We start from the raw sequence: 72,089 nt of genomic DNA, 5'->3' as shown, positions 1-72,089 counted from the left end.
ATGGCGCCAGTAGAGAGAAATGTGTGGGACAGCATAAAGGGCTGCCTGTGTAAAAGCCTTTACACTGACGGTTCGTGTAAGAAAACCGCCAGTGTTAACGGCCTATTTACACTGGCGGTTTGCATTAGCCAGCCGCCAGTGTAAAACCCATTTACACCGGCGGCTTGCTTACATAAACGGTCAGTGTAAATAAACATTTACACTGGCGGTTTTGTTATGTGAACCGTCTGTGATTGTCTTCTACAAACCGCAAGTAATACATCTGCTATAAATATCCCTTCTTCCTCTCCCGACTAGCACTGTTCAGCCGAGCCACCTTCCATTGGTGGCGAACTTGGAGGTCCAAAAATTGCAAAATACAAGGGGGAAGGTTTTGCTCTTCATTTCTTCGGAGGAGGTCGCTTAAGAAGGTTAGTTAACACCTCTCATAGCTCTTTTTGCATTAGTGCTTCTCACTTTGAGCTAAAACTAGATCTAGCTAGAGAGAGAGAGAGTTTCATGCTTGTGTTTTGAGAGAGGTTTTGCTCAACATTTCTTCGGATGAGGTGGCTTAAGAAGGTTAATTAATGCCTCTCATAGCTCTTTTTGCATTAGTGCTTCTCACTCTGAGCTAAAACTAGATCTAGCTAGAGAGAGAGAGAGTTTCTTGCTCGTGTTTTGAGAGAGAGAGAGGTTTCGCTCTTCATTTCTTCGGAGGAGGTTGCTTAAGAAGGTTAATTAATGCCTCTCATAGCTCTTTTTGCATTAGTGCTTCTCACTTTGAGCTAAAACTAGATCTAGCTAGAGAGAGAGAGTTTTATGCTTGTGTTTTGAGAGAGAGTGTGGTAGTAGATTTTTGTTTAGGATTTCAATACATGGTATCTTAAAAAATGGTAGTATTATAGAGAGAATTGGTATTATCACTTGCTTTAATGGTTGTTATAAATAATGTGGGAGTTAAAATATGTTATGAAATAAATATTAAATATTGTTAAAACTACATCTAACTAGATTTTTTGAACTAGTGTTTTGATAGAAATATTGTTTAAAAAGATTTTAAACAATCGAGTTTATTCACCAAACTAGATGTTTTGAAATTACAATAATTTTTAGTTTATTCAAATAACTACAATAATTTTAATTTTAATCAAATAATTTTAAATGTACCCATTTAATTACACATTACCATTATAATTTCTGTACAGCTGAAGATAGAAACATCGTTATGGATGTACAACTTATCAAGATTAGACCCGTCATACCATTTGGAGGTTCATAAGTTTATTGATGCCGCTAGGAGGTATGCATGAAGACAGAAGACGAAGTACATATGTTGTTCGTGCATCAAATGCAAAAATGTTGTTGTATTTGAGGCCGCAGAAGAAATCAGTCCTCATTTGGTTCGCCGAGGTTTTATGGAGGATTACTTGATTTGGGTGAAACATGGAGAAGGTAGTTCCGCGCCTTCTGCAAAAGCCATCTCAGTTTATGCAGATGGACTGAATATGGATGACGGGACACGACACCGTAGGCCCCACTGATCCTGTTATGGCGGATCTTAGTGATGATGATGACGTTGGCGTCCAAAATGCGTGTGAACACGTCGACGAAGTTCAAGTCGTTGATGAAAGTGAACAAGCAGAGTTTTTCGAGGCATTGTTGCACCGTTATTCCGATCCTTCTATGTTCCATATCAAAGGAATGGAGGCCTTGAAGAAGGCAGCTACAGAGCATTTGTATGAAGAGTCTAAGGGTTGTACCGATGAATTCACCACACTGAGAGCTGTCCTTCAGTTTTTGAGGCTAAAAATCTCGGTATGGCTGGTCTTATGTTAGCTTCAATGAGTTTTTGCGTGTTCTTGCAAAACTCCTTCCAAAAGGGAACAAAGTGCCTACTAACACATACTATGCAAAGAAGCTAATCAGTCCACTGACTATGGGTGTCAAAAAGATCAACGCGTGTAGAAATAATTGTATCCTATATCGAGGCGACGATTACAAAGACTTAGAGAGTTGTCTGAATTGTGGTACGAGTAGGTACAAGATGAATAAAGACTATCGGGAGGAAGAGAATGGAGCTTGCGTAAAGACACGGAAGAAGCGAAAGAAGACCCAAAAGAAGACCAAAGAGAGTTCAAAAACCAATAGCAATGAAGAAGTAGACTATTATGCGTAGAGAAGGATTCCTGCTTTGGTGATGTGGTACCTCCCCCTGGTTGACCGGTTGAGGTATTTGTTCGCAAACCCTAAGGATGCAGAACTTATGTGCTGGCATACTTCTGATGAGCGCAAACATGACGGAAAACTTTGACATCCATGCGATGCCAAGCAGTGGCAAAATTTCAATGACACATACAAGGAATTTGCTGACAAACCAAGCAACATAAGGTTTGCGTTGAGTACCGATGGAATGAATCCATTTGTCGAGAGGAGCAGCAAGCACAGCACATGTCCGGTGATCCTAACCATCTACAACCTTCCTCCATGGCTATGCCAGAAGTGAAAATATCTTTTGCTAACCATTCTTATTTCTGGACCTACATGACCCGGTGTCGATATGGATGTGTTCTTGGAGCCCTTAATGGAGGAAATGAAAAAACTATGGGAAAAGGGTGTGGCCATGTGGGATGAGTTTCGCAAGGAGACATTCACACTACAAGCAATGATTTTTGTTACCATAAATGATTACCCAGCTCTCTTTTCAATATCAGGGCAGTTCAAAGGAAAGGTTGGTTGTGTAGTATGCCTTGACGAAACCTCACACGTGTACCTTGCTGCATCTAACAGGCTAGTGTACATGAGGCACAGATGCTTGAAGAGGATGGACAAGTACTTTGACAACAGGGATGAAGCAAAATCTACTGCTCCATCAAGTAGAAGTGCAGGTAAAAGAGTGTTCCAAATAGTCAGCAAAGTCACATTTGTTTTTGGGAAGAAGACCAAAGATGGAAAGAAAAGAAAGGATGTAAAGGCATTAGAAGGGGACACATTCAAGATGTTAAATTTTTCAAGTATTTGCCATACTGGAAAGACTTAGACATACGACGCGCGATCGATGGTATGCATGTCCAGAAGAATGTTTTTGCTAGCTTAATTGGGATCTTGCTTGACGTAAAGGGCAAGACAAAGGAAGGACCCAATTTGCGTTTGGACCTAGTCAATTTAGGCATCAGAAAAGAATTTCACCCTATACCTCAACCAAATGGGAAGTACCTGCTCCCGGCAGCAAGCTACAACCTCAACCAAGAAGAGAAACATGAGATTTGTGTGTGGCTAAAGACTTTGAAAGTTCCATCTAGATTCTGCTCCAACATCAAGAGTATTGTGTCAATGAAAGACCTTACACTCACCAACTAGATTGTCATGTCATGCTGACCACTTTCCTCCCTATTGCTATCAGGGCTATAAAGCCAACGTTTGTAAAGATGGCAATCACAAGATTGTGCTGCTTGTTCAACCAGATCTCATAGAAGGTAATTGACCATGATGAATTGGAGTCGCTGTAGGAATTCACCGTGGAGACATTGTCACAGTTGGAGATGTGCTTCCCTCCATCGTTCTTCGACACCATGGTACACCTGGTTGTTCACTTGGTGGGTCAAATAGAGGCATTGGGTCCCATGTATTTGCATGAAATGTGGACATATGAGCGTTTCATGTCAATTCTGAATGGGTATGTATCAAATCGTGCTCACCCAGAGGGGTCCATGATAGAGGCCTACACTACCGAAGAGGCCATTGAGTCCGGAGGTCCATTCTGCAATAAATGCCTAGAAGACCAGATTGCAATTGGTTTGCCTCCGTCCCAGCACAAGGATAGGTTGTATGGAAAAGGGCGAATGGGACGAAAGCCATTCATCCCGTTGGATTACAACACAGTCCTAGAGGCACACCACAGCATCCTACGTCAACTCTCGATAATGGAGCCATTGATCGAGCAACACATGAATGAGCTTCGTGATCAAAACAATGGGCACATAGAAGATTAGGTCATGAAGGAGCACAAGCTTACGTTCACCACATGGCTGCAGGATAAGAACATTCCAGATGAGGAAACAGTGGAGGAACAAACCATCAAGAAGCTGGCATCTGGACCATCACGCCAGATCACTACATGGCAGATATATGACATTAATGGCTTCACGTTTTGTGTCAATTCAAAGGACAAAAAGAGTGTGGCACAAAACAGTGGGTTCGCTGTGATGCTTTAGATGAAAATGGTGAATATACTACATATTATGGCTTCGTTCATGAAATATGGGAACTAGAGTACGGTGTCAATTTTCAGATTCATGTCTTTCGATGTCAATTGGTTGAAGGGCAACGAGGTGTTAGTGTGGACAACTATGGGCTGAGAATTGTTGACCTTAGTAAAGTAGGTTACAAGGATGACCCGTGGGTCCTTGGTAACCATGTTGCACTGGTCTTCTATGCACAGGACCTAAGCATTGAGAACAAAAAGGCAAGAAAGCAAAAGCATGTAGTTGTCTCTGGGAAAGAACAAATTATAGGAGTTGACGGTGTGCTTGATCCCGAGGATTTTAACCAGTTCAGCGAAATGCATCTCTTTATAGACCTACGAGAGAAGATAATTAATGTAGATCGAAGTATCCTAGCAAATTCATTGTCCTATTTGTCATGCATACAATAGGTATATCATATGGTAGGCTTGCTCGGTCTCACTGTTAACCCTTGGAGCAAGCCTACATGGTTTAAATTGTTTAGGAGTACGGCACATGGCTTGTTTTACAATTGTTCATCTAATATGTGTCAAAGTCCAAATTGTAAATAATTTCTCCTGAATATCACCTTTGAAAATGATTCTCACATTCATGTGATGTCATCCTTCAAGTGGTATTTTTTATTCTAAAATCAATGTGCATGTCTCCTACAATTATTCCATACTTGTGTGCACAAATTTAGGGGGAGGTTACTCTATAAGTTGGATGCTTTGAGACTAACACCTTTTCAAGCTTATCATGTGTGTAGTAGTCTCATTGTAAGGAAAATGGAGTCCCTAGAGTTAAGTATCATACTTCAAATATCCACCACCCATTGTAAGTGGTAGAAATCAAATTGGTTTCCACATGTGGTATTTCTAAACCGATATAATCATGTTGATTTCACTTTGGTATTTACATGCTTTCTCCATGCATTATATAGATTAAACTCCCTTGAGTATTAATTTGCCAATTATGCATAAACTACATTCTCCATCATATGTATGCATATATTTATGGGGAGCCTAGTCTATGTAATGTGAGAGTCAAATTTTGTGACCTATTCCACTCCACATACAAAGGATCACAAAGTTTGACCCTCCCTTGTGCTACTAATGTCTTCCTTTTCGATGTTTGATTCCAAAGGGGGAGAGTTTAGAGGATCAAAAGCAAGCATTAATTTGAAGGACCAAAAGCAAGATCATAATAATTTACAAGTGGTAATGGTCCGTGAAAGGGAGGATAGTGAATTATGGATTAGCCTATGTAATGGGGAGAATTTGTAGAACCAAAAAGCAAGGCTTAAATCCATAATACCACATGGGGACATTTGCAAGGGCAAGATAAGTTTTCAAGTGGTATCTTTTAGTCTTACAAGTAGTATCTTTTTAGTATCATATAACCTTGCCTTTTGCATTGCATCCTAGCAAGTAGATAGTTTTTAAATTCCAAATTATTATTATTTGCTTGCTTTGGTCGTGTTGTCATCAATCACCAAAAAGGGGGAGATTGTAAGGAAAATGGACCTTAGGTCCATTTACTTTGAATTTTGGTGTTTAATAACCAACACAACCAAATTGGACTAATGAATTTGCAAGTGATTGTTTTGTAGTTCAATAGGGTGCATGACATGACTTGGACGAAGGCGACGTGATGATCCGATGATCAACACCGTAAGCAAGACCCTAGAAACAAAAGAGATGACTCAAGATATCAAGCAAAGTCCAAGCACGAAGATAGGAACCAAGCCGGACACAAGATCGCGAAGAAACGAGCTCACAAAGCTGACCGGATGCTGGACCGGACGTTGGTGGAAAGTGACTGGACACTGAGTACTGAAATTGACCGGATGCACTGATGGTACTGTTCATCATCACCAGCAACACATTTAGTACTGACCGAACGCTGGCAACAAATCGACTGGACGTAGGACTGCAGTGTCTGATCGAGTACAAAAAGGTTCCAGAGCGATGAAATTGCGACCGGACGTATCCAGTGGCATGTGACCGAACGCTGGCAGCGTCCGATTAGTTGATCGTGGCTCTAATGGTCGGGATGACCGAACGCGTCCGGTCAGGACGACAACAGCGTCCGGTCAGGGATTTCATCCCCAATGGCTATTTTCTCCATGGGGCTTATAAATAGACCCCCAACCGGCCATTTGAGGTGTGTGGATATGAGGAAACATATTAAGGGTGTTGATACACCATTTTAGTGATCTCCATTTGCTTAGTGCTTAGTGATTCATTAGGTGATTAGCGTAGGTGCTTTGTGAAGTGCTTAGGTTGATTAGACCACCGCTTACGCACTTGCTCTAAGTTTAGGCCTAGTGTTTAGTGAGATTTGCATACCTCTTACAACTTGGTGCTTGCGCGCACCATTGTTGTACATCGGAGGGGCTTATAGTCTTGTAAGATCACACCAACCGCGTTTGTGGTATGGCCGCCACCGTGTACCGGAGGGAACAAGGCCTGTGGCGTTTTGACCAGAAGCTTGATAGTGAAGACGGCGGGGAGCATCCGGGAGAGGCTTGCCGGAAGGCACGTTGGAGACCCACTTGTGCGTGGGAAAGGCCCAAGGCTATCAACGGAGTTACCCGACCAGGAGCTTGGCCCTTGCTAGGGGCTCTAACGAGGACTATGGGGAAGCTTACGCGCTTCTCGATACCTCCATAAAAATACCGGAGTCATCGATGAGAGTTTGCATATCTCTACCTTGCTCTTTAGCTTCCGCATTTACATTGTATACATTACTCCTTTTGCGGTAGAGATAGCAACACACTAGCAAAACCGTAGTTGCACATTTAGATAGTTTATCTTTTGCATAGGTTTTGCTAAGGATAGAAAATGAGGCAATAGCTTTGAGTTAGATTTTTAAGTTCCCTAATTCACTCCCCGTCTTAGACGTCACGGTCCCCTTCAGAGGTCACCCATGGGAAATGGACCCCTCACCGCACCTGTAGAAAATTCATCGTAAGACAAGGTGGAGGCCCAAGCCAAATTAAGACTCCAAAGGCAGCCAAAGTTGACTCAGAGGAGCAGAGGGATGAAACCCCTTCAAAAGAGAGAAATGACCCCAAAAGGGGATGCCAAGAATGTGGAAGCAGGATGCCCATCCCCCCGTGCCAGCTGATCAAGAAGATGACACCGATTAGAATTACACCCGAGGTTTGTCTTTGAATCTTAAGAGATGGGAGCCAAGGACTTGAAAGCCCCCCAACTATACCCGATTGATACCTCCATGGAACACATGGGTATAACACAGTATATTCCCATCATGACTCCTAAATGGACTTCATTCAAATAAACAACCCCATGGTCCAAGCCTTGGGGAGACAGGTGGAATGGACTCCTAATATATCCTAGACTATATCGCTCCTTGTATCCATTCCTCAAAAGTAGGATGTTCCTACCAATGGAGAAGTGTTTTGCAACGAATCGAAGTGCTCAAGGAGAGGGTGATTTGGAGGGTGGGGAATGGATGGAATATCAAGATCTGGGCAGACCCATGGCTCCCTAGGGATGTGACCTGGAAGCTAATTACACCAAGGGTAAGAAATTTACTATAGCATGTAGAAGAGCTGATTGACCTGATAACTGAACAATGAGACACTCAACTCCTGTCTCAAACCTTTTGGGAGATTGACATCCGGATAATCCAGTCACTACCCAATCACATGGAAATGGAGGATGGAGTGGGTTGGCACTATGACAACAAAGGTCGTCGGTTCTCACTATGATCTGCTTATTAGGTGCACAGAGGTGCTGAGGCAAGAAAAGCACAGAGAGCTAGGCTGGGGGATCCGAGGAAAGTCGAGCAAGGGATGATTTCTGGAAGCAGCTTTGGAAGATTGAAAGCCCACCAAAAAGTTTAACATTTTCTATCGAGACTAGGCCACAATACTTTGGCTGTAAGGAAAGTGCTTCAAAAATGGGGCATGAAACTTGGTACTAAGTGTTGTATGTGAGGAAGGATGGATGAGGATTGTGCACACCTTCTGTTGAAATGCGAAGAGGTGAAGGGTGTATGGCATGAGCTGAACCTAGAAAATGTGCGCTGGAACCTTGCTGAGGCCGGGTACACGAAGGAAATGATGGAGAAGGTGCTCAAACTGAAGCCGCCTGTGCAAACTACGGTCGTCCTGTTGCTATGGATATGGTGGGGGAAGAGAAACAAATGGAGGGAGGAAGGCAGACGGAGTCATGACTGCTTCTGAAACTGACAGACTGAATGCGAATCCGGCTAGGCGCCTATTGTCAGAAAGTCGACAGATTAATAGATGGAGGAAGCCTGGACCGGGAGAGATCAAAACCAATTTTGATGGAGCTTTCATTACCTGAAGTGGTGATGGGGGATGGGGCTTCACGGTTAGAGATGAGACTGGTGCCGTGCTGAAATCGGTGAAATCGGGGCTGGCTAGGAAGAACACCTGCAGGATGCTATCCATGCTGAACTCCTAGGGTGTGTGGTCGGACTGAGAGCGGCTACTTCCTTGGGGATTGCGGTGATTAACCTTGAAACTATAGATTCCAAGACCTCAATCACACATGGATTACAGTGGCTAACCTAACAAATCAAGAGATCAAGCATACGATGCAAGAACAAGAACACAGGAATGACAGACGGCAGCTATCGACAGGGATGATAGTGCCCCTTTTCACTTCAAACAACACAATGTTCAGTACACGATTACAATGGACTCAGCAACTGCTATCTAGTGCTATACCCCGGCTTTATACCCAAGCCATCACACAGCACACTCACACAAAGAAAAAACTGCTAAAACGTGGATACAAGACGCGCTCAATGCAAGATTCCAAGACCTCAATCACATAGGGATTACAGTGGCTAACCTAACAAATCAAGAGATCAAGCATACGATGCAAGAACAAGAACACAGGAATGACAGACGGCAGCTATCGATAGGGATGATAGTGCCCCTTTTCACTTCGATCAACACAATGTTCAGTACACGATTACAATGGACTTAGCAACTGCTATCTAGTGCTATACCCTGGCTTTATACCCAAGCCATCACACAGCACACTCACACATAGAAAAAACTGCTAAAACGTGGATACAAGACGCGCTCAATGCAACTGCTGCAGCACCACGACGTCGTGGGCGCACTCACCGTGCACGCCAGTTTTTGCTGGATTTGAATCCTCTGCTTTTCCCACTCTCTGCTGTCATGGCTTCACCAGCTGACTCAGCAGACATGTGCACAAGCTAGATTAACCCAAAAATCTCCCCCTTAATCTTGATGTGCACTGACATCTCGAACTCCAATGAGATGCCTCATGACTTCAAATTTTCCAGCAGCCATTGGCTTTGTTAGAATGTCAGCTTTCTGATCATTTGTGCTGATCCTCTTCACCACAGTTTGCCCCCTTTCAACACATTCTCTAATGAAGTGGTACTTCGTGTCTATGTGTTTGCTTCTTCCATGAAAAACTAGATTTTTCATCAGAGCAATGGCTGAAGTGTTGTCAACATACAAAGTCACAACTCTCGGCTTGGTTGAGGTGATCTCTGACAGTAAGCTTCTAAGCCACAAAGCCTGCATTGCTGCCACAGTAGCTGCCATGAACTCTGCTTCACAAGAGGACTATGCTACTGTCTTTTGCTTCTGTAAACACCAGGTTATCAAACACTCATTGAGATAAAATGCCATCCCAGCTGTGCTTCTCCTTCCTACTAAGTCAGATGCCAGATCACTATCTGAAAAACCCTTTAGTACTTCTGGATCACTTCCAATAGTATACACTAGACCATAATTGAGACTGCCCTGTATGTATCTGATTATCTGCTTTACTGCCTTCAGATGCATAACTGTTGGCTTCTCCATAAATCTACTTGCTATTCCCACTGAAAAAGCAAGATCTGGTCTTAAGTGCAATAGGTATCTCAGGCAACCAACAACACTCCTGTACTCAGTTGCATCAACTTTCTGACCACCTTTGTCTTCATGCAACTTGACACCTGGATTCATAGGAATCTTTGTTGGATTACAATCCTCCATGCCAAACTTGGCTAGCACTTTCTTGGCATATCCTGATTGCTTGAGTGTGATGAAGTCTTCATGCTGTTCCACTTCTATTCCCAGGTAGTAGGACAGCAAGCCAAGATCACTCATCTCAAACTCATTCTTCATTTGTTTCTTAAACTTCTCAATTTCCTGTGTTTCACTCCCAGTGATCAGCAAATCATCTACATAAACTCCCAAGATAAGAGTAGCTTTCCTAGCACCTCTCTTGTACACTGCCTGCTCACTTGCACATTTCACAAACCCTAACTTCCTTAGACTTTTGTCCAGTCTGATGTTCCATGCTCTGGGTGCCTGTTTGAGCCCATATAGTGCCTTGGATAGCTTCAGTGCATACTGTTCTTTGCCCTTAACAACATACCCTTCAGGTTGAGTAACAAACACCTGTTCTTCCAACTCACCATTCAGAAAGGCTATTTTTACATCTAGATGGTGTATCTTCCATCCTCTATTTGCTGCCAGTGCAATGATCAACTTGACTGTGTCAATTCTGGCAACTAGGGCAAAGACTTCTTCATAGTCCACACCATGCTTTTGCACATAGCCTTTTGCCACTAGTCTGGCCTTGTGCTTGACAATTTCCCCTTCTACATTTCTTTTCAGTTTGAATACCCACTTGAGACCTATTGCTCTCTGACCAGCAAGCAATCTTACTAGCTTCCAGGTCTGATTCTTCTCAATAGACCTTATCTCACTATTCATTGCCTCCACCCAATCTGGTTTTTCTACTGCTTCACAGTATGATGTTGGTTCATCAGATTCTGCTAACAAAGCATCAATTTCCTCTGAATCTTCCAACTCAACTTCTTCTGTGTTCTGATAGATCTCATTCAAACTCTTGAAATACTGTGGTTCCTCATCAGACAGATCATCATAACCCACCTCAGACTCTGACTGATTTCCACTAGCATGTGAACCTGAATTTTGTAGTAGTGTGTTGTCTGCATTTTCACCAACCCCTGAATCAGTGTCCTGTAGCTCATCTGGCACACTGCCATTTCCTGAGTTATTTGCAGACTGGGCTCCCCCTGGCATAGATTGTGGTACTGTGTTTTCATCATCAACTGTAATTGTCTCCCAATTACCTTGATTCACCAAACCCTCATCCTCTACTTGAAATTCCATCAAAGTTTCAGATGAGTTACTACACCACTTCCACTCTACTGCTTCTTCAAACACAACATCTCTGCTAATGACAATTTTCTTCTGAACTGGGTCATACAATCTGTGAGCTTTGCTTCCCTCTTCCACTCCAAAATAAACCATCTTGTGACTCCTATCATCAAGCTTCTTTGGATGTGGTGATGTCTGTTTCACATGTGACAGACACCCAAACACCTTCAAATGACCAAGGTGAGGTTTTTTCCCATTCCATGCTTGAAAAGGGGTTTGCTCCCCCATAGGCTTAGATGGTAGTCTGTTCAACAAGTAGACAACATGCCTGACAGCTTCTCCCCAGAATCTCCCTGGAATTTTCATGCATTTCAGCATTGACCTTGACATTTCCATAACTGTTCTGTTTCTCCTTTCCACCACACCATTCTGTTGAGGTGAATAAGGTGCCGTCAACTGTCTCTTGATGCCAGCTTCTTCACATATACTTGCAAAGATGCTTGACAGAAATTCTCCACCTCTGTCAGACCTGAGAATTTTGATCTTGTGTCCTGTCTGCTTTTCAGTTTTAGACTTGTATTTGACAAAAGCATTACAAGCCTGATCTTTGCTCCTCACCATAAACACATTCATCCATCTACTGTAGTCATCCACTAGAAGCATGAAATATTTGTTTCCTGCTGGTGTTGCTGGAGTGATGGGCCCACATAAATCCACATACACCAGCTCCAAAGGTTTGCTTGCTCTGAAACTTGTTGCATTTGGAAAAGGTCTTCTTGACTGCTTCCCTGCCAAACAACCATGACACAACTGTTCTGGATGTGAAGTCATAGGTACACCTACAGCCATCCCCTTCTCAACTAACAACCTCATTGCCCTGAAGTTGACATGACCCAGCCTAGCATGCCACAACCATGCTGGCTCTTCCAAGCTCCCCATCAAGCAAATAGGTCCAGCTAACTTCAAATGTATTTTATACATTCTATTGACAGATCTCTGAACTTTCATTAACAATCTCCCTGACATCTTGTCTAAAACTTCTAGACAATCCTCATCTAGTGTCACCTTGTAGCCAATCTCAGTGAGCTGACCCAAACTCACCAAGTTACTTTTCAGTTTAGGAATGTAATAAACATCACGAAGCAGCCACTGATCATTACTGGTTTTGCACTGAAAAAGTACTGAACCCTTCCCCATGATCTCTACTGCTGATCCATCCCCAAATCTAACTCTCCCTACTACACCATGATCTAACTCCTTAAATTTGTTCAAGTCATCAGTCATATGATTACTAGCACCATTATCTAAATACCAGAGATTACCAGTGCTAGTACCACCACCAGTGAGGTGTAGCTCCGGGAACACGCGATGTTCATTCAAATTCATAGCTTCCGGCTTCTCTGAAACTTGAGCCTAAACTGGCACTTGCTCGATCGGCTTCTGCAACTCTGCAACCGTGAGCATCAACGTCGGCTCCATGTCGTTCACCCTCGCGTGATGAGCTTCCTCGCCCTTCTTCTCCTTTGGACACCGATTGGCGTAGTGTCCATACTCCTTGCAATTGAAACACTGAATGTGCTCCTTGTTCTTCTTGACAGCACCGTCGTGGCCTGGCGCTTCCCCACGCCCGCCATGGCCATGGCCTCTCCCCCGGCCTCGACCTCGACCACGTGCTCCCCCTTCTGGTGATCTCCCTCTTCCCGAGACTTCACCTCCAGATCTCTTATGCTTTGCTTCCCACTCGGCTTGGGTGAGCAGCAGTTCACCACTACTGTCAGTTTTGGTGCCTGATCCTCCAGCTCCCCGCTGAACTCTCTCCTCATACGCCTTCAACCTCCGGATCGCCTCCTCAAAAAGCAAAGTCTTCAGATCATAAAACTGCTCGATACCAGCCACCACACTGATGAACTTGTCCGGCACCGTATCGAACAGTTTCTTGACCATGGCTGAATCATCCAAAGTTCCCCCAAAGTTGTTGTATCTCACCGACATGGATGTCAGTTTCCCAGCATACTCATCGATGGATTCATCCTCCCTCATCTTCAGTGCATCGAACTCGGCCTTCAGAGTCTGCAAACGCGCATCATGAACTCGATCTGCGCCTACAAACCTCGCCTTCAGGCAGTCCCAAATCTCCTTTCCACTCTTCTTCTTCGCCACTTGCATGAGTAGATCATCGGGCAGACACTGCAGGAGATGCGCCTTCGCCTTCTTGTCCTTGGCGGTTGCTTTCTCCTTCTCCGCTGCTGTCCGCGCCATTGATGACTCCGCCTCCTCCGGCTCAACAACCTCCCATACTCCTCGATCTTCCATGATGGCCTGCACCCGGATGCTCCAACTCACATAGTTGGTCGCTGTGAGAGGCGGGTACACCACCCTACCCCCATCTCCTGCGCCGCCGGTTCCCCTGCCGCCGCTCCGAGAGCTCTCGTTCATCTTGGATCAAACCGAGTATGTGGAACTGTGTGATCGTCGGCTCTAATACCAAATATAGATTCCAAGACCTCAATCACACAGGGATTACAGTGGCTAACCTAACAAATCAAGAGATCAAGCATACGATGCAAGAACAAGAACACAGGAATGACAGACGGCAGCTATCGATAGGGATGATAGTGCCCCTTTTCACTTCGAACAACACAATGTTCAGTACACGATAACAATGGACTCAGCAACTGCTATCTAGTGCTATACCCCGGCTTTATACCCAAGCCATCACACAGCACACTCACACATAGAAAAAACTGCTAAAACGTGGATACAAGACGCGCTCAATGCAACTGCTGCAGCACCGTGACATCGTGGGCGCACTCACCGCGCACGCCAGTTTCTGCTGGATTTGAATCCTCTGCTTTTCCCACTCTCTGCTGTCATGGCTTCACCAGCTGACTCAGCAGACATGTGCACAAGCTAGATTAACCCAACAGAAACAAATGCTCTGATGGTGAAGACGACAATGGAAGAGGATGACTACCTCTTGTCTGCCATGGGCGGCGTGATCACAGAGCTCAAGCATTTGCTAGCTACTAAGATTGCTGGTTTCTGGTTAAATGCATGTCCTCGTTCCTGTAATAGTCTAGCGCATGAATTAGCTGCTATTGGTTGTAAATTGCCCAGTGGTTCCCAAACTACTTCGGATGATGTACCTCGTGAACTTGAGGCTCTGGTGTCCAGCGAGTCAGCTGTGGTGATTGAGTAATATCAAGTGCATCGTTTCAAAAAAGATTCCCTAACAATTGGGCCGCCCGTTGGGACAAACTACAGCGTGTCATGCACAAAACGAGCAAAAATGCCCATGCCCGATATTATATTCTAAGAAGCATAAAGCAAAAGTAGTGTGTGCTAAGGCTCAGAGGGATGAAGAGATCACATCTAGGTTTCGTCCCTATGTTCTTCCACCTCTATATTCCCTTCGAAGAAGTCAGGGCTCTAGAGCTGCAGCATTAGCTGAAAGCCCTATCGGGCCTCAACATAGTCTGAGCCCTGGAAGAAATTTGTGCCACCTCTTAGGTCAGGGCCCTGTCGAAAACGTTCTAAAAAAGATTAATGAAGGCCTTAGAAAAGACTCCTTCAATCTATATTGTCCTTATCCAGAAATATAATGATAGGTGATTCTTGAGCGAACAGACGCGCTCAAAGTGTTTGCACCCCTTGACACGAAGCACAAGGAATATGGCACACCAAGTTATGTATGGTGCATTTATATCCACATACCTGGCCGCCCCCTCATCAAAGATAATGACCGTTGCCATAATCCAAACTAGGCTAGCTAGTTATCACCCTCTTGGTGGGTAGGGTGAATAGTGGCTAATGCGCTTCACTTCTCAAGCCAAAGATGCCATGTTTTGCCATGCACCATGGGCATCCTCCCCGTGGATTGTGCTAAGCTTCTGCACCTTCCACTCCAAGCTTGCACAAAGGGTTTTCTCCTCCCACAAGCACCTTGTTAGCTCCTTTTTCTCACAATCTACCTTTCGGGTAGCCTGGATGGCCCCTGCATCTGGTTGCTTTTAGGCAAAACCTTGACAATCGACAAGCTAGTGGTGTTCTCTACAAAATCAATGGTTTTTGTCCTAGCGGGGAATGGAGTTAAATGAGGAGGGAAAGATGATTGAGGCTCCTGGGGTAGCGAAAGGTTGAAGGTGGACAACCTAGATGCCCAAGGAGAAACAATGCAATTAAGGAGCACTTGGGTAGGGATCGCTCAAAGAATGCCAGTGGCCTCATCAGAGCAGCCTAGCCAACACCACAACTATGTTTAGGATTGGAAAACACTGGTGTGCGCCTTCATCATTGACGTGTTCGTAGGCTTAGGAAACCCAGCGCATGCATGCCTCTTACATGGCATCCTCAAGAACATTCTAGGTGCCATCCATCTCCCTCATCGATTGTCTTAATGTGTTTTGTTTTCGTCATCTATGAGGTCTTCTCCTTTGTGCCACCATCATAATGGTGTGCCCTCATGTGCCAGTGGCTTCTTGTGCGGCTCCACACTGCCTTCGACAACCTTGAAAGCCACATTGATGAGAATCCTCATGCTACTTCTGCTCATGCTCGATTAACTAGACATTGGCACAAACGGCTACAATCTCCCTTGAGAAACATTCTTTGACTCAAGCTATAGTGTAGGGAGAGTCTGCACCACTTTTGGATTGAAGGGCATAGAGAGGTAGAGGAGATGAAGGGATTCCAATTAGGGTGGCTGGGGAGTGGGAACCATATTGTACGGGCCGGTTAGCCTAATGTCGTGGATGTGTGCTGTAGATCTAAAGGGGAGCATGGTGTAGGCATGGATGGGAAGATGCATGCCTCGGGGAGTGGGGAGGCATACAAGATGCTTATTAGCTGCTCACCATGGTTGATTTCTACTTTGAGGAGTAGATCAATCGAGTGGCCATTTCTGTGGTGGAAAGCAGAGAAAGAAATTATCACAACAACTAGAGATGGAGATCTATGAACTCGTCGTTGAGGAGGCATTGACCACGCTTGACCTTAGCCTCACCGTGCTGAACATTGGACCCGCGTTCGTCGGACCCATGGGCCTGCTCCGTGCACTGGCCCACATTCACCAGCACAGCCCTTCTACTCACCGGCCCCACCACCCATCATCGTCACCTCCTTCTGAACCATTGGTATTCACAACTCGAGCGGACTGAATTGCATTTATCTAGCCAGCGTTTTCTATCATATCGTGAGCTACGTGTCTGTGAGTGGGAGAGAATAAAGTACGAGGGGCATTTGAGGTAGTTCCACAATATGGTGCACATGGGCTAGATGGTGTTCCGAGCATACAAAGTGGGGTATTGTTAGATGATGAACAAACTTTAATGGTTGGGTTACAATACGACGAATACTAATAGTATATCTCTGAACCATAATAATTGTAGTGGCATGATTCCAATCATCATTTCAATAAATACTCCCTCCGTTCTAAATTATAAGTCATTTTGATTTTTACATAAGTCAGAACGACTTATAATTTAGAACGGAGGGAGTACATATTAAAGACCCATAAAGGGTCCAATGCGAAACATGACAATACGGATCTTAATATACTAACTGGAATGTCTTCAAGTGAGTCTCCATTCTCCATGTTAATCCTTAAATGTGTCTGAACTTAGATGTGGATAAAAGGGTTTACAACAACTAATAAGATTAAGATGACAAGTTAAGATTCCAAAAATGTAGATTCACCAATGTCACTAAAAATAAAAGTTGATATAACTTAAGCTAAGGTTTCAACTAAATACATACTGAAAATCACATAGATAGAGTAACTTAAACATAAAAACACATATAGAGTAATTGATAATCTATCACAACTGGATAGAAATTATAGTATATTTAAATAGGTATGTGTTAAGAATAGTGCGCTAAAAATACATTAAGTGCACTAATTAAATGTACGTACCAGAAGTGCCGTGCCGCGCCAAATTTCTTCAAGCTTGTACAATGCAAGCAGAGGAATCTGGTTCTCAATTACGAGCATATCACACCGGATGCCTACCCACAAACAAAGCATGCCATGCACGCTGAAGACTGGATCGTTGGTCGCGTAATCACGAGGTCCTTCTTTATATGAAACCCCCTTCAACATCTCCAACAAGAAGCACCCGTCTAGCACCATTATCTTCACAAAGAGGTGTCTCTCTGCTTTGCGCCATTTGTCTTCCAGATTATCGTATGCGTCCAGCAGCTTGTCTATGACCCCCTCAATCGCGGTGATGAACTCACTGAGCGGCTTGCCAGACCGCTTGACTATATGCAGCACCGCTCGTTCCTTGTGCTCCTCCATGTCGGCGAGGTGACCCTCGCCATGGTGGAATGGACCTAATGACACCAACAACGGCCGGTAGTAGGCGGCCTGCTCGCTGTCGGTGGTCATATTCTTGACCCACTCCGGCACCCGGTAGATCGAGGGCTTGCTCCAACGCCCCATCTCGCCGAACAGGTCAGTTTCCACTAGCCTCTTCTCCATGTCTACTACCCAGCTTGGACTGGAACTAGCACTATTGACAGACTCCCTGTCCATCTGAAACTCGTCAAGATGGATGTTGTGTGGTTTCCTAATAATGCCTAATGCGAGCAGTGGCCCTCAACTCAATGTGTACACAGGTGCGATGCGCCCTACATATATATATAGATAGAATAGGAGACCGGCAGTTTCTTACGGACGTATAGTCATACTTAATCCAGAGGCCAGGAATAAACTTTAACAAGATAAGCACGAATGAAGATAAGAATAAGAAAATGCATTTGTGTGAAGAAACTGTTATGTGTTGAAGATTCGGACTGGTTCACAACGGCGTCCCAAACGGCTTAATAAAGCAAGGCATTTGTGTGACAAAAGTGATTGGCATCGCTACAGAAAACTTGGTAGGAAGAAGATAGAGGAAGCTTCGGGTTTGGGGCCTTCGATGACACAAGCAAAGCACCTCGAGGAGAATTTTTTTTTTAACACTTTTTTGAAACTATTTTCAAATATGACACTGTTTATTTTATTTTTTTCCCAAAACTAACACTTTTGGCCGCGCCTATTTGCATGGCGCGGCAAAATCACATTGCCGCGTCATGCATGGGGGCGCGGTAGGAGCGATGATGTAGCAGCGACCAGGGACGTTGAATGCATGGGGACGCGCCATGGAGGCTAGTGCGGCAATGCTCCCGCCGGCAACAACACTTCACGTGACCGACCGCTCTCTGCAGCGCGCTTCCCCTGTTTTGTTCAGCCACGCACGCGTGCTTCAGGCAACAAAGGGCACCCAAGATTCACCGATGCGCCGGTCGGGTCGGTAACGCAGTAACGCCCAGCGGCGAAGCCAGTGCAAAGTTGTCGGGGTCATGCGACCCCGATAACTTTGTACGAATCAGTGGAACCCCGCGTATTCCGGCTAACTACGACCCCATCAAATTGAGTTCATGAATCTGTGCGACCCCGGCAGCAGTTTAGTCTAGATTCGCCGCTGGTAACGCCTGCCGCCGCCCTGCCCTGCCGACCGGCCCAGTACACAACACTTTTTTCCCCCTCTTCTCTCTCTCCGGGTCATGCCTCATGGAGGCGCGTGCAGTGCGTGTGTTACTCGTGATTTTTACTAGAACCCGTCATCAGAATTACGTATATTATTACTAGTGTTAGGACGACACCAGTACCTTGCAGCGGCGCACTAATCTTTTTTTTGTATGTTCATTCATCCTGCATGCACCAGATGGATCCATTGTTTATTTCTTTAGGAAGTACATACATGACGATGGATGCTTTGTCATGCACAACTCGATTGATCAAATCATTTTCTCTCTTCTTTTTGTTAAAAAACGTAGGAGCAGACTCCTACTAACTCCCACCGTATAGTATTATTACGTGTGCATGCAGTACTATCCGGGCCAGTTTCACAACTAAAAATTTTACTATAAAAATATACTTTATAATTAATCTAACTATATTAATTTTATATTAAAAATGTTGGTATTTTTATATAACTTTAGTAAAAAAAATCAAACTATTTGATTCCTTAAAAAGTGAGAGAATTGCATTATTTTGTGGACCGAGGAACTATGTAACAAGTAGTTCCGGCTCCAAGCTTCAGCCTCTATCAATTCAGGTGTGTTAAATACATGGGTAAAAAAACATTCAGTGTGCGGTCCATGCATGAACTCTTCAGCAGTGTGGAAAATAGGGCGTGGCGTGGAGATTTGAAACGAGCCCTGCCGGCTCCAAACTTTCATGTTTTAAACAGGACGGATAGTACTGCATGCACAGGTAATAATACTATATGGTGGGAGTTAGTAGGAGTCTGCTCCTAAGTTTTTTAACAAAAATAACAGAGAAAAGGATTTGATCAATCGAGTTGTGCGTGCATGCATGTACTTCCTAAACAAATAAACAATGGATCCGTCTGGTGCATGCAGAATGAATGAACAAACAAAAAAAAAGATTAGTGCGCCGATGCATGGTACTGGTGTCGTCCTAACACTAGTAATAATATACGTAATTCTGATGACGGGTTCTTGTAAAAATCGCGAGTAACACACGCACTGCATGCGCCTCCATGAGGCGTGACTCGGAGAGAGAAGAGGGGGGAAAAGTGCTGTGTACTGGGCAAGGCGGCGGCATGCATTACTGCGTTACCGACCCGACCGGCGCATCGGCGAATCTTGGGTGCCCTTTGTTGTCGGACGCACGCGTGCGTGGCTGAACAAAATAGGGGAAGCGCACTGCAGAGAGCGGTCGGTCACGTGAAGTGTTGTGGCCGGCGGGAGCATTGCTGCACCAGCCTCCAAGGCGTGTCAGTGCCGCGCTCAGATCCGCGGCGCGGCAGCCCCGGCCACGTTAGCGTTCAGCGGCCCTGGTCGCTGCCACGTCATCGCTCCTACCATGCCCCCATGCATGGCGCGGCAACGTGATTTCGCCGCGCCATGCGAATAGGCGCGGCCAAAAGTGGTAGTTTTGAAAAAAAAAACAATGTCATATTTGAAAATAGTTTAAAAAAGTGTTAAAAATAAAAAAATACCTCGAGGACGACAAACCACAATCAGTATCTGAACTATATGAATTTTGACGCAGATCACATGAGGAGAGCAGGAGAAGAAGCTAACGTTCGGTCACAATTAATTGCAAAAAGATCAAAACCAAAATTGGAATCGACCCAAAACAAACAGCTTCGAGCAAAAGCAAGGGCAAAGTATAGCTTCGCTCCCTAGGATCAAGTTTTCAACCAAGTGCGCAAAAATGCAAGAAAGCTACTTTTCAAGAAAAACCACGCTACCAAGAAAGAACATGTAATACTCATAACACAACTGGTGTTCAGCCTAATTATATATGGCAAACGAACGACACACATAAAAATGTGTCCTAAAATAAATAAAAGCATAGAAAAAATAGAAGAGGAAAGAAACCGGCTAGCCAACCCGGTCGTAAACTATACCTAATTATTAGCCTGTGAGGACTGAGATGATAATAGATCAACTCATTCCATTCCCAAACCAAATAAAAAAGTGAGGAGTGAAAAAAAGATAGCCACCTTATTCCCCAAACCAAACACAACCTTGATGCTCCATGTGATGCCGACACCTGCATGATTGGTTGGAGACTTGGAGTACTCACCCGCGATTAGTTGGGGAGGGGGTTGCATGGTGCTATTGCGCTACGCATCCTGGAGAGCATGTGCGGATGTTGGGATAAAAGCGTGTGTGGCGATTTGCTAGAATAGGTATATAAAAATCCAAATCGAACAGGAAGGCGGGGTCGCACAATGGGTCATGAAACCACTCATTGCACAACGGTTTACTGGTCCGTCTCCCTTCCATGATGCCGGCGAGCCCTGCCCCTGCCCACCTCAAACCACTGCCTAGGCCATCAGTGACCTCCCCGCCCACCATCCACCCCCGTCAGACGAACCTGTCCTTCCCTAATCCCCAATCAGGAGCTCGCCGACAACTCATCGCCCCCACCACCTGCACCGCCCTTCCAAATGTCCTCCGCCACCCGCTCAGTGGCACCATCGCCGCCTCGCTCACCGCCCTCAACCCGCTACCAACGCCATGCCAGCCGCTACCCCGGGCCCCTCCTAAGCCCGCTGGCCATGGATGGTCGCAATACCTAAAACCCTAACTACCGCCTCGTCCACCACCCTGGCCACGACGACCTCACCGCTGGCCATTCTACCCACTGCCCGCCCCCTACCCCAACCCCGCCCCCTTCTTCCTCAATTTCGGCCATGGGTCGTCGTCTGAGCCGCTTCAGTTAGCGGCGCACGTGCGCCCGATCGTGATTGGGTTACGCTAGGGATGAAAACGGATCGGATACGGACGGATATCACTGATATTACATTTGTTTTCATATTTCTGCCCAGATTCGGATTCGAATACGGATAGTGTCAACCATGCCGGATAGGATACGATTAGATATCGACATCATAAATATGCTATTTAAGTATTCGGATACGGATAAAGTATCAGATGTTGAATATCCGGACTCGGATACGGAGAGATCTAAACCTCTCTAAACGGATTCGGTCTCGAATACGGTCAGAAAATATCCGTACCGTTTTCATCCCTAGTTACGCGTCACACATTATCTTGGTCTCGCACTTGCCATGTAATCTTGACTTTTGCCTTTATGTACGTACTGTGTCATTTCTTGTTGCTATTGCCCTAGTTCTTTTTTTTAGATATTGTATTCCCCTCCTACAGCTCGACAAAGATGTATTCGTATATATATTTGTAAATTCAGTTTAGATATGCATTATTATGCCGATGATTTTTGAAGGGCCGTGCCATACCCACATGTATATCGTCTAAAGTAACGATTTTGTCATTTCCCTTTACTAGTGTGCTCATATTTTCTTCTAATGGAGTTGCTCTTTCAGTAGTAGATGCGTGCGCGTCAAAAACGAGATACATATTATGACTTCGTCAATCTCAAGTTATGTTAGCTTAGCCTGAGCTCTAGCTAGCTCGTTCTATCTATTGGTTCTTTATTTACTTTTTTTAGATAATGCGAAGAGTATCCAACTTCATCCTCATTGAAGAGGAGTTAGACGAACTTATTACAACTTACTTAACAACTCTGGATAAACAAAGTTCTTGTAAGAAAACAACTGAAAACCCAATTTATAATCAAAGAAGGTCATCCATAGGATGCAAAGAGACTTATTGCCACGGTCTCCAAAAGTTCAACAAGCCTCCACCATGAGTGCTTGTTGAACCTCACACCGCTACAATTGGGCCTAGAACCAAAGCCAATGGGTCCCCTAGAATAACACCTGCAAAAGAGAATTGGTTTGACAATTATCGAAAACTTTGTTCCTTGTTATCCAGATTGACCATGTAAGGAAAATAGACCCTTCGTCCATTTAGTTTGGATTTTGGTGTTTGATGATCAACATGACCAAGTTGGACTAATGAGTTTGCAAGTGTTCATTTTATAGTCCAATAAGGTGCAAAAGTGATTCGGACTTAGGCGACATGGTGATCCGGATGATTAACAGCTCAAGCAAGACATTAGAAGCTAAGAAGAAGACCTACAAGACACTCGAAATCCAAGGCAACAAGGATGAGTAGAGATGTAGTGGGTAGAGATGTGGTGTTTGAGGAAGGAGAAGCTTGGAAGTGGGTACTGAATTTGGGGAAAATTCAGAATTTGTGCTCGATGAGACTGTAAGTGAGACAGCACAGTTGTGGAGTCGTGGTGCTCCAGGTGGTGATAACCATGAACACCATCCAGTTGATGACTCAGGGGGTGCATCTGGGAGTGTGCAAGCTACTGGAGATGTAGTGGGTTCAATCCAACAAGGAAGTGAAGCATTGTCTGACATTGTTCATGGTCAGGCAACACATACAGAGAACTCTGTGAGTCAAGGGGGAGAACCAGATCAAGATCTTTCTGATGATGCAATGGATGTTGATCATGATGATGGACCAGTTAGATTTAGAAGTCTGAATGAGGTGTATCAGGATTCAGTAGAAGTGAATTTAGCTTCAGATACTGAAACAAAGATCAATGCTCTGTTGGCAGTGATGGAGGAGCCATCAAGTTACCCAGATGCAGCTGGTGATAGTGACTGGATAGCAGCAATGGACAGTGAAATTCAGTCTATTAACAAGAACAAGACTTGGGAGTTGGCAAAGTTACCAACTGGTCACAAACCCATTGGACTGAAATGGGTGTACAAACTGAAGAGGAATGCAGAGGGTGAGGTAGTGAAGCACAAAGCTAGGTTAGTTGCCAAGGGTTATGTTCAAAAACAATGCATTGATTTTGAGGAGGTTTCTGCTCTAGTGGCAAGGCTTGACACTATGAGACTGATTCTGGCAATGGTAGCCAACAGAGGTTGGGAGGTGCATCATTTAGATGTAAAGTCTGCATTTCTAAATGGAGAGTTGATTGAAGATGTGTATGTGTCACAACTTGAGGGGTATGTGGTGAAAAGCAAGGAGCAGACGGTGCTTAAGCTAAGCAAAGCATTGTATGGGCTTAAGCAGGCTCCTAGGGCCTGGAATGTGAAGCTTGATGGAAATCTGAAGAAACTTGGGTTCAGGAGGTGTGCAACAGAACCAACAGTGTATACGAGAGGAGTTGGAGTGTCAGGAGTAATTCTTGGTGTATATGTTGATGACTTGATAGTGATCGGGGGAGATCCAGCAGAAATAGAAGTGTTCAAGCAGCAGATGACCTCAGAATTTGAGATGAGTGACTTAGGCTTGTTGTCATTCTATTTGGGAATTGAGGTGGATCAGCAGGATGACTACATTACTATCAAGCAATCTAGCTATGCTTAGAAGGTACTGTTGGATATAATATGGGCTTGTCCCATACAATATTTAATAATTCAAATAAAACTCTATGGTACGTAACATTAAGTGTTGTATGGCTTAATACCATATGGGATTTTGACTAAACGCTGACTCAGCTTATATGGTTGGAAATTATTCATCTAAATTGAGAAGCTGAGAAAAGGATAAAGGCATGCCACACGTGCGCGCGCCGCCGCCGGCCGGGCCGGGCCGAGGCCGTGGCGAGGCAGGCGGTGGGCGGTGGTGGGCGGGCGTGGCCAGTCTTTTGCCACTTAAATCCACATTATCATGGGAGTTTCGCTCTTTGATGGTGGAGGCGAATTGACTGCGTCAGTTACCGTCTCCTAGGATTCTCTGCTGCCTTCGTCTCCTTCCCCTGTCATAGCCATATATCCGTACCCCCGTCAGTCTGGACCCGTACACCGCAACCGCTCCTGAGAGAATCCACATCTCCGCAGCCCTCTGTCTTCCCTGTCCCGTATCTCTGCGCGCACGGAGTAGCGGCAGAGCAGGTGCCTCTGGAACCCTCGTCCGCGAGAGAACCTTGCACGGGGTGTGTGGCGATTAGGTTTTTGGGGAGCGATCCGCGACTGCTCGTCCAGATCCCGTCTCCTTCCCGGTGATTGCCCACGGAACCACAAGCTGTCTTCTTCCTGGTCATCCGTTCGTGGGACAGCACTGCGAACATCTTCCTACATCGATTGTGGTGTGTGACTTCAAGCAACACACTATGTCGACTAGTGCGAATGGAGCCTCCGATGCCCTCGGCATGGGACCCTCCGCTGGGTACAGTCTAATCTCTATGATTTCTGTACTTTGTGTTTTTACTGCATTCACCAGTATATCATCTCTGTATGCTGTAGTGTTCATAAGAAATATATACATGCACACATATGTCGTCACAAACCTGCTGATGTTATTTTTCTAGATTAAACTAATAATGAAATTGCCTAAATTCCTAACCATCCAAAAACCTAATGTTAGGCAATTTATTGTCAGTAGTTTTCCTGCTGCTTTGAAGCCAAATAATTTTTATGGCAAGAATTTTATGATATGGCGTGCCAAGATGGTATTATGGTTGACTGCGATGAACTACTTTCACGCTGCACAGGGGAAGCCTGAACAGTTTACTCCTGATGAGGAGAAAAAGTTCTTGGCTGCCGATAACCTGTTTCGAGGCGCCGTGATTAGTGCACTTCATCCCAAGTATGAGAAAAACTACATATCTTGCACATCAGGCAAAGAGTTATGGGATGCTCTTGAGGCCAAGTTTGGGGTTTCTAATGCTGGCAGTGAGCTGTACCTTATGGAGCAGCTGTATGACTACAAAATGGTTGAAAACTGTTCAGTGGTCGAACAGGCTCATGAGATACAGGCGTTAGCGAAGGAACTAGAACATTTTCCATGTTTGTTGCCCAACAAGTTTGTGGCCGGCGGTATAATCGCTAAGCTGCCACCTTCTTGGAGGGATTTTGCTACTTCTCTAAAACACAAGAGACAAGAGTTTAGCGTGGCTGAGCTTATTGGATCTCTTGATGTTGAGGAGAGGGCGAGAGCAAAAGAGAATCGTGGAAAAGGAGTTGAGTCTTCCGCCGCCAATATGGCGTAGAAGAAAAACTCATTTGCATCTCGTAATAAAAAGAAGAAAAACATGCAAGAGAACAACAATGCAAAGCCTAAGCAAACTGCACAGTTTAAGAAGAAAAACAACAAGAAAGGTGGAGGTTGCTTTGTTTGCGGGAGTGATGAGCATTGGGCAAGTGCGTGCCCAGACCGCAAATATAAGCAAGAAAAGAAATCAGCAAACGTGGTCATTAGCGAGACTGGAGGAGGAACATCTGGGTATGGTAATTCTTTACCCTTTGTTCTTTCAGTTTGTCTTTCACCTGAGTGGTAGATGGACAGCGGTGCTAATATTCATGTGTGTGCTAATGTATCTTTGTTTATTTCCTATCAGGTCGGCAGGAGTGGAGCCTTGCTGATGGGAAACGGTTCGCATGCGCGTGTTCTTGGTGCTAGTACGGTCGTTCTGAAGTTTACTTCAGGAAAGACGGTGCTATTAAAGAACGTGCAGCATGTCCCCTCCATAAAAAAGAACCTTGTTAGCGCTTCTCAGATGTGTTGCGATGGCTTTAAAATTGTGCTTGAGTCCAATAAATGTGTTGTGTCGAGACATGGAACATTTGTTGGAAAATGTTATGATTGTGGAGGCTTGTTCCGCTTATCTTTGCGTGATGATGTGTGTAATAAAGTAGTGAACAATGTTAATGTTTCAGATGAGTCGAATATATGGCATTCACGACTTTGTCACATTAATTTTGGCTGTCTTACGCGGCTTGCAAATCTGAATTTAATCCTAAAATTTAACTTAGTCAAAGATTCTAAGTGCCAGGTGTGTGTGCAATCGAAGCAACTGCGTAAGCCTCACAAGGCTGCTGAGGCGAGGAACTTGGCACCATTAGAACTCGTTCATTCTGATTTATGCGAAATGAATGGCGAATTGACTAAAGGCGGTAGACGATACTTCATGACATTTATAGACGATTGCACTAGATTTTGCTACGTGTATTTGCTGAAAACAAAAGATGAAGCGTTGCATTATTTTAAGGTCTATAAAGCTGAGGTAGAAAATCAACTTGAGAAGAAAATCAAGCGTTTGCGGTCCGATCGCGGGGGAGAATATTTCTCAAATGAATTTTCTGAGTTTTGCGCGATGCATGGAATTATTCATGAGAGGACACCACCATACTCACCATAGTCTAATGGAATTGCAGAGAGAAAGAAACGCACTCTAACTGATTTGGTTAATGCCATATTGGAGACTGCAGGACTATCTAAAGAATGGTGGGGTGAGGCTATATTGACAGCGTGTCATGTCCTGAATAGAGTGCCCACAAAGAACAAAGAAATCACACCATTCGAGAAATGAGAGAAGAAGAGATTAAATCTCTCTTACCTGTGAACTTGGGGTTGTTTGGCAAAGGTGAATATGCCAATAAACAAAAAGCGAAAGCTTGGACCAAAGACTGTTGATGGTGTCTTTCTTGGTTATGCTATTCACAGCGTGGGTTATAGATTTTTAATTATAAACTCTACTGTTCCTGAGATGGCTGTTGATACAATCATGGAATCTAGAGACGCTACATTTTTTGAGAATGAGTTTCCCATGAAAAATGCACCTAGCACAACTGGTCATAAATTTATAATTCCCCATGAGGCGCATGAAAATTTTATTCCGATAGAACAAATTGAGGAACCCTATGTGCAAAATCTTGAGGAGGATGACATTATAGTCACCAGAAAAAGCAAGAGACAGAGGACTGTAAAGTCTTTTAGTGATGACTATATTGTGTACCTTGTGGATGACACACCAACGACCATTGAAGATGCATATTCCTCTCCTGATGCTGACTTATGGAAGGAAGCAGTACGGAGTGAGATGGATTCTGTTATGTCTAATGGAACTTGGGAAATAGTTGATCGTCCCTATGGGTGTAAGCCTATAGGTTGCAAATGGGTGTTCAAGAAAAAGCTTAGGCCTGATGGTACTATTGAGAGGTACAAGGCAAGGCTTGTGGCCAAGGGTTATACTCAAAAGAAAGGTGAGGATTTCTTTGATACTTATTCACCGGTTGCCCGATTGACCACAATTCGAGTTTTGCTTTCCCTGGTAGCCTCTTATGGTCTTATCGTTCATCAAATGGATGTTAAGACAGCTTTCCTAAATGTAGAGTTGGAGGAGGAGATCTATATGGATCAACCTGATGGGTTTGTAGCAAATGGTCAAGAAGGCAAGGTGTGTAAATTATTAAAGTCATTATACGGCCTAAAACAAGCTCCTAAGCAATGGCATGAGAAGTTCGACAGAACTTTAACATCTACTGGCTTTGTTGTGAATGAAGCTGACAAATGTGTATACTATCGGTATGGTGGGGGTGAAGGAGTCATTTTGTGCTTATATGTTGATGACATACTGATCTTTGGATCTAGCCTCAAAGTGATCGAGGAGGTGAAGGAATTTCTATCTAAAAATTTTGAGATGAAAGATTTGGGAGAGGCTGATGTTATTCTTAATATCAAGCTTCTAAGAGAAGGTGATGGTGGGGTACTCTGTTACAAACCCACTATGTGGAAAAGGTGCTGAGTCGCTTTGGGTTCAGTGACTGTGCACCTGCTCCTACACCTTATGACCCTAACATGCTATTGAGGAAAAATCGAAGAATAGCAAGGGATCGGTTGAGATATTCCTAGATCATTGGTTCGCTCATGTATCTTGCTAGTGCAATAAGGCCTGACATCTCATTTATTGTGTGGAAACTGAGCCGGTTTGTGTCAAACCCAGGAGATGATCACTGGCGAGCTCTTGAGAGAGTGATGCGCTACCTAAAAGGGACCATGAGCTATGGTATTTGTTATACCGGACATCCGAAAGTGTTGGAAGGCTATTGTGATGCCAACTGGATTTCTGATGCTGATGAGCTTTATGCCACAAGTGGATATGTGTTTTCGCTTGGAGGTGGTGCTGTTTCCTGGAAGTCTTGTAAGCAGACTATCTTAACGAAGTCTCCAATGGAAGCAAAACTCACAGCATTAGACACTACTGGATCTGAGGCTGAGTGGCTTCGTGATCTCCTTATGGATTTACCGGTTGTTAAGAAACCCATACCGGCTATTTCTATGAACTGCGATAACCAGACTGTGATTACAAAGGTTAACAGTTCTAAGGATAACATGAAGTCCACAAGGCATGTTTAGAGACAACTAAAATCTATCAGAAAATTGAGAAACTCCGGAGTAATAGCGTTGGACTATGTCCACACGTCTAACAATCTGGCAGATCAGTTCACTAAGGGTCTATCATGCAATGTGATAGAAAGTGCATCGAGAGAGATGGGTTTGAGACCCACTTGAAATTTACTATAGTGGTAACCTGTTCTATGTGATCGGAGATCCCGTGAAGTAAGACGGTGAAATAAGCTAGTAGTAAATTATGAGGAAAGATCCTTAGTAAGACTCATTTCTGATGCATATCTTTCCTTTCTATAAGGCATGCTGGCTTTTGCCTTAATGCGTTCCAAGTGGCTTGTCAAAGCAAAGATGTTGTCCTACAGAATATCTTTTGAGGAGCACACCTATATGAGTCAGACTGCTGGTCATAGTCTAAGAGATTTGGGTGATCTCTAAATACTCATGAAAGACACTGAAGTATGACTTATATGCTTCAAATAGAGGGGATGCCTTTTGATGCTCAGTATCAGCTAAGGACTTTAGTGACATTCACCTCACACAAAACTTTCAATTCAAGGCTTAGTCCATTGTTCAGTTGTGACTGAGTGAAACTATTATTCTAGATGGATGTTCAACTTAACAGTCTCCATCGAAACACTGGTATATAAAAGAAATGTGGTTCTGAGACTACTTTGTTACAAATCCTAGAGTTTGGTGGGGATTGTAGGATATAATATGGGCTTGGCCCATATAATATTTAATAAATCAAATAAAACTCTATGGTACGTAACATTAAGTGTTGTATGGCTTAATACCATATAGGATTTTGACTGAACGCTGACTCAGCTTATATGGTTGGAAATTATTCATCTAAATTGAGAAGCTGAGAAAAGGATAAAGGCATGCCACATGCGCGCGCGCGCCGTCGCCACCGCCGGCTGGACCAGGCCGTGGCCGTGGGCGCGGGCCGTGGTGAGGCAGGCGGGCGGCGAGCGGGCAGGTGTGGCTAGTCTTTTGCCACTTAAATCCACATTATCATGGGAGTTTTGCTCTTTGATGGTGGAGGCGAATTGACTGCGTCAGTTACCGTCCCTTCCGCTTCCCGTCTCCTGGGATTCTCCGCTGCCTTCGTCTCCTTCCCCTGTCATAGCCATATATCCGTACCCCCGTCAGTCTGGACCCATACACCGCAACCGCTCCCGAGAGAATCCATATCTTCCCCGTTCCATATCTCTGCGCGCACGGAGTAGCGGGAGAGCAGGTGCCTCCAGAACCCTCGTCCGTGAGAGAACCTTGCACGGGGTGCGCGGCGATTAGGTTTTTGGGGAGCGATCCGCGAGTGCTTGTCCAGATCCCGTCTCCTTCCCGGTGATTGCCCACGGAACCGCAAGCTGTCTTCTTCCTGGTGATCCGTTCATGGGACAGCACTGTGAATATCTTGCTGCATCGACTGTGGTCCGCGACTTCGAGCAAAGCACTATGTCGACTAGTGCGAATGGAGCCTCTGATGCCCTCGGCATGGGACCCTCCACTGGGTACAGTCTAATCTCTGTGATTTCTGTACTTTGTGTTTTTACTGTATTCACCAGTATATCATCTCTGCATGCTGTAGTGTTCATAAGAAATATACACATGCACATATATGTCGTCACAAACCTGCTGATGTTATTTTTCTGGATTAAACTGATAAAGAAATTGCCTAAATTCCTAATAGGTACTTTCTCAGTTTGGGATGGCTGACTGCAATCCAACAAAGATACCAATAAATCCAGGTGTCAAGTTGCATGATGACAAAGGTGGTGTAACCATTGATGCAACTGAGTACAGGAGGGTTATTGGGTGTCTCAGGTATCTACTGCATACAAGACCAGATTTGGCTTTCTTTGTTGGTATGGCTAGCAGATTCATGGAGAGACCTACTGTTATGCACTCCAAGGCAGTGAAACAGATTCTGAGGCATCTAAAGGGTACCATTCACTATGGGGTGGTTTATACCAAGGAGGAGAAGGAAGAGAAGCTAGTTGGCTACTCAGACAGTGATCTAGCAGGTGATTTGGATCACAGGAGGAGCACTGGAGGGATGGCATTCTATCTGAATGACAGTTTGATCACTTGGTGTTCACACAAGGAGAAGACAGTGGCATTGTCATCTTGTGAGGCTGAGTTCATGGCTGCAACAGCAGCTCCAATGCAGGCAATGTGGCTCAGAAATCTGTTGAGTGAGCTCACAAAAACCAAGCCAAAGATAGTGACTTTGTTTGTGGACAATAATTCAGCTATTTAGTTGATGAAAAATCCAGTGTTTCATGGGAGAAGCAAACACATTGATATCAAGTATCACTATATCAGAAAGTGAGTTGAGGGAGGAGAGATTGTTGTGAAGAGAGTTAGCACTTTGGAGCAGAAGGCTGATTCTCTGACCAAGGCTCTGCCAGTGGTGAAGCTGGGGGTGAAGAGGCACCTTCTCGGTGTCCGTGAGCTTGAGGAGCATCAAGCTTAAAGGGGAGAATGTTGCTGTAAGCTTGCTGCTGTGATGACGTGTGTGGAGTTGCTGCAGAAGCCGTGGTGGCGGGAGCGGCAAGTTTGAATTCAAACAAGGAAGAGCGGGAGCAGTTGGCGGCGAGCAAACTGGTGACCGCGCCCACGTCGTGTTCCAGAGCGAGGCAATTGCATCGACAAGCCCTTGTATCTTGTTTTTTCATTTTTTGTGTGTGTCACAGTGTGTTTTATCTATTAGTATAAATAGCTGGGTGTTTAGAGAGCTCATTAGCGCATTGTAACCGCACTTTTCACATTTGTACTGCCATCGCATATCAGTGGAAAACAGCACTGCCATCCGACAGTTGCTGTTCGTGTACATCTGTGTTCTTGCGCATTCTTGTTCATAGGGCTAGCCAATTTGATCCATAGCGTTGTGATTGTGATCCTAATTCCTACACAGACCTTGGCCATGGCAGCCAACAGGAGCAAAAGAAGAGCAAGGATCCACACGCGCGGACCGTAAGAAGAGCAGGAGTGTTCGATTTCTGCATCTGCAGTTCTGCGCGCACACCCCTGCTGCCCGCCGGTCCCATAAGAAGAGCATGAGCATCCCGAGGGCGGTGGTCACCGTCTAATGTTCTATTCTAATCTGCCTAGACCAACGGTCGCCGATGGCGTCCAGGCCAAACTCCTGGACCTCCTCACTGATGTCCGTGTCAAACACTCAAACGGAGAAAGCATGCGATGGACAGGAGGTGCAGGCGGCCGACAGTGGCTCAGATGGAGAAATCAAGCAATTCAGCACAATTTGTCGTCAATTTGTATTTGGAAAAAAATCAAGCATGTGTCTAGCAGTGCTGTGGGACTGGATTTTTGGGGGCGAAACAGATATGAAGTTGGAGTCTCCACTGCCATTAATGCCATGAATGTGTTTCCGAGCAGTGCATATGGTCGTCGCCGGCAGACAGGCATGCGAGGTAGTCAGCAGGCAGTAGCCGTGGCCGGGGAGGATCCGCACGTGATGGAGAAGCAGATCAAGGCCTCGCGCTCTAGCGAGTGATAGTGTCCGGCACTGGAGACGGTGGCGGCACTCCGTGACAGGCCCGGCACATCCATTGACGCGGCACTGAGCGCTCTGTTGGAGCGTGCTGAATTGATGGGCTACCACATTCTGTTGGAGGAGCAACGCAAGATGTCATAGTGTGCTACTTGATCCATAGAGCCAATAGTTAGCTGCTAATAATTTGTTCCATTGATTTAAACATGCTCAGCTAAGTAATAGCGTAGCTAATTGTTAGATGGATACTCAATTGACAATGACTATCTCACAAGTTATTGCAAACCAGTTAATAGCAGCTAATAGTTAGCTTAGCTAACTATTAGCAGGGATCCAAACATAGCTTTCACCTCAATAGTATACCATATTGCTCCGTGGCAGCAGGGCAATGGTAATTACAGTATAAATCTATGAAACAAATCAGGCCATCGATACCTTCAACATTAAAACTAGCAGCTCAGGCTCAGCGGTTTGGCCCAGATCGATCTGCATCGGACGCCATCTCAGAATGGACAAATAGCAGAAAACAGACCACCCATTAGTTAAAAACAACTAGCTAGAGTAAGGGCTATGCTAGGTATGTATACACTTATTAGCTGGACATCCAAACATGCACGGGTTAATAGTTATCTGATTAATTTTTAGCTCGCTAAATATTTTTTAACTCTAACTAATAATTAGTTTTAGGCTTTTTATTAGCCAATCAACACAGTTCCTATAGGTATATTTGTGACCACCACCAGTGCTAACATGGAATTAATACCATCGAATCTTTCTTCTCCCTCAAATCATTCCAACACACACAATACCTTTTTCACCAAATAAATATGATTATTGTAACATGAGTAGAAACAGTTTAGAGGTCCGCACATATACAGAATAGAGAGTCACATAATTAAACAGAGCTCAAACTTCCCGTAACATATATAATTTCTGTCCAAGTTGTACACACAAGAACAACCGAGGGAACAATAGTGGTCCACACATATACAAAGCCAAGGACAGGTTAACCACGTCCTTCTTGTTAGCCCTTTCTGGTGTAGAACGGGACAACCGTGTAGACGGTCTGCAGGAGGGTGGCGACGAGTAAGATGAAGGCAGCCACCATGGAGGTGAACACCCAAGGGTTGCTTAGATAAGTGTTCATGAAGCTGGCTCGCCACCTGTTCCGTCGCTTCTTGCAGTGGCTGTTTACCTTCCAATTCACATAGCCTAGCTTGCTGCCTCTCAGTGGTGCCGGTGCTAACTTTGTGAGGGTGTTGAACATCTTAACCACATTCTTGTCGCTGCCTATCATGGTTGCAAAGAGCCCTTGGGATCTTAGAAGTGCCACATCTCATTCTGACTCGATGATTTTATCGACAAAGGATATGTACGACGCCACGTAGAAATTGGAATCAGGGTGCAGCCGCTCAAATGCCATCAGGTTGAGGAGATATATCTCCGTGTCGTCATCATGGATGCTGTCAGTGCGGCTCTTCTTCAACTGGATCCCTGGCTCGCTCAGCTCAACCGCACATGGCGTGCGAGGCTCAAATTCATCAGGATCGGATTCTTCCCATTGCGGCGGGGTCCACAGTAGCTTTTGTGGAAAATGTCTAGGAAGTGGAGGCCTAGCTCGTCAATGCCTTCCTCAAAGCATGGGGCTACTCCCAAAAGAAGTTGCACCATATTGTTGATCTCAGCAGCTTTCTGTGCTCACCATTAAAACAAAAACAGTATTTAGAGCCAAGACATTGGAGCAATGTGTCAAAGCAGATGGATATATTTGAAAACGTGATTTATTTTTGTTCAGTACGTTTCTTTTCCCTTAAAAATATATATTTAGAGTTCTCATAAACTTAAATCCCCCTCATATATGGGTATATGCTAACAGAAATTCCTCTTTAAATATTTCACTCCTCTAACAGTTACCTTATCTTAAATAACATATAGGGTGAATAACATGACATGCCAAATTTAAGGAGGGGGATTATTTACGATATCACCAAATAAAGGATGTTGAATAGGGGAATTGTTGGAGGGTGAATTTTGTTTCGTAAACCTTAATTTTGGTTCTAAGAGGGACTGATAGGTGAACTCTTAGAGATTCTCTAACAACATGAGAACTCCTTATTTACATCAAATTTCCGAAGCGCCACAATACTCGTAAATAATTATATATATGAACTTTTGTTTGAAAAAATGGGGGCAATACACTATGGTACTCCGATTACATAGTAAGAGCATCTCCAAGGGTCTTTCGTATACTCAATCTCTAAATTCTCATTTGGTGAGCCATTTGAATAAAAATTGCATTATATATCTTTTCACTTTCCAACAACTTTTCTATATTGTGTGCACTTTGTAGAGCCATGCCTGCTCTTCATTTTTGGCTAGTGATAGTCACGGAATAGAGAGCGGAAACATTTGGAAACCTAATTTGCTTCGCAGAGATGTCAGAATGGTACCGCATGGTCCTGATGGTAAAAATTGTACATGTAATCTTCGGAAAGGAGACGAAGGATGGGAAGAAGAGAATGAGATAGAAGTACACCTCATGTCCCTAGCGTACCTTTCAAGAAGCAGTCAACCTTCTTTAAGTTTTTTTCTTATTGGTCATACTTGGAGGTCCCCCATTGCCAGTGCTATTTTTGTGTTGATCCTCAAGTTTGGGGACCTAGATGACACTATTATACTAGTTATAGGATCCAAATATCAAAATTTGACAGTTGGGGAACGAAGTGACACCAAAGTACAAGTTTATGGACTCAAATAATAAAAAAAATTGGGAGTTGAGGACCTAGATCACACTGACGTACAAGTTTACAAACCGCTAGTGAATTTTACTCTAATGGTTTTACTTGAACAGGCAGTGGCCGATGAGGCACTAGTGCTGCCCCCACTGTCAAGCCAGTAATGATGACTCTACTATCACAGCTAAAGATGGTGAAATTCCGAGAAAAATGGGCTCCACAGCAGCGCACATGTTTTTTCATCCTATACGGGAATCAACTCCTTGTGTGTAGACTGTTATGATGGCCAGGCTTAGAGGAATAGATGAGGTAGCCACGAGTGAGGTATATCGTCCGGGCGGCATGAATCACTATCATCCGATCCCACTAGGCTACACCAAGGTGAAGGTGAGCACCGTGAAGCTTTAGTTCTACCACTGGAAGATAGACCACCAAACTCCCAAGGGCATGCATTTGGTTGGAGGATGCATGAACATATGTTCATCCTATGACATAAGAGGGATATCATATTGACTGCTCCTTCGCCATCTCGGCTTATGCTACCTGAGTGGCAACCCATTCTTGAAGAGAAGGATCATCAATGAACACTGCCTCATGACCAACATTTGCTTGAGATGCAAAACTCGCCGGATCCTTAACCTCACCGAGCAGAAGATGAGCCTTTCACCACAAATAGCTGCTGGGATAATGAGGAAAGCCCTACACGACAAGCAGTAACAACAATAACATGCACAAAAATTCACACACCAGAAGGGGTCGCCAAGGAAATAGAATATCAAAAGGTGTCAGTGTGATTATAAGATCCTCTGGGAAGGTTGTTGAAGCCTTAGGAGTGCCAAAATAGCTGGCAATGGGCATGCACAACAAGGAAAAAGCCCCACATACTGAGAAAATCATCACCAGCAAACGGTAGCCCACCGCCCGAGGCACCAAGAGGAAGTATCCAACTATATGGAGGCCATCAAAGATGAGCCGGATTACCTAAAGCACTATAAAAGAGCCAAGATTTTCCTACCCAACTAGGCACTCAAATTATGTCCATGGGGAATGAAGATATTCCATGATTGATAATTTCGTGCACTTTTGATCGATATAAATGTGATTATTGCAAAATTCCCAAAAAAAAAAACACATTTGGAGGCCCCGTGGAATCACTTGCCTTCGACTCTAACGACATCCAGACAATTTTTTGGCTCGCTACATGGAAATCACAATCAGATTTGTGCGTGGTGCAAGTGCCTCTCCATTTGACAGAATTTTAATCTTTAGAAGTGTGTGTATATGGTTATATATTGACCTGAGACGTTATTTGCAGAATGCATACGAGGTTGAAAAGACACCTTTGCGGTACTTAGACCCTCAAGAAGTGCATAGATAACCTTTAATTACCCCCCACAAAGTAGAAACTGGATGGCAAATGCAAGAGCAACCATGGAGGGGAAAGAAAAAATCCGTACTACAGCAATACACTCGGAGATGCTAAAGGTTGTGGTGTAGGTTGCACGAACTTGGAAGAACATGGAACACAAAAGTCTCATAATTTGCCCCTACAACTTTGAGTATGTTCGATTCTATCATGTACCCTACCATGGTTTCTAAAAACGTATTTGGGTTGATACACTACCGTGGTTTGTGAAAACGTATTCTATCGTGTGCTTCAATTCATACAACAACCACTAGATATGCATTGTTGTTGATGTCAAGGTAGGTGTAGCATGTCACGGATCCACTAGATATGGATAAAGAGACCTACAAAGACTTTCTATGCATTCTCCAGACACATATGTACCATCCTCATTAGCTAAGATATGCACATGTAATTGTTATGCTGAGTTTTGAATACTAACTTTGTTAATACATTATTGGCATAAATGCATTATGTTGGTCAACTTAAGGGGAAATTTAATCCAAAAAGGCCGACACTACGGGAGAGACAAAATTCTCCGAGTGTCTCTGGCTTCCCCGAGTGCCAAAAATCGGGCACTCGGGAAAGAGAATCTTCCCCGAGTGTTGCACTCGGGGAATAATTGCACTCGGGGAAGAGAGGTTTTTCCGAATGCCGCAGAGATCCTGGCACTCGGTAAAGAGCAGCACTCGGCAAAGGCCCTCTTCCCCGAGTGCAACACTCGGGGAAGATCGGCACTCGGCAAAGAAACATGTTACTTGACGGTTCACCCCGCCCACGCCGTTAAAACTTAAAAAAAACAAAAATTCTTCCCCGAGTGCCAGGGAAGGCACTCAGGGAAGAGGCCCTTTCCCGAGTGTCAGAACAGGACACTCGGGGAAGAGGTTGCCTTCCCCGAGTGCCCTGTCCTGGGACTCGAGAAAGGGCCTCTTCCCCGAGTGCCTTCCCTGGCACTCGGGGAAGAATTTTTGTTTTTTTTTGTTTTTTTACCTTTTTTTTTTGTGAGGCATTCCCACATTATTTAAAACTGTCTGTTCAAATTTGGGACAATTTTGACTTTTTTTGTTATATTTCGTTAGTTTTTTTCGTTTTGTTGAATTTTTTTGCATACTTGGAATTTGAACTGCAGGTGCATGAAATAATGGAATTTGGTGATTCAAAAAATTATATTAATGATATTTGGTGTATGTTGATGCGTTATCCAGGAACTCGCATGAAATGTCGAGCATCTTGTTGACGTAACATGACGAACAACTTGCGGGAAAAGTGTATTTAAATTATATAAAATCCGAACGAAGTTCGAAAATCACGAAACTTGTCTGGGCGTCGTGTTATCGCATGTAGAGGCTATGATAAAAAATCGAGATGGTTTCGACGAAGTTGCGACGTCGGATGCCTAAAACCCAGACATCTCCGCATGTGATCACATGCGGAGATGTCTGGGTTTTAGGCATCCGACGTCGCAACTTCGTCGAAACCTTCTCGATTTGTGATCACATGCAGAGATGTCTGGGTTTTAGGCATCCGACGTCGCAACTTCGTCGAAACCTTCTCGATTTGTGATCACATGCGGAGATGTCTGGGCTCTAGTAGAGAACAGACCTTTGATCCTCGGTCAAAATGGGCTCTAGTCCCGGAATTTTTTGCCCCCGGGACTAGAAATACCTTTAGTCCCGGTTGGTGGATCCAACCGGGACTAAAGGCCCCTGCCCAACGGCTACTGCGCCAGACAGAGGTGGCAGGGACCTTTTGTCCCGGTTGGAGCCACCAACCGGGACTAAAGGTAGACTTCTACTCTCGGTTGGTGGCTCCAACCGGGAGTAAAGGTCTACTCCCGGGCCGTGGCTGCGCCCGGGGTTGGAAAGTTACCTTTAGTCCCGGTTGGATCTATCAACCGGGACTAAATGTTCTCCCTTTATAAATCGGCCGTCTCCTCCTTCCTCCTCGAGCCCGAGCTCAGCACATTTTGAAGCTCACTGCAGTAGTGTTCTTGCTTCCTCCCTCCCTCCATTGTTCCTCCATCCATTCTTCGATTCCTCCGTCGATTCTTCAGTTGTAAAGGTTACCAATCTCATACTCTCATTTTTTACCATTTTCTTATGCCATTTTATTCACTATATATATTTATGGTTCTTTATTATGGTTTTTTTTCATTTGTAAGCAATTTGAGCTCAAAATCACTTTAAGCTTGCATATTTACATGAAAGAAGGTTAAAGTATATATAAATATAAAGTTAGAAAATAGTTAGAAAATTATAGCAAATCCTTACTAGTTGAACTTGCGGACCGTGTTCAGGTCGGCGAGGATGTTCTCTGCCGAGCGGTAACGGACGTCAAGGAGGAGCTTTGATTCTACGAGGGAGAGCGATAACGGTCGTGGAAGACCGTGTTCCCTTCCTCGTAGAATCGGAGCTCTTCCTTGACCAAGTACGGTGCCGTCCGGTGGAGAAATCCTCGCCAAGCTGATCACGTAAGCAAGGTCAACTAGTACGGATGGTTATTTATTCACATGTCCCGATATCGTCGTAGTAGTCTGTCAATCACCGTACCTAAACGTAGTATATATAAATAAAAACTTAGAAAATAGTTAGAAAATTATAGAAAATCCGTATTAGTTGAACTTGCGGACCGTGTTCAGCTCGGCAAGCATGTTCTCTGTCGAGCGGTAACGGACATCAAGGAGGAGCTTTGATTCTACGAGGGAGAGCGACAACGGTCGTGGGAGACCGTGTTCCCTTCCTCATAGAATCGGAGCTCTTCCTTGACCAAGTACGGTGCTGTCCGGTGGAGAAATGCTCGCCGAGATGATCACGTAAGCAAGGTCAACTAGTACGGATGGTTATTTATTCACACGTCCCGATATCGTCGTAGTAGTCTGTTATGTGTGTACATTCCCATTCTTCTGTTAATTTGCGGAAATATCATATGAATTACTTACCTGCCGCAGTAAAAGACGAGAACACAATGACCATTAAAAATATCATTGTTTAGAGATCTAGATAATTTTATAGTTTGTTAATTTTATTTGTTTATAAAAGAAGAAATTTATAGTGTATTAAAAAATGAGTATAGAGAGTAGATGGCAACTGCTTCCGGGTCCTCGGCCTCTCATGGGTTTCCAAAGCGACTTAGGCCGGGCCTTCCTCTCATTCCATGCGGCAAGTGTCGTGATGAGATGAAGATTGTGATGGAGTACCGAGTGAAGAAGGAGGGTCCCAACAAGGATCGTATCTTCTACAAGTGTCCGGATCGCAATGTGAGTTATTTTATCGTATTTAATGATTATGGTTAGTTTATACCTATTTTCATGATGGTTGTGATTAAAGTTCTAATTTTTTGTTTTAATTTCAGTGGGATGGCAGTGGACGATGTTCAGGCTTCTACTGGGAGGAAGAGTATGTTGAACTCGTGCAAAAATATCTTGCACAACAGGCAGATACGGCGGCTAATGAGGCAGTGATCCAGCCGAAGAAGCCCAAAGATGTTGCACAATCGGGGGATCTGTCTGTTTTAGTTGAGATTGGTCGCGAAATCCTTGTGCTCCTGAAATGTATTTTAGCTTTAGTTCTTTTAGTGGTAGTTGGGATTGTCTACATTGTAGCGATGCTTTCATAAATTTGTATCTTTTGTGGTGGCACGCATGTTGTATAAATAATTAATTATGATCTAGGTTTTAATATGATATTTATGTCATGTAATGCAGATGAGCCGTCATTGGATGTATAATGCTGATCGCCGCTCACAAGAGTTCATTGACGGCGTGCATTCTTTATTACGTGCAGCCGAGACAAACAAACGCGACGGTTTCATGTGCTGCCCATGTGCCATATGTAAGAATACGGTGGAATATCCTTGCTCAAGGACTCTTCATTCACACTTGTTCAAGTCGGGTTTCATGCCAAACTATATTTGTTGGACAAAGCACGGAGAAACCAGTGTTGTAATGGAAGAAGATGAAGAAGAACAATGGGACGACAATGATATTATTCCTGATGGTGCGTGCTTCAATGATACTGCAATGGGAGAAGCTGAAGAAGAGGTAGTCGCAGAAGATGAGCTGGCTGATGATCTTTGTCAGGTCATTCGTGATGCACAAAGAGAATGTGAAAGTGAAAAGGAGAAGATCAAGTTCGAGCGGATGCTAGAAGATCACAAGAAATTGTTGTACCCAACTTGTGATGCAGGGCAGAAAAAGTTGGGAACCACACTAGAATTGCTGCAATGGAAGGCAAAGAATGGTGTATCTGACAAGGGATTTGGAGAGTTACTAAAAATCCAAAAGAAGATGCTTCCGAAGTACAATGAATTGCCCGCCACTACCTACGAAGCAAAACAAGTTGTCTGTCCTATGGGGCTAGAAATAGAGAAGATACATGCATGTCCTAATGACTGCATCCTATACCGTGGCAAAGAGTACGAGAAATTGGATGCATGCCCGGTATGCCATGCGTCGCGGTATAAGATCAGGCGAGATGACCCTGGTGATGTTGAGGGCGAACGTCCACGTAAGAAAATCCCTGCCAAGGTTATGTGGTATGCTCCTATAATACCACGCTTGAAACGTCTGTTCAGAAACAAAGAACATGCAAAATTGTTACGATGGCACAAAGAAGACCGTAAGGTAGACAATATGTTGAGACACCCTGCTGATGGGTCCCAGTGGAGAGCAATCGACAGAGAATTCCCGGAGTTTGCAAATGACGCAAGAAACTTAAGGTTTGCTTTAAGTACAGATGGTATCAATCCTTTTGGAGAGCAGAACAGTAGTCATAGCACTTGGCCTGTTACTCTAAGTATCTACAACATTCCTCCTTGGTTATGCATGAAGCGGAAGTTCATTATGATGCCTGTGCTCATCCAAGGCCCGAAGCAACCTGGCAATGACATCGATGTGTACCTGAGACCACTTATTGATGAACTTCTCATTTTGTGGAATAAAGAAGGTGTACGTGTGTGGGATGAGTACAAACAGGAACACTTTGATCTGCGAGCATTGTTGTTCGTAACAATCAATGATTGGCCTGCTCTAAGTAATCTTTCAGGACAGTCAAACAAGGGATATAATGCATGCACACACTGCTTCGGTGATATTAGAGGTGTATTCTTGAAAAAATGTCGAAAGGTCGTGTACCTTGGCCATCGTCGATTTCTTCCTGCAAATCACCCCGTAAGAAAGAAAGGTAAGCATTTTAAAGGGAAATCAGACCACCTGACCAAGCCTCGCAACCGAACCGGTGAGGATGTACTCGATATGGTCAATGATGTGAAAGTCGTCTTTGGAAAAGGACATGGAAGCCAACCTATTCCGAAAGACGCTACCGGTCACGCACCCATGTGGAAGAAAAAGTCCATATTTTGGGACCTACCCTATTGGCAAGTCCTGGAGGTCCGTAGCTCGATCGACGTGATGCACCTGACGAAGAATCTTTGTGTGAACCTGCTAGGCTTTATGGGTGTGTATGGAAAGCCTAAGGACACATTTGAAGCACGACAGGACCTGCGTTGTTTGAGAGAAAGAGACAACCTACATCCAGAGAAGACAGATGATGGACGCCATTACTTACGTCCTGCTAGCTACACTCTAAGCAAAGAGGAGAAGGAAATCATGTTTGAATGCTTAAACAACATCAAGGTACCATCTGGATTCTCCTCGAATATAAAGGGTATTATAAATGTGCCAGAGAAGAAATTATGTAACTTAAAGTCCCATGACTGTCACGTTCTCATGACGCAATTACTTCCAGTTGCATTAAGAGGAATTCTACCTCCAAATGTACGTCTAGCCACCGTAAAGCTATGTGCATTCCTCAATGCAATTTCTCAGAAGGCAATTGATCCAACTGATCTAGCTAAACTACAGAATGATGTGGTTCAATGTCTCGTCAGCTTTGAGTTAGTGTTCCCTCCTTCCTTCTTTGATATTATGACACACCTCCTAGTTCACCTAGTCAAGGAGATTTTCACTCTCGGTCCTGTGTTCCTACACAACATGTTCCCCTTAGAGAGATTCATGGGAGTCCTAAAGAAATATGTTCACAACCGTGCTCGCCCAGAAGGAAGCATCGCCAAGGGCTATGGAACAGAAGAGGTCATTGAGTTCTGTGTTGACTTTATTCCCGACCTTGACTCGATTGGTGTTCCTGAATCGAGACATGAGGGGAGACTAAGCGGAAAGGGGACACTAGGGAGGAAAACATATATTGGTACGGATGATGATTATTTCAATAAAGCGCACTACACAGTTCTACAGAACTCCTCTTTGGTAGATCCGTATATTGAGACACACAAGGATCTCTTACGATCCGAGTTTCCTGGGAAGACTGAAGCTTGGATTACGCATAAGCACATGGAAACTTTCGGCGGTTGGTTGCGAAAAAAATGTCAAGGTGATGAGAGCATCCATGAGCAACTGTATTTATTGGCTATGCAACCATCATGGCATATCGTCACATACAAAGGGTACGAGATAAATGGGAACATATTCTACACAGTAGCCCAAGATAAAAGGAGTACCAACCAAAACAGTGGTGTCCGCATAGATGCCACAGACCCGAATGGGAATAAGCAGACATATTATGGACGCATAGATGAAATATGGGAACTAGAATATGCACCTACTTTGAAGATCCCATTGTTCAAGTGCCAATGGGTCAAGGTGACCGGAGGCGGAGTAACAGTAGACAACGAGTATGGAATGACAACAGTAGACCTTAGTAATATTGGGTACAAAGACGAACCATTCGTCCTTGCCAAGGATGTGAATCAGGTGTTCTATGTCAATGATATGTCTACCAAACCAAAAAGAGGGAAAAATGATAATGACTCAACCAAAGAGCCAAAGCGCCACATAGTTCTTTCAGGGAAAAGAGTCATCGTGGGAATTGAGGACAAGTCGGACATGTCAGAAGAATATGAAAAGGATGACCGAATTCCGCCCTTCAAAGTGAACAAAGACCCTAGCATCTTGGTAAATGATGAGGACACTCCATGGTTACGAAGCGATCATAACCAAGGGACATACGTAAAGAAGAAGTTCACTGCTGTGCCCACTTGATGATATAGTGATTTAATATAGTGTGTGTTTGAGATATTATGTAATAATTGTGAATTCAGATGTTTATTATGTCATGTTTTAAATTAAATCAATGTTTGATTTGGTGGGATTTCTCTCTCAAAAAGGTAAATTATTAGGATACTGAGTGATGAAAAATTAAAATATTAACGTTAAAATGATATGAAAACAAATTTCCTGTCCAAAACCAATAATTTTAATAATTTTAATTAAACACTACATTTTTGCATTAACGAAATAATAAATATTAGTTACATTATGTTTTATAATTCTAACAAAAAATAAAAAAGTTAGGTTATCGATTTTTCCTATGTGCAATAAACAAAAATAAAATTCATATTTTTAACAAAATAATTTTATGCCTTTTATTTAATTTACTATGTATTTAATAAAAACTATTGCATTTCTATTGTATGTAACAAGACTATTGCTTAAAACAGGCGGGAAACGAAACTGCAGGCCACCTTTACTCCCGGGTGGGAAGCCCACCCGGGAGTAAAGGTGGGCTGCAGTTTCGCGGCCCGCCAAAAAAAAATCCTTTACTCCCGGTGCGTGTTACCAACCGGGAGTAAAGGTATACCTTTACTCCCGGTTGGTAACACGCACCGGGAGTAAAGGTACCTTTACTCCCGGTTGGTAACACGCACCGGGAGTAAAGGGTTTTTACTCCCGGTTGGTGGATGGCACCGGGAGTAATTCTCCTCTGCTATATAACCTCCAGCGCCTGGCAGATCGATCCGCTCGTCTTCTTCCTCGTCGAACACCGCCGCCCTCTTCTTCCTCGCGCCGCGTCCGTTCGCCTTCCGTGACACCGGCGTCGCCGTCTTCTTCCTCGTGCGGCCTCCATCGCGCGCGCCCGTGCCCCTCCTCCGCGCTTGCCCGTGGCCCTCCACCGCGCCCTCCTCCGCGCCCGACACGCCCTCCACCGCGCGTTGCCCCACCGCGCCGGCCCGAGGCCCTCCAGTAGGTACACTGCCGATATTTGGAACTCTAAATGATTTTAAATAAAAACATATCTTAAGGCAAGTTTTGAATATTTGGAACTCTAAATGACAAGTATAATTAAGGATCACCAATAAAATTACTTTAGAAATTAATTGGATCGATATAAATCCATGGCTTGTATAATAAACACGCTATATATTATTCGGAAACAACGCTACGAACCATCCGCTTGCTGTTAAGATATGTTTGTTAATAAACACGCTATATATTATTCGGAAACAACGCTACATTAATAGAAGAATTTTTTCTATCTTCATAGATCAATGTTTGTTAACGAAATTTTATCCAAATATATTCATGTAGGGTCTTTTTTTTTGAAGGATTTGTTGTAGGATATATAATGGTCAAATAGGAACTCAATTTTGATACCCAGTTTGTAAACTAAGCGTTTTTTAGTTTATCAAAAATATCACATGTTTCTTCATTTGTGAACTTTGAATATACAGATATAATATATTAATGTTGCTAAAGTAATATGAGCATTACATATTTTTTCCGGGAAGACTATCTTCAAACTTTATATCATAGCATCAGAGATCGCCTGTAAAAGAAGAAAATAAATTCTTATCATTTCGGAAATAGTAATGGTTATATGAGCAATAAGACACATATACTTACATTTCATAATGACTTATACTTATATTATTAACATATAATTTTCTCATATGATGAATGAATACATGGTTGATCACATGGTACATAGGATCACAACATCACGCACCGACACCGCCCCGGCCCGCCTCACGTCGTCGTCGTCGTCGTCAGCACGCCGGCCCGCCTCACGTCATCGTCGTCAGCACACCGGCCACCGCGCCGACACGTATATATACGTCATTTGTATTCATATGCATTTCGTCCATGCGTTTCTATGTATACGGCGGAGCACCGCCGCCCTCGTTCACCCATGTGTACAGACATATATACGGCGGAGTGGAGCACCGCCACTCTTGTCACACCGCCCTTTCTCGTGCCCTAATTCGCCCTAGTACCGACGTAGTTCGTCCTAGTGTGGCGAATTGCGTCCGTGATCGAGGGGCAAGATTTAATAATGCATATTGTTTGTAGATTTTACGCATGTAATAAGCAAAGATTTGACGTACTATATATTGGTTTTGTTTTTTGAAGCTAGATGGCCGACCCGAGAAATATGGATGAGGAGGAGTTGATGATGAATTTGATCAACACTGGCACTCAAGTTGCCGGCGATGATGGTGCTAAAAATAACATGCAAGAGGATGTAGATGACGGGAGTCAGTACTTAGCTCTTGAACAAAATGAGCAACAACATATTGGCCAAGTATATATTTTTTATTATTAGCTATATATATATATTATCATATGTCCTATGTGTGCTCATGACATTAAAAATAATGTTTATGTTTTGTAGCCCTCTGGATCGACATCAACAACTACAACGAAGAGTAAAAATGTTCGAGGTCCCAAAAAGCCATTGGAGGGTCGCTTCATCATCTCAGAGTTCAATGTGGATACAGGAGAACCGGGGGGGCCGAATAAAATGAAATTTGTGCACCACTGTGGTTACCTTGTACGGGACCGACTCCCGATTAGTACCCGTGAATGGAAGAAGAAGACCAATGCTCCTCATATCAGTTTTGTCTCCGATCGTGACAAGGCGTTAATTTGGAATGATGTCTTGGTACATTTCACGCTCCAAACAGATAATTATGATGATATAATAGATGGTGATGAATTGAAGGAGCGAGTTAGGGATTGGGCAATGAAGAAGATGGCCACCCAGTTTCAGACTTGGAAGAAACACCTATACACGACGTATGTCAAGAAGAACATAGCACCAGATTTTACTGTCCCAGGCCCGATCTCAAAGCAGAGGCCCTATTGGGATGAGTTTGTACAGTACAAGACTTCGGAAGAGGGTGTGAGTCGGGTGATAAAGAACCAACATAATGCCCAACAGAAGACATACCACCATACCTTGGGATCAGGTGGCTACCCGACTGCCATTAAGAAGTGGAACAAAATGGAAGCAGACCTTCTTGCCAAGGGTATCAGACCAGAATCACTCGAGTGGGGAGAACGTGCAAAGAATTGGTTTTTCGCTCATGGGGGAACACTAGACCAGGAGACAGGGAAGTGCGTTTATGGCGCAAGACTGCAAGAAGCAGCAGAAAGATTGTTTTATGCTCAGAGAGCTACTGCTAGTGGTGCGTTCAGGCCCAACAGAGAGAAGGATGAGCTGACATACGCCATCGGGACTATTGAACATGGTGGCCGAACTAGAGGCAAAGGAAGTGTCTCGTGGGAGCATGGATTCCCTCAGGACAGACCTTCCTACAGAAGTCGCCAGAGAAAGAAGGAAGAAGAGGCACACCGGCTCCAGAGGTTGGAGGAAGCGGTGCGTGAAGCACAGGAGCGGGAAAAAAACCTTGAAGCGAGAATGCAGGAGGAAATCAAAAGGCAAGTGCAAATAGCAGTGAGTGCAAGCAAGCAGGCATCAGAGCCAGGAATCAACATTAGCCAATCTGTTCAGTTGAAAAGCAGCTGCGCTTCCACGGAGATACCAAATCAAGGGGACACAGGACTGCGCTTCCCTGTGGATGACGTCACTGAACCTTGTACAACGTGTGAGCTACACATTCCGAAGGAGAATTCCACAATCAAGGTGGCTATCGGTCTTGTTAATCCTATCGACCGAACCAAGACACCAAGGATTCATGGGAATATAATCCAAGAAGGATATGCCACCATCTCGGTAGATAAAGCTGAAAAAGGTTTTAGTGATTTGCCTCTTGACATTCCTGGAGGTGATGGCGAGAAGACTCTAGGAGAAGCGGAGAAGACATTCATTCTATGGCGCAAGCGCTACATCATCATTCCAGGGATGTCGGCTCCACCTCCTCCTGAACTACCTCACCATAGGTATGTGCGGATGAAAACACTACATCATTAATTTGTATTGGCTTAAATAATTAACAATCTGCTCATAATAATATGTCATTCCTTTTTTTGTAGCAGATCCTCCCCCAATCTAAATCCAATTGTTCAATCGCCAGATCATCATAGTGCTCTGTACGATGACATTGTGTTGGAAGACGAGGCTGCATCCACACCCTCTCCAAGGAGGTCTCCAACGCCGCAGCCGCCACCTCCAAGGAGGTCTCCAACGCCGCTGCCAACACCTCCAAGGAGGTCTCCAACGTCGCTGCCAACACCTCCAAGGAGGTCTCCAACGCCTCCCCCGCCCCCGCCTACCAAGAAGCCTAGCAAGAGGCCAGCCCCTCAAACGAAGAACCAGTCCCCGCCTGCAAAGAAAGCCACCGTGAAACCAAGGGTTATTCCCAAAATAATATCTGAAGAGAAGGAAGAAGGAACTGATGCATATAAAAAAGACATGTCTAGATTCTATGACAAACTTAAAATGAATCAAGAAGCAAGGAGAAACCCAGAGAAACCGTACTTCTTCGTAGCTCCGGATATTTTAAGAAAAAAGGTGATTTCTTACCAGCATCAACAGCGGGAATCTCGTAAGCCGTCCAAATCAACGTTATCAGACTATGACCGCACTCTCACCAAGTCAATTGAGGCGGCACAGAAAAAGAAGCGGGCAGGGAAAGGAGTTGCCCAACTCGGACAACAAGCGCACCAATCAATCCCCCCGCTAGTTGTTGGTAATGAATATGGTTCGAATTTAGGATTAATGCATCAGGCAAACATACCTCCGGATGTCGATTTGGATCACCTTGGTGAATTTCTTGATGAGACTGGTCTCGACCTTTACCAGATGTTTGGTGATGGAAACATTGAGAGTGCGGCGGAGGTTGATATTTGGAAGAAAAAATTTGTACTAGGCCAGAGTCTATACAACCCTCAAGCCTTATCTGATCTGGGGACGCAAATGTACCTGCTAAACAAGTGGTACATGCAGGCGTCTACCAGTGGAGACTTCTGCGTTGGTGTCAGAATTAGAGACGAACATTGGTTCCGTGGCGATGATGTTATGTATGTTGACTTTGCAGAATTTCATCAACTATGCCACCTGACCTCTCTGGACAAAGTTATCATTAGCTGCTATTGCCTGTAAGTAATAATTCTTTCGATCTATTATTAAACTCATCATATGTGTGTATATGCATATAAATTATCCTAACAAGTACTATATATATGCAGATTTACAATGACAGAGCTCAGAAAGGAAGGCTGCAATGAAATTGGTTTTGTTGATCCCCATATAGTATTCAAAGACCCAATTACTCCAATGACTAATTGGAAGTCTGAGTCAGAGAGTAACCTCATGAACTTCTTAGTGAACCAACGCCACAAGAAGGATATACTCTTTCCCTATAACTTCAAGTGAGTGTTAATCATGTCGATCATAGCCTTAATGGCTCATATGTTGATTCTAGTTAATTAATGAGTGTTATGCGTTATATCCTATAAACACATGCAGCAATCACTGGATATTGATGGACATCGATCTGGTGAAAAGTCACTTGATAATCTATGACTCGATGAGAAAACCACAACAAGACTACCAAGATATGATAGATATTATCCAGAGGTAATTTCGAGATCTCTAGCAACTATATATACACACAAACATGATGATTAACTATATCTGATGACGTGGCAAATTTTTTATTGGGCAGTGTTTGGAAAACCTTTATTGAGAAGCAACACATGGAAAAATGCAAAGCGCCACTGAATGTAATCCCATTGAAAGTAAGTCCCCTGAATCGCATCATCTTTATTAATTAAACATATAGCTTTCACCGGATCACCAGATTGGATGACAAATCTTTTTCTCGTAAAGTGGTGTCTGAGGCAGGAACAGGGGAACAACTACTGTGGTTACTATGTTTGCAAGTTTATCAAGGTGGTCTCCCAAAGAACTCCTACAGAGAGACTCAAAGTACGTTAAAAATACACTATATATTCATTTAATTATTATTATTGATTGTGTTACTATGTCTTTATATATATATATGTACATATATTAATTTATTTTCCTTTAATTCAAACCTGTAGACTCGATGGTTGGAGGAAAAGGTCATACGGCAAGACCAAATCAAAGCAATTCAAGAGTCTATAGCCGGATTTTTTAATGAGCAGGTCATCGATTCCAAGGGCGAGTTCTACTTCGACCCAACACTGCCATTGAAGCCAAGCTAGAGGATGAGAAGAAACTTGTTATGTCACAACAACTATAATGCAATCTTTTGTAATATATGCACATGAAATAATATAATGTAAAATACACATATGCATGCATGCATGTAAATATATATATGATGCATGCATGCATATATATATATATATATATATATATATTTCTATGATTGAATTGTGTGATTTAATACGTTCATTGTGCTTGAACCGAAACATACTATATGCGCGTATAAATGTATAATTAGCAGCGTACAATACGACTTCGAAAACCTATTTTGAAAAGAAAACAAAAAAATGAAAAGAAAAGAAAAAAGAAAAAAACCTTTAGTCCCGGTTCGTATTACCAACCGGGACTAAAGGTGCCGGCCATCGTGGCATGTCAGGAGGCACCTTTAGTCCCGGTTGGTGTTACCCACCGGGACTAAAGGTCCTCCTTTAGTCCCGGTTCCTGACCTGGGACTAAAGGACCCCCCCTTTAGTCCCGGATGCTTGCTCCCGGGTGGGGAACCGGGACTAGAGGGGGTTCCCCACCGGGAGTAAAGCTCGGTTCTCTACCAGTGGGGAATTGTTGGAGGGTGAATTTTGTTTCGTAAACCTTAATTTTGGTTCTAAGAGGGACTGATAGGTGAACTCTTAGAGATTCTCTAACAACATGAGAACTCCTTATTTACATCAAATTTCCGAAGCGCCACAATACTCGTAAATAATTATATATATGAACTTTTGTTTGAAAAAATGGGGGCAATACACTATGGTACTCCGATTACATAGTAAGAGCATCTCCAAGGGTCTTTCGTATACTCAATCTCTAAATTCTCATTTGGTGAGCCATTTGAATAAAAATTGCATTATATATCTTTTCACTTTCCAACAACTTTTCTATATTGTGTGCACTTTGTAGAGCCATGCCTGCTCTTCATTTTTGGCTAGTGATAGTCACGGAATAGAGAGCGGAAACATTTGGAAACCTAATTTGCTTCGCAGAGATGTCAGAATGGTACCGCATGGTCCTGATGGTAAAAATTGTACATGTAATCTTCGGAAAGGAGACGAAGGATGGGAAGAAGAGAATGAGATAGAAGTACACCTCATGTCCCTAGCGTACCTTTCAAGAAGCAGTCAACCTTCTTTAAGTTTTTTTCTTATTGGTCATACTTGGAGGTCCCCCATTGCCAGTGCTATTTTTGTGTTGATCCTCAAGTTTGGGGACCTAGATGACACTATTATACTAGTTATAGGATCCAAATATCAAAATTTGACAGTTGGGGAACGAAGTGACACCAAAGTACAAGTTTATGGACTCAAATAATAAAAAAAATTGGGAGTTGAGGACCTAGATCACACTGACGTACAAGTTTACAAACCGCTAGTGAATTTTACTCTAATGGTTTTACTTGAACAGGCAGTGGCCGATGAGGCACTAGTGCTGCCCCCACTGTCAAGCCAGTAATGATGACTCTACTATCACAGCTAAAGATGGTGAAATTCCGAGAAAAATGGGCTCCACAGCAGCGCACATGTTTTTTCATCCTATACGGGAATCAACTCCTTGTGTGTAGACTGTTATGATGGCCAGGCTTAGAGGAATAGATGAGGTAGCCACGAGTGAGGTATATCGTCCGGGCGGCATGAATCACTATCATCCGATCCCACTAGGCTACACCAAGGTGAAGGTGAGCACCGTGAAGCTTTAGTTCTACCACTGGAAGATAGACCACCAAACTCCCAAGGGCATGCATTTGGTTGGAGGATGCATGAACATATGTTCATCCTATGACATAAGAGGGATATCATATTGACTGCTCCTTCGCCATCTCGGCTTATGCTACCTGAGTGGCAACCCATTCTTGAAGAGAAGGATCATCAATGAACACTGCCTCATGACCAACATTTGCTTGAGATGCAAAACTCGCCGGATCCTTAACCTCACCGAGCAGAAGATGAGCCTTTCACCACAAATAGCTGCTGGGATAATGAGGAAAGCCCTACACGACAAGCAGTAACAACAATAACATGCACAAAAATTCACACACCAGAAGGGGTCGCCAAGGAAATAGAATATCAAAAGGTGTCAGTGTGATTATAAGATCCTCTGGGAAGGTTGTTGAAGCCTTAGGAGTGCCAAAATAGCTGGCAATGGGCATGCACAACAAGGAAAAAGCCCCACATACTGAGAAAATCATCACCAGCAAACGGTAGCCCACCGCCCGAGGCACCAAGAGGAAGTATCCAACTATATGGAGGCCATCAAAGATGAGCCGGATTACCTAAAGCACTATAAAAGAGCCAAGATTTTCCTACCCAACTAGGCACTCAAATTATGTCCATGGGGAATGAAGATATTCCATGATTGATAATTTCGTGCACTTTTGATCGATATAAATGTGATTATTGCAAAATTCCCAAAAAAAAAAACACATTTGGAGGCCCCGTGGAATCACTTGCCTTCGACTCTAACGACATCCAGACAATTTTTTGGCTCGCTACATGGAAATCACAATCAGATTTGTGCGTGGTGCAAGTGCCTCTCCATTTGACAGAATTTTAATCTTTAGAAGTGTGTGTATATGGTTATATATTGACCTGAGACGTTATTTGCAGAATGCATACGAGGTTGAAAAGACACCTTTGCGGTACTTAGACCCTCAAGAAGTGCATAGATAACCTTTAATTACCCCCCACAAAGTAGAAACTGGATGGCAAATGCAAGAGCAACCATGGAGGGGAAAGAAAAAATCCGTACTACAGCAATACACTCGGAGATGCTAAAGGTTGTGGTGTAGGTTGCACGAACTTGGAACACAAAAGTCTCATAATTTGCCCCTACAACTTTGAGTATGTTCGATTCTATCATGTACCCTACCATGGTTTCTAAAAACGTATTTGGGTTGATACACTACCGTGGTTTGTGAAAACGTATTCTATCGTGTGCTTCAATTCATACAACAACCACTAGATATGCATTGTTGTTGATGTCAAGGTAGGTGTAGCATGTCACGGATCCACTAGATATGGATAAAGAGACCTACAAAGACTTTCTATGCATTCTCCAGACACATATGTACCATCCTCATTAGCTAAGATATGCACATGTAATTGTTATGCTGAGTTTTGAATACTAACTTTGTTAATACATTATTGGCATAAATGCATTATGTTGGTCAACTTAAGGGGAAATTTAATCCAAAAAGGCCGACACTACGGGAGAGACAAAATTCTCCGAGTGTCTCTGGCTTCCCCGAGTGCCAAAAATCGGGCACTCGGGAAAGAGAATCTTCCCCGAGTGTTGCACTCGGGGAATAATTGCACTCGGGGAAGAGAGGTTTTTCCGAATGCCGCAGAGATCCTGGCACTCGGTAAAGAGCAGCACTCGGCAAAGGCCCTCTTCCCCGAGTGCAACACTCGGGGAAGATCGGCACTCGGCAAAGAAACATGTTACTTGACGGTTCACCCCGCCCACGCCGTTAAAACTTAAAAAAAACAAAAATTCTTCCCCGAGTGCCAGGGAAGGCACTCAGGGAAGAGGCCCTTTCCCGAGTGTCAGAACAGGACACTCGGGGAAGAGGCTGCCTTCCCCGAGTGCCCTGTCCTGGGACTCGGGAAAGGGCCTCTTCCCCGAGTGCCTTCCCTGGCACTCGGGGAAGAATTTTTGTTTTTTTTTGTTTTTTTACCTTTTTTTTTGTGAGGCATTCCCACATTATTTAAAACTGTCTGTTCAAATTTGGGACAATTTTGACTTTTTTTGTTATATTTCGTTAGTTTTTTTCGTTTTGTTGAATTTTTTTGCATACTTGGAATTTGAACTGCAGGTGCATGAAATAATGGAATTTGGTGATTCAAAAAATTATATTAATGATATTTGGTGTATGTTGATGCGTTATCCAGGAACTCGCATGAAATGTCGAGCATCTTGTTGACGTAACATGACGAACAACTTGCGGGAAAAGTGTATTTAAATTATATAAAATCCGAACGAAGTTCGAAAATCACGAAACTTGTCTGGGCGTCGTGTTATCGCATGTAGAGGCTATGATAAAAAATCGAGATGGTTTCGACGAAGTTGCGACGTCGGATGCCTAAAACCCAGACATCTCCGCATGTGATCACATGCGGAGATGTCTGGGTTTTAGGCATCCGACGTCGCAACTTCGTCGAAACCTTCTCGATTTGTGATCACATGCAGAGATGTCTGGGTTTTAGGCATCCGACGTCGCAACTTCGTCGAAACCTTCTCGATTTGTGATCACATGCGGAGATGTCTGGGTTTTAGGCATCCGACGTCGCAACTTCGTCGAAACCTTCTCGATTTTTTATCATAGCCTCTACATGCGATAACACGACGCCCAGACAAGTTTCGTGATTTTTGAACTTCGTTCGGATTTTATATAATTTAAATACACTTTTCCCGCAAGTTGTTCGTCATGTTACGTCAACAAGATGCTCGACATTTCATGCGAGTTCCTGGATAAGGCATCAACATACACCAAATATCATTAATATAATTTTTTGAATCACCAAATTCCATTATTTCATGCACCTGCAGTTCAAATTCGAAGTATGCAAAAAAATTCAACGAAACGAAAAAAACTAACGAAATATAACAAAAAAGTCAAAATTGTCCCAAATTTGAACAGGCAATTTTAAATAATGTGGGAAGGCCTCACAAAAAAAATGAGGTAAAAAAAACAAAAAAAAACAAAAATTCTTCCCCGAGTGCCTTCCCTGGCACTCGGGGAAGAGGCCCTTTCCCGAGTGTCAGGACAGGGCACTCGGGGAAGACTTAAAAAAAAAGGCCCAAACAGGCCTTATCTAAACCTAACCGGCCACCCCACACCCGCCAGCCCGCCCGCCCGTGCGCTACCCCGCCACCGCCAGCTCCCCCCACCGCTGCCGCTCGCCGCGCGCCCCCACAGCGCTCGCCGGCCCAGTGCCACCGCGCCCCCGCAGCCCTAGTCACGCGCCCCTACAGCCCCCGCAGCGCCGCGCGCCCCCGCAGCGCCGCGCGCCCCCGCAGCCCCCGCGCCGCTCGCCCCCGCAGGCTCCGCCGCGTGCCCCTACAGCCCCCGCGCCGCGTGCCCCCGCTGCCCCCGCAGGCCCCGCCAGTGCGCCCCCGCAGCCCGAGACGGCGGCGCGGCCCCGCCGGCGCGCCCCTGTCCCTGCACGTCGGGGCCCGTCTGGCCAGCGCGCCCCCTCCCCGGCCCCTGCGGCCGGCCCCCAGGCAAGCCGCTGGCCCCTGTCCGTCCGTGAGGTAGGGAGCCCAGCCCCTGGCGCTGGTCAGGGAGCAGAGAAGGAGGAGGTAGGTGGAGGAAGGAGGAGGAAGGAGGAGGAAGAAGGAGAAGAAGAAGGGGAAGGGGAGGAGAAGGAGGAAGAAGAAGGGGAGGAGGTGCCTCCGTCGCCACGTCCTGTCCCGTTGTCGGCGTCTTCTTCTCTGCGTGCACGTCCCGCCAACGCCCAAGGTATACGAACCATCCCGTTCTGCTTGTCGGCCATCACACCGTTTATGTGTTGACGGCCTTCGTGCCGGAATTGTGGATGTGTGGGCCATCGTGCCCCAAATGTGGACGTCGGCCATCGTGCCGACGGTTTTTCTTGTAGGTTATCGAAACCTCCCCATCCAGGGGAGGTTCTGCCGAAATTTTGTACTTATAGTGCTGTTTTTCTTCTTTTGCAGAGCAGGACCTGTCGCAGGGGAATCGGAGCACCTAGGCGACCCTGATCGTCTTCGTCGGCGCTACGGTCCTGCCTGCACAGCGCCGACTCGCCACTACACCAACTCGCCACTGCGTCGCTAGCCTTTCTCCACCGCCACCCTAGGTATAATTAAGCTCTTTTCCTTACCGTTGTCGTACGTAGATCGGTGTAGCCCAGTTAGGCGTCTCCCGTCCGAAACAGATACGATTGGAGGTATGCGGATCTCCGCATATCTATGACCGTATCTATTTCGGATTGTCCAGGTGTAATTGGACAGCCCGCGGATGCATAGATGGGTTAGTTTCCATGTTCTGCTCGGATCCGAGATGGAGTTTCGGCACCACCTCCCTGTTGTTCTCCGGATACACACTCTCCCTTCCAGGACGTGTATCGGGAGAGCAGCGGGTAGGTGCTGCCGAAATTCTGTCTCGGATCGGAGTAGAGCATGGAAACTAACCTCATCTACGCATCCGCGGGTGGGATTAGGACCTATCCTCACCTATTAGACAGTAGGCACGCCGTGCAGATGCGATTGATGGTTACTTTACTCCGTTATGTGTATATGCTAGAGGATGGATAACCGTGAGTGGATGTATACGGGACGCCCAAGTCAGTCTCAAATCACCCGTGAATGGATGGATAAGACCGAGAAATTCTTGGACCATGCATTTAAGGCAGCTAAGGGAGCGAGAGACACGTTCTGTCCCTGCAGCGAATGTGAAAACAAGAAAAGAAGAACAAGGGAAGTCATGATGAAGCATCTTTACAAGTATGGATTTATGCCAAACTATACCCGGTGGGTGCACCATGGTGAACCCTACCGTCCTAGAGAGGAGGTAGTGAGACGAGGCTTGGAGGCATTTGATGGTGATGGCGGGGTAGCAGGATGGTTAGGTGACTATGCGGATGCGATGTTCGCTGAAGGACGTACGGAGGACGAGCACAAGGATGGGGAGGAGGAGCAGAGCCAAGCGCTAAGGCGTTCTTGGACATGTTGGAATCGGCATAGAAGTTCCTACATGAGAAGACAACGATTTCTCAACTAGATGCCATTGGGCGCCTATTGGGGTTGAAGTCACAGCACAACATGACTCGAAAATGCTTCGATGATATGGTGTCAATTATTGGGGATCTGCTTCCGGTGGGTCATCAGCTGCCTCCAAACTTGTACGAGTCAATGAAACTCCTTCGAGCACTGAAGATGTCGTATGACCAGATACATTGTTGTCCAAAGGGGTGCGTCCTATTTAGGAAAGAACACAAGGATGCAAAGTACTGTCCAAAGTGTAAATCCTCTAGATATGTGGAGGTAGACAAAGGTGATGGCAAGAAGGAGCAGAATGAGAGGATCCCCATGAAAGTCCTATGACACCTTCTGATCATACCGAGGCTCCAACAGCTATTCATGAAAGAGGAGTCCACGAAACAGATGAGATGGCACAAGAATGGTGTTCGATACAATAAAGACAAGATGATACATCCAGCAGATGGTGAAGCATGGAAAAGCTTTAATGCCAAGCATCGTGGCAAAGATGAAGAGGCCTGTAATGTACGTGTTGCGCTGGCAACAGATGGGTTCAATCCTTATGGAATGATGTCGGCCCCATACACTTGTTGGCCCGTGTTCGCTATCCCCCTCAATCTCCCCCCGGGGACCTACTTCAACGGCAAAACATATTCTTGACGTTGATAATTCCTGGACACCCGGGAGACAAAATGGGTGTGTACATGGAGCCTGTTTATGATGAATTGATCGAGGCTTGGAATGAAGGCGTATTGACTTACGACCGAGCTACAAGGAGGAACTTCAAAATGTATGTTTGGTACCAATACTCCATGCATGACTTCCTGGAGTATGGGATATTCGCCGGCTAGTGTGTCCACAGGAAGTATCCATGCCCGGTATGCAAGGCAGCTCTACAGTTCATTTGGTTGAAGAAGGGTGGCAAGTTCTCGTCGTTCGACAAGCATCGACAATTCCTCCCTCTTGACCATGCATTTAGAAGAGACACCAAGAAATTCACGAAAGGTGCCATGGTGATGACTAGTGCACCTCAGAAGATGACTAGTGCCTAGGTTCATGCTCAGATAGATGCTCTCGTGGTCCCAGCGCAGGAAGATAATCCAAAGAAGGGTAAAAGAAAGAAAGGTAATCCAAAGAAAGATAAGCCAAAGAAAGATCACTTTGTGGGCTATGGTGTGGAACATATGTGGACTCATAAGCCGGGATTGGAGAGGCTTCCCTATTTTGATGACCTTCTCCTTCCACATAACATAGATGTAATGCACACTGAGAAGAATGTCGCCGAAGCACTTTGGGCAACACTCATGGACATTCCTGACAAGACAAAGGACAACCCTAAGGCCAGAGTAGACATGGCAACACTATGCGATAGACCTAAGCTACAGATGCTGCCTCCAAGAGACAACAAACCATGGAAAAGGCCTAAGGCTGATTACGTCTTGGAAAAGAAGCACAGGATGGAAGTGATAGAATGGATGCAGATGTTAAGTTTCCCTTATGGGTTTGCAGCGAATCTGAGGAGGGGAGCGAACCCAGAAACTGGCAAAGTCTTAGGGATGAAGAGTCATGACTTTCACAAATGGATTGAGCAGCTTCTTCCATCGATGGTTCGAGGCTACGTCCCTGAGCATGTCTGGAAGGTGCTGGCAGAGTTGAGCTTTTTCTTCCGCCAGCTCTGTGCCAAGGAGATATCTCTGAGAGTGGTTGAGGAGTTGGAAAAAATGGCACCCGAGTTGCTCTGTAAGTTGGAGAAGATTTTTCCACCTGGCTTTTTCTTGTCGATGTAGCATTTGATTTTGCACCTCCCGAATGAGGTACGAATGGGGGGCCCGTGCAGAACCGTTGGTGCTATCCAATAGAGAGATGTCTAAAGACTGTTCGCCAGAAATGTGGAAACAAAGGCAGGATTGAGGCTTCCATAGCAGAGGCATTCATTCGTGAGGAGGTGTCAAACTTCACAACATCATACTATAGTGAGAAACTTCACAACATCATAGTCCCCTAAACTTGGAATAGTCGAAACTAGACAGGATTCCTTCTATGAAGGAGATGATGTCTATATTGTGGCTCAACAAGCCAGGCAAGTTTATTATTGTCCATATGCGTGCAAAACCGACCCACGTCTTCAGGGTTGGTATATTGTGCACAAGGTATCACCACATGGTAAATTACCTCACCCAAACGATGATGATTACAACTTGAACCCACCCACGCATGACGGGGAGTTCTATCAACAAGATGAGGGACTACCAGGGATGCTTGACATAGACTTAACCGGGGAGATTGAAATGGAAGTAGACGAGGAATGGGTTGTTGACGAGCAAGCTGCAGATGATGTGCATGATCCGAGAGACTTGAAAATGCTTGACGGACTACAACTAGACAGCGATGAGGATGAGGCTGTTGACGATTTGGAGGCTCTTGATAGTGATGACGATACCTATCGTCCAGATAATCCCGATCATGAAGAATATTAGAAATACATGTAATACTATGTTATTTTGTAATTACATTTTCTTTATTTTGCATCCCTTGCTAAGTACTTCTCGTTTATCATGACTAATAATGGTTTATTCTTTTTAATTGCAGGTGATGGGACCCACTAGGAGGAGCTGTCCCTCGACTTACTCGAGACCGAGGGACACGTCAGCGGCTGAGGAGACGGAGACGGAGCCATCAGAGAGGCAGAGGCATCCGAGGGGCAGGCCCAGGCGGGGGGGGCCCGCCGCCGACTGACCACGACCTCGGCTCCTCGCACTCTGCTAGGGCTGACGACGTACCTCTGCCCACGGTGGGCGAGGACGCCATTCCGCAGATGTACGATGACGCCGTTCCGCACGCGTCCAAGGAGGGGGTTCCACACACGTCCGAGGAGGGGGCAGGGGGTTCGACTTCCTCTGCAGCCTCGAAACCCTATAAGCGAGGTCCCAGCCAGCTCCCGAAGCGACCGATTCTTGTTGACCGCCGCCCACTGATTGCACCCGAGGGGGATAGGTAAGTAACTTCATATGTTCTTCATTTGATATGTTGAAAAATCATAATAAGAGCTAATAATAACTATTGTTAACCACTTGTGCAGGAACTGGATGCTAGTGGAGGAGGGGGTCCCGGCTCGCAATGTCAATGGGATCCTAGGACTTCTGTGCAGGGAACACTTCCCTGGCCTGGTGTGGACGTCGGAGGATGAGGACCTAGAGATACCCTCGTTCGACCACTACGCCCTCTTCCCCGCCGCTGGGCACCTAAACTTGGTGGAGCAGGTGCTTACGGAGTTGTGGGTAAGCCTTTCTCGCTCTACGACCCTCAATTCATTGCATTCATTGGACATTCTTGAAATAAAATAATGGATACCTCGTGTCTTTATGCAGGACTTCTTCAGATGCCAGCCGGGACAGGAGTTAAGGGCGCATGAGGTGGCTGTCGCTTCCTGTAGAAGGCGTGTCTCGGACTTGTATCACGAGTTCCGCCTCCAGGCGCACATTGACTACAACGCCACCTACCGTAATAGAAGAATGAACAGAACTCAGGCAAGAAGAGAGATAGAGATTCTGACAAGGGAGCAGTACCTACAGGTAAATAGAAAACATCTCCTATTGATCTCTTTTTAGATTAACTATGCCTAATTTGATCTTCTGATGGCTTGTAGGTGATTCCGAGCTGGTGCGCCACCTTTCCCGATTGCTGGGCTGCTATAGTGGACAAATGGTTGGACGCGGACTGGCAGAAGGCGCACCAAGAGAAAAGCGAGCACCGTATGCTGATGCCAGGTGTACCTCACCATCAGGGCAGCGCCACCCTCAGCAAATACAAAAAGACATATGTAAGTCTCCACCACTTGTCTAATCTAGCCGCGCTCAATTCTGCATGATTCCTAACCACATGTTGTTGTCTTTCTCGCAGGAGGCGGCGCACGGTGGCCAGCCAATTGGCCAACTCACGGCGTATGCTCTGGCCCACATGGGCCCGGCAAAGTCCAACATCGAGTACAACCCGGATGCGGGCCCAGAGGCGTACACCAATCCAGCGTCCACACCCGCCTCAGTTCGTACACGGAGGCATCAAGGTTAGTCCACGGGTCGGACTATGATCCGAGGACCGAGGAGCGCCTTGATCCTGAGCTAGTGATGAGGATTGGGCAAGGCAAGAAGCATGGGCGGTTTTACATGGGCGACGGCATCCTCGAGACGGGCTGTACTCCTCCTCTCAACCGCCTACGAGCAGCGAGCATGAGCTCTAGCGTGCCCATAAGCCAACGGCCGACAGCGGTGGCTTCAATCCAGGTAAGCATTCCAGTTTCATTCGTCGTTCTTTCACTTTTACGTTCCTTAGCTCTGCATTATTGAAGCATTGGGGTCAAATGTTGCAGGCCGAGCTACAGCAACTTCGGGCTCAGCAAAAGAGTTTGCTGGCTGAGCGGGAGGCTGAGCGGGCCGAGCGGGAGTCTGAGCGTCAGAGGGTACAAGCTTTGGAGGCCCAGCAAGATGGTTTGCTCAAGTTCGTGCAACAACTTGGGCAGAAACAAGGTTGGGAGATCCTAGCAGAGCTGCTTGCACCAACACCACCATATCGTCGAGAGTCTACTCCGGTGAGTATGAGTATGGATGTTTTACTTTCTTTGCTTATGCTTAGTGTCAAACCTAGTGATGGCCTTCGTGCTGGATTTGTTGATGTGTCGGCATTCGTGCCGGATTTGTTGATGTGTTGGCCTTCGTGCCGGAAATGTGGTTGTCGGCCTTCATGCCGACGTTTTTCTTGCAGGTTTTGGAAACCTCCCCGTGCAGGGGAGGTGCTGCCGAAATTTTCAACTTTTCTTTACACTCCTTATATTTTAATCTTGTCACTCACGTGTAATCTCCTCTCTTTTTTACAGCATCAATCGGGTGGGGCGTCGAACCATGTCGAAGGGTCGCCGGCATCGCACGTCGGGCCATCCCCACCTGGACCGTCGCCGGGATATCACGCTGGGGCGTCCCACCCCTCCCAGTCGCCGTGAGCCGCCTTCGGAGTCATTTTTTTGTATTGAACTTGTGAACTTGGAATAGTGTGTACTTTTGAACGTGTGGTTTGTAATATATTATGGATTTCGGACAAATTTGGTCGTTTGTGATATATAAATGTGGTTTGTGACATATTGGTGTTGATTTGTGGTTTGTGATATATATATATGCTTTGTTGTTTACATGGAAAAGCAAAAAACAAAAAAAAAAGAATTTTAGAGGTGGCTTCCCCGAGTGCCTGTGCTGTGGCACTCGGGGAAGAGGGATTTAAAAAAAACAAATTTCTTCCCCGAGTGACTGAACTGCGGCACTCGGCAAAGAGTATTTAAAAAAAATTCAAAAATCTTTCCCGAGTGTTGCACTCGGGAAAGAAAATAAAAAAAAAACGACGTCGGCCGTCGGCCAACGGCGTCAAGTCTTCCCCGAGTGCCAGCACGGCACTCGGCAAGGCCTTCCCCGAGTGCACGATTTTTGACACTCGGGGAAGGCGGCTTTCCCGTGAGAGGATTAGCCGGAGGCTCTTCCCCGAGTGTTGCACTCGGGGAAGGCTTCCCCGAGTGCAACTGGGCCTTCCCCGAGTGCAACTGGCACTCGGGGAATCCAGCAGTTCCTGTAGTGCGAGTGAGTTATATATCAAAACAAAATGGCTAGTATGTCTCACTATATTTTAGTACTTCAACATTACTGATGCATTACATTTCTACCAACAAAGTACTTGGTATTTTAATACACAAAACATGGTGTATCGACGGAGTGCCACGTACAATGCTTTAGAAGTGTACATCGTGGATATTATGTATGCGAGCACATAAGGTCACCGAGAGATACTTGAGACCCCCTGTGAATGTAAGTAACTAGGCCATCTCTCTATACATTTGTCTCAAGCTATAAGTGGGCCATGTATATATCTTTGAACTCGCTTTATAGAGAGGTTGACTCAAGCTAATATAAGTGGGTTCTAGATACATGGGAAGAAAAGTACGTACCGGGAATTCGCCACTCTGAACAGCTAAAAGCCTTTGCAGAACGATAAGAGGTAGTTGGTTTTCCATAGCGATCATGTCTCTCTTCATGGTTGCCCACAATTTTATATAGCTTCTAAAACTGAAAATGGGGTCGTTGGTCCCATAATCAACAGCAAAATTTCTGCCTATTACGATTCCTACTGTCCTTGCCCACTCCAACAAGAAGCAGCCGTCCATAACCATCATCTCCACGAAGCGACCCTTGTTTGCTTCACGCCATTTGTCATCATCCAGGTCATTGTAGGCAGCCTGTAGCTCATCTGCAACTTCATCGATGGCTGCTACAAAGTCCTGTAGAGGCTTCCCGGCCAGACCGGTTAACCATGTGCAGCACCGCCCGGCGCTTGTGCTCCTCCATGGGCAGGAGATGGGGCTCGCCATGGTGTAAGGGGCCCAGTGACACGAACCGAGGGGGCTGTACGCCTCGCTATTGGTCATGTCCTTCATAAACTGCGGCACCCGATAGATACAGTGCCGACTCCACCGCGCGCTCTCCACCGAAGCGGGCTGCATTAGATCCTCTGCTTGCACACACACACTCGACTTATTTGTAATTGATTTTCCGATTCCTTTTGGGTAGCTCTCTGCCCCCTCTCTCTCTATATATATACTTGCATGCGCCAAGCGTTATTTACATCGTTTTGTTTTGTCGCGTGGTGAGATCTCTAGCGGTAGGTACAGCCATCGTCGTCGCCTGCTAGTGCTAGTTGTCACATAGTAAAGCCGAACTGGCCCATTGGCATCCCATGTGTCTGGCAGCTCCCCATCGCATGCATTATGGTTCAGCCGGACGGGGCAACGCTGTCAATTCTTTATGGGGTGGTGGATGTAGGTGAGTCGGGGATGTAAACGGGTTTGTTTGCGAAACTATAAATAGATCTAATTTTGATATAGCACCTAAATTCCCAAGTCGACCTCCATTAGTAATCAGTCACATCGCGCATTTGACATCTTAGAAAAAAGATATAATTTTTCTAAGACGACAAGAGCTTGTACGTGATTAATATGCTGTTGAAACTTTATATTATTTTTTTTAGTATCTTAATTATCTCAAATGAAAAAAACTCAAAACTATAAAGTTCTAGATCTCACCGAGGGCTACAACTTTCATATACAAAGTATCTCCATTTGACACTATATAAAAAGATATGATTTTTCCAAGTCGACAAGCGCTTGTCGATTAATATACTACTTAAAATTTGTTTAATTTTTTTAGCATTATAACCACCTTAAATTTAAAAACTCAAAATTAGAAAGTTGGTCATCTTGTCAAGGGCTACAACTTTCATATAAAAATCATCTTCACCTGAGATCGTATGAGAAAGATATAATTTTTCTAAGGTTGCACCTTGTCGCGCAAGTGTGGCGAGGATTTTCGAAAAATTTGACAACGTGTCTTGCCATACAACTTCTCCATGCCAACCAAATAACTTCTCTATGCCAACCAAACATCCTCTTAGTCATGCTTGGCTGTTTGGTTGGAGATCAAGATGAATTGCATGGTCTCTTAGTTGAGGCCACCCTCGTCTAGCCAAGCATATATCATGGGCTCTAAACATGACCCACATTTTCTTGTGCATATGCTGGCTGTAAACTTATAGCCCACTTTCATTCACTCTCATCTTCTCTTTCCTCCACCTTGGCATTCATTCAGACAGTCTGTTATTGTACTTTCTCTAACGTGCAAACCAAGCTAGCTCTTGCTCTTAAATTTTTAGCTTTATCCTACGTCGTGAATCTCTTGTGAGAATATGTTTTAAGGAGCCCATGTAAAGCTATTTTAAAATGACCTACGTCATCGACATGATGGGTTTTTTTTTTTATCTTAAACAGGAGGGGTCATCGACAAGATGGTATCCAGCATCCCATGTGAGAGTACTATAGTGATTGGTCTGGGCCCCAGGTGCATAAATGATATGGTCGTACTACTTCGTACCAATGGTTGCTCATCCGTAGTTCTCCTAGAGCGAAGAGCTAGCTGGTCCGCTGATGACAGCTCGATATCGATTGCGAAGCGGGCTGCATGCGTGCCGCGCGCGCGGCTGCGCTTGGTCCAGTGCACCGCAGATAGTAGAGCTCACACACACAGCTTCCGTCTCTTCCGTGGAGTACGTACGTACCATAAATCAGCTGGGAGTTGGCGGTGCGCACTATGCAAGTGTGGACAACGAATTGCTGTACAAACTATAAAACTTGGTGCAGCCCAAAGCGCTTGCCAATAGCTGTTGTTTCATGTTTTGCTAGGCCTTTTTTCTGGAAAGTCTTCTGGCCCATGCATGTGTTTGTAAGTGTTAAATTCCGATTAATAATTGTACAAACAACGGTCGGGACTCTTCTGGCCCATGTCGATCTTGTACTTTGTTGTTTAATACAGGAAGTGGCACGCGCGGTTCGCCACACCACCCGTTTCCCTTGTGTCATTAATTAGATCACATTTTAGTTTTTTTTAGCTTACATGGAATTTAGACTGATGTCGATTTCGTGTGACTTGGTGTGACGTGTGAATTCTGAGTGGGTTTGATGAAATTAAGCAAACTTGATATGAGTTTCCTCTGAGTGGTTGTGTCCTTGTTATTCGTTATTGGTCTGTTCGTTTCAGAGTTCCGTGATTATTGAGAGACCAGACTATTCCTGACGGTTTTTATATTTCCTAACGGTTCAGAGAAAACCGTCAGGAATGAGATAACACTCCTCATATCTATTTTATAAGTTAGTAATACTAGAATCTAATAATTCCCTTATCTCAATGTATATACTTCAAGGGCTGCCTCCTGCTGCACAGTGCATTCAGTTTGGTTGGCTGGCGTGCTGTTACCCCTTTCAACACTTAAACTATGCAGTGAATGGTCCATATATCTCATGTCGGTTTGCAAAACACACAGGAATACATACGAACTGTGAGGAAAATAAACTCGACTCCTGACGGCCTGCAGAAACCGACATGAGAGACTCTTTCGTCCGTGCGCAAAAAGTTGGAGGCACGAGATCATGGTTTGTCCGCGCGGTGGTAGCCTGAAATTTCACTGGACCCACACATCCCCTAGTCCCACATATATCACCAAATTCCATCTGAAATAGCCTATTATGTATTTAATAGGAGCATACGGCCCTATTTTAATGGAGCAGTATCTGAAATTTAAAAGCTGCCTGCAAAAATAGAGACTACAGGTCATGGCGAGTTGCACAGTTCGCTCCTATTTCCATAGGCCATTGTGTATCAACAGCTGAGTGCCTCTGCAGACTTATATGCTATTACTGCTGTATTTTGTCAAGCATATCGTGCATATCCCAGCCAAATAGCCTGCACACTTTTTTTTACCTATGGATTCACCTAGAAATATTAAGTGATCCTACAAAAGAACATCAATCCAAACTAAGCCATATCATTTGTGATATAGATGGTGAGTTGATTGAGCACCTAGAAATATTTGGCTTCTATTGTAAGTGCCTTCTTAACTATAATGCCCAGAAAATTCAAGCTATACATTGTGTGTCCATGAATAAACAGCTTTGTGAAAATCAGTCTTTATCCTAGATAAATTGAGTGAGATTGTCCTCCATTTATTTAGGATAAAAAGTGATGTTTACCAAGCTGTAAGTACGTATTTTGTACTGAGCAGTTAGTGCGTTAGTGCTATTTTGATTTGGTTGACATGTGAATTTGTGATTATGTATTTGTATGTCTGTATCTGCTATCTAAGCACATGCAGATAATTCATCAATACCACATCTAGTTTGTTACAGACTGAAAATTTAGTGAAGTTTATTTAATACTCCCTCCGTCCCAGAAAGAAAGTCATTATGGGATGCGTGCAGGTCAAACTTTCTCAACTTTGACCAGAAAATATGTGCAAAAATTATATCTCCAAATAAGTTTATATTATGAAAGTATATTCAACGATCTATCTAATGATACTAATTATGTATTATAAATATTAATATTTTTTATATATAATTTGTCAAAGTTAAAAAAGTTGACTCCTCGGGAAGCGAGAATGACTTTTATTTTGGGACCCAGAGAGTAGCTGTTTAACATCTAGTTTGTTATTTAATAGCTATTTAATAATCGTTATGCTTCCAGTATTAAAAAATCATTTCTATGCATGGTGTGCAGGCTGTGTTGAAGAAATGCTTATGCTGAATGTCCACGACCGATTTCAGAGGCTGCTTCTGCACGGTGTTTGTGAGGTATGTTCCCAAGTCTAAAGAAAATCCAACAGTTTCCTCTGTAAGTACATAATTTGTTGCTTAAACAGCTGTAGTGTTGATCATGGTTGTCTATATGCAGTTCTTCAATTGTATTTAGTTGTTTATTTTAAAGTAAAAACGAGAAGATTTTAACATGTTGTGTTATTTTCTTAAATCCATTTGTTCTATTCTTTCATGTTTCTGCAGTAGCATATTGTTCCATGGAGCTAGGGTCCAAAATAGGAATCAACAAGTGTTTCCACGACTCTACCGCCTGACCAATCCTGTTCCACTGAATCCCCTCAAACAACTAATGGCTGTAACCTTCTAACACTTTGTAGGTGGGTAACTCAGGAATGAAATGGTCTTCATGAAGCAATTTAGTTGTTGCTTTTCTAGAGTTTACATATGCTGCCCGTGTATTAGCACTAGTATTGTGGACACCTAATCAAGTGGGAGCCACTTGAATTGTGAACTGTGAATCGGTGATGAACATATTAATATAAGATGTGTTTATACATCTAGGTACATGCTTATTAATGTATATCATGGCTTGTGAACGATGGATTGTGAATGCTGGTTAATGTATATGACTGCTTGTGAATGCATGTAACATGTGCCTACGTACATGCTAGATTTTTTTTATAAATTTTATAAAATTATTATGGTTATTGTCGGTGCAGAAAGTGACCAACACGTAAATATTTATAGTTTTGCCGTATGTTGTGATCGGAGGTGGCCTAACACTCAATGACACATGGTTTATACTGGTTCAGGCAACGTGCCCTACGTCCAGTTTGAGTCGGTCGGTGACTTTATTCCTGAGCCCAGGTGCTCGAAGTTTGCAGTGGGGTTATAAACGAGAAGGAGAAAGATGGGGGTACAAGAGGTCCGGTCGGACTCTGGTCAGAGGAGCCGAGAGTGACGGGAGCCCCGCTGTGCGCTAAGTGTTTGAGCGTGTGCTCGTGGTTTGAACCCGGAGGTTCTGTTGTTGTGGACTAGTGAACTGATCGATCTAATGAATCTACCTGTTGGGAAAGAGCGTATCTCCTTTTATAGATAAAGGGGATGGCCTTACAAGTGAGAGAGAGAGTGTACATATGCTACTAAGCCTTGTTGGCCACGCCGGCGGGTACAGGATGATAGTAGGCGCCCATAATACTATTGAATGTCAGATGCACGTGGGAGGTTGTGTTGTCTTCTTCGGGTATGGCAGACGTCGGCGCCTGCCACACTGTTGATACCAGGAGGCATGCAAGGGGTTTTACCATGTTTGCCTGGTACGGTAAATGTCGGTGCCAACAATACTGTCGATTCCTAGAGGCATGTGGGGGAGCCTTACCGTATTTGTCTGGTATAGGAGTTAATGGCACCCACAACACTGTAGGGGGAAATGTCGGCGCCTACAACACTGCTTGAGTTCTATCATGTCAGGAGGGTCGTAGGGTACTGCCTGGCAGGTGCACAGGGTACGGTCTCTGATATTGCGGTTTGACTTATGCACCCTGCCTTACTTTCTCTGTCCGTTCCCTAGTTTTTACCGAGCGGGCGTCCCCGGTCGGTTAGTCCCAGTCAGCTCTGAATGTGCCAGTTGGAGAAGAGCAGTGAGCAAAGGTTTGGCGCATCCCCGGTCGGAGACGCGGGTCGGAGTTGGAAGCGGTGTTTGGCTAGGCCATCCGGTCGGGGAGGCCATTCGGAGGCGGGCTGGAGACTGAAGCGAGTGCTCCGGTCGGAGAGGCAGACCGGAGTCGGAAAGCGGGCTCCGTTCCTCCTCGGTCAGGCCTCTCGGTCGGAGATTAGATCGCCCTTCTGGCCTATCGTTTAGGTACTTGGGCTGGCCCATGAGTTTGCTCGTTGTTTGTAACATTGTCCATTGGGCCAAGCCTTTGTTGGGAAGCCGGTCCATGAGGGACCTCGGGTTTATGAACCCGATAGGAGCCCCCGAGCCCCCGGGCGATTCGGGTAGAATCGTCTGGGGGATTTTTGTCTTGATGGCGGATGCGCGCGAGTGCACTTACGGGTGTAGCCCCCGAGCCCCCGGGTGATTCGGGTAGAATCATCTGGGGGGGTTTTGTGTTTGCCAGCGGGGGAGGTTTCGTTTTGTCAACGGGTGCGCACGATCGCACCCGCGGGTGTAGCCCCCGAGCCTCCGGGTGACTCGAGCAGGATCGCCTGGGGGGTTTTATCAGTGGGCGTGTGTGCATGTTTTTTAGTCGAGACAGAGTCGTCAACCAAGGCATCAGTGCGTGTCGTGGGATCAGGCGAGTTGGAGTCATGGATCCTGGCGTCGGTGCGTGCCGTGGGATTGGGCGAGTTGGAGTCATGGATCCTGGCGTTGGTGCGCGCCGTGGGATCGGACAAGTTGGATTCGTGGATCCTAGCGTCGGTGCGCGCCATGGGATCGAGACAGTTAGTTTGGGGGATCGGGCGAGACGGAGCTCGCGGATCCTGATGGGGCGAGTTCGGGGTCGCAGACCCAGGCATTTTGGTGTGCAGTCGAGGCATAGCCGAGGGATGGGGCGAGTTCGGGGTCGCAGACCTAGGCGTTTGGTGTGTAGTCGAAGCGTAGCCGAGGGATGGGGTGAGTTCGGGGTCATAGACCCAGGTGTTGGTGTGTAGTCGAAGCGTAACCGAGGGATGGGGTGAGTTCAGGGCTGCAAACCTAGGTGTTTTGGGTGTCTTGAGCCCCCGAGCCTCGTTGGGCTTTGGTAGGGGTGAGTTTGAGTTGTGTGCGTTACCCCGTCCTCGGTTTCTCACAACCGAAGGGGCTAAGCTTTGTCGCTTGCCTCGATCGCTCGGGCTCAGTGACGCGCTCGGTGAGCTCGCTAACGGGTATGATCGAGTGGAATTCAGGTCTGTCGTTCGTGATGGGGTCAGCATAGCCCTCTTGTGACATTCCACTGCTCCTTTACCTGCAACCCGGTAGATGCCTGGGTCATTCCAGAGACCGGCCCGGGTGGCTCGCTGGCCTCCCCTCGATGGAGATTCTGTGGGTTTGGCAGATATTTAGGATCGAACAAGAAGGTTGAGATGACCCTGTCTGCTTTGGGGTAGACTGGGCGAGGGCCACACGAGGCTCATCTGCGTTTTCTCCCCTGGCTCTGTTTGGCGTGAGGCGGCCTCGAGCCCTTCGTGGGCCAGCCTTCGAACCCCGGTCGGCCATTGCCCATGTTTGAATGAGACAACTGCCACTTCATGACGCAACACGGAGCGTTGGGATGCATCATCTGGGGGGAACGGGCGTATGGAATGAATGCGTGCATGGACGTATGAATGGCTATAAAGAAATAGTGGGGGTGGTAGTGTTACCTTGATGACTCGAGTGACGGGTTTGAAGAGCTCCAATCAGAAATGTCCGACCGGGACGCGTGCTCGTCGTTCATGACGGAGTCAGCATGGCCTACATGGGGCGTCCCTTTGCTCCTTACCTGTCTCTCGGTGTTTTCCTGAGTCGTTTGATCAACTTAGGATGCCCGATGGTCTCTTCTAGCAGAGATCCCATTTGTTTGGGTTCTTTCAAGTCCCGCCTAGGGAGGCAAAGAGCTGCCTACGTGTGGTGGTGCTTTGGTTCTTGCACGCGGCATGTGGTAGTGGTGGGCCATACCTAGGCCACGTCCCGTCTGATCAGGCACCGTTCCATCGGGCAGGGTGCGTCTCATCGATCAGGGCGCATCCCATCGTATCCCATCTACATTAAATGGGGAAGGGAGAGGGTTTTTCGCCCTATCGTTTCACCTTTCCCTGATCGCCGCGCCTTCGCCAACTGTCGCACCCTTTTCTTTGAGTAAGAGAAGGCAGAGGGTTTTTCGCCCTGTTCCATCGCCTATTCCTCTTCTGCCATCTCTTCTTTCTTCCTTCTCGCCAAGAGCGTCTGAGTGCCGTGGTGGTTCCTAGGAGAGAAAAGAAAAGGGGGAGAGCGAGGGAGAGGAGAAAACTTAAAAATCCATCCACGAACCCGGAGCAAAATTTTGGGCTGGAGGTCATCCACTGTGAGGGTGTCGGTGCTGGAGGCCTTTGCTGTGAAGGGGTTTTTGCCGCCAAAGGAGGTGGCGCACTGGAGGGCTCTTGGGAGGGAGGATCTCCTGCAACCTCAGCCTGGCGAGGTAGTTTCCTTCCTCGCCTTCCACGAGCGTGGGCTAGGATACCCGGCGCACTGGTCCCTGTGCGGGATCCTCAATGAGTGGGGTTTGGAGTTGCAGCACCTCAATCTAACTGGGGTGCTGCATATCGCCGGCTTCGTCACTATCTGGGAGGCCTTCCTCGGGATGCAGCCGCACACAGACTTCTTTCGGCGGTTGTTCTCTAGGCAAACTTTGTCGGTGGGGGATCCTCCTAAGGCCACGCTGGTGGGGGTCTTCGCCCTACAGAAGAAACCAAGCGTGGGGGGCTCGTATCCCACGTACCTCCCCTGTGACTTGAACTAGGGGTGGCATGGGGAGTGGTTCTATATCAGGAACCCGGTGGAGGCTCTGTTCCCGCCGTTCACCAGCAAAAGGCCGGAGAGGTAGGAAAGTTGGTCATGGGGCCCTTCCCGTCGAGAGAAGAGGAAGGTGGAGATCATCGAGGTGGAGCTCTAGAAGCTCATGCGATGCGGCCTTGATGGGGTGCGGGTGTTCCACACCCTCTACCGCCGTCGGGTTGCTCTATTGGCGGAGAGGGCGCGGCCGATATGGAAGTACGGCGGCCCGACGAACCCCGATCGTGCATCATCGGAGGATCTACCGAACGACGAGGTCTGGAGTCGCCTCGACCGGGTGCTGCAACTGAAGCCCAATGAGAAGGTCGATGGAAAGCCCAGACCTCTCAACACCTCAGTGGTGTCCAAACTGGTATGCTTCCCTCTCTTTACTCCATGTTCTTTTCCCCTTTGCTTTCCTGCTTTTTGATTTTGAGTCGCATATTTTTTAGGGACTTGAAGCTTACAAGTCCCGGCCGCACCTTCCGAAGGGGTCGGAGGGCGCGGCTCGGCAGGCTACCCAGAAGGTGGCGGCGAATGCCTGGAGGAAGAAGAAAGCCGAGGAGTCTTGGCGAAAGTATGAGAAGGAGAAGGAGATCGCCCGACGCGTGAAGGCTGGGAAAATAGGAGCGACGTTGCATCAGAGCTCGAGTCGGAGGACCCGACAGAGGTGGTGGATGACATGACCTTCTCCGAGGAGGAGGAGAGCCGAGAGGTCATTGGGACCTCGGCGGAGCATCATGATCCTACGGTCGTGTCTGGTGGCGGTGAGCAGGAGGCAGAGAGGCGCGGCGATGTGCCCGTGCTGAGAAAGCGTGCTACAAGTGCGAACGCCACCGGTGAATGGGAGGTGAAGCAGACACGGTCACCGCGCCCTTCGGTGGCGTCGCCGGTCTTGTCCCCGCCTGCCGTGGACATGACCGAGCTAGC

General features: G+C 45.3%; 1 protein-coding gene and 1 pseudogene across 1 annotated transcript; both read right to left on the bottom strand.

Moving 5' to 3' along the window:
• Nucleotides 1–17,096: 17,096 nt before the first annotated feature.
• LOC136489082 (UPF0481 protein At3g47200-like) lies at nucleotides 17,097–17,890 on the bottom strand. The gene is made up of 2 exons (XM_066485812.1): nucleotides 17,270–17,890; nucleotides 17,097–17,111 (listed from the first exon to the last, which is right to left on the bottom strand). Exons 1-2 carry the CDS (start codon nucleotides 17,888–17,890, stop codon nucleotides 17,097–17,099), a joined length of 636 nt encoding a protein of 211 aa, XP_066341909.1.
• A 15,550-nt stretch (nucleotides 17,891–33,440) lies between these two features.
• On the bottom strand, nucleotides 33,441–63,028 carry LOC136489081 (UPF0481 protein At3g47200-like; annotated as a pseudogene).
• Between the last annotated feature and the right edge of the window lie 9,061 nt (nucleotides 63,029–72,089).

Source organism: Miscanthus floridulus, chromosome 10 (genome assembly GCF_019320115.1).
Source record: "Miscanthus floridulus cultivar M001 chromosome 10, ASM1932011v1, whole genome shotgun sequence".
Taxonomy (NCBI): Eukaryota; Viridiplantae; Streptophyta; class Magnoliopsida; order Poales; family Poaceae; genus Miscanthus; species Miscanthus floridulus.
This window is presented reverse-complemented; position numbering and strand designations above follow the sequence as displayed.

Coding starts and splice junctions, on each gene's coding strand:
- LOC136489082 (XM_066485812.1), bottom strand. CDS start 17,890: ATGGACAGGGAGTCTGTCAATAGTGCTAGTTCCAGTCCAAGCTGGGTA.